The following is a 71,080-nucleotide window of genomic DNA, read 5'->3' as shown; positions in this document are numbered from 1 at the left end:
TGTGCCCAAAAGCATGTTTCCAGGACAGAGTACAAATGGGAAGGAATCAGTGATATTGTCCAGATGTAAACTCATGACCCCCAGCAGTCTTTCATCACATTCAGTGATGGAGCCAGACTGAGGGACTGGAAAGCCCAGAGTCTTCTCCCTAGGGAGTTCTGCTATGGACTCAGTGCTCTCTGGACTTGCCACGCTTTTTTTTTTTTGATGAGGAAAGACCTTTTCCCAATGACCAGGAAATGGTTGCTTATTTACACCTACCTGCCCATTATGTTCTCCATAGGTCTGTTCTATTTGAGCCATTTCTCCAGCTGTGCAAATCTTTCATTATTACTTTCCTATTCCTCCTCATACTTGATGGGTCAGCAGCACTTTAAAATGGTAATGCTGGCCTGTCCTTGAGTTTGCAAAGTGCTGCAGTCAGCGGGATGCTCCAGCAGAAACCTCTTCTGCTCCCCAACAAGCAGCAGTGCCCTACAGTTTGAACCAGCCTTTGGATATCAGAGATGTGAAAGTCCTAAGGCTGGATGCTAGCCCAAGTCTCTTCAATAGCAGCCCAGCATGAGCCCAGATGAGCTGTCAAGCTGGCTGATGATACTGTTTTAAATACATGATAATATATTTTTCTAATTTAATCTCTGAAATGGAAGTGCACATTTCAGCTCATGATTTCCAACTTATCTTCTATTTCCTTTCAGCTTTTCAATGTTTCTGAAATGCCTTATGCTACAGGCAAAACACACTGATTATGATGGGGCTTTTCTTTTAGCAGCTGCCACTGAGCAATGTCACACATGGAGAAAATGGGATGTCGACTCTGCCCAGTTGTGTCAAGCATTTAGAAAGAAGAGAGGAAAAAGACTGCATGGTACGAAACAGGTGGCAACTGTTGCTGTTGAATCCAGCTCTATGGAAGGGTATGGGAGGGATCCTTTTAAGAACTTAGACCTAGTGAAGCTCTACAAGGTAAACAATCCAATAAAAATCAGCCCATCAAAAAGGTATGATGAGTTAGGCACAATGATTAACTGAGCTTTGCCTTTATGTTATCCATGCAAATGTATCTCTGTATCTTCAAGAAAGAGGGGGAAGACTGGAAGAAATTAATTTCCATAACATGTCTGAAAGATGTACGTCCAAACCCTTGTTTGTGTGAATGTAGCCAATTCCACCCCCTCCTTAATAGAGAACATTTTTTCTGGTCCAAAGTACAAGTGAGGCACCAGAATTTACAGTAGAGACACTGAAATTGAAGTAAGTCCGTATACCTGCCCATTAGCACAATGTAGCCTTCCAAAACTACTGCTGATGTATACATTTGCTAGTCCCATTATAACACCCAGACAGATGATTGCTGTTGGTATGAGAGCTGGGGGGACTTAATAATGATGTAAATGTGTTGTGCGAGGGATAATAACGGACGCAAGGGATGCGAGGCTTTCTGTTCAAGTGTGTTCTCTGCCTAGAGATGTACAAGATATTGTATTTGTATCCGAACTGGGAAAAAACAGAGCAAGACATGTAGTTACTTGTTGCTTCCAAGTAACAGCTGTTCTGAGCAGTGCATCGCTGCCTTTTTGCTACAGAGGGACATTGCACTCTGTGAGGTCAACCCTGATTAGAAGGAGCTTGTTGTGACAGCCCAGGGAAAAGCCTCCATCAGACCAAAACCTCACTTTTTCAAGGTAACCCTCTCTTTACCATCACTCTGTGCTCTCGCCTCTGTTATGGAGAAAACCTTTCCCCTTAACGGGGGTCTGAGCCCAGCAGGTGAATGGCCAGGGAAGAGGGAGCCATCAAAGCCAGCAGCCGCAAGTGACTTTCTTCCTGCAACAACAATTTCACTGCTGATAGGGGGCATTGATTTTCAATAGATTCATTACCCTCAGCCTGTTCGGAGCGGGGAGCTGGAATTTCTCGGTCTAATCACGTGGCCAGAGGTTTGACATTTCTCAGCTGCAAAGATGGGGCTGGGAAAATCGTGAAAGACAGCACTGCTGGAGGAAGCAAAGCTAGGGAGAAACACTAACCAGAAGTTCTTGAGCCACCTGGTGGAGCTGGGCACCTCCGCCAGTGGCCTCAGGGACCCAGATGGCACCACGATGTGGGCTGGCACATCTGCAAATGCTGCCAGAGCCATGGCTTCCAGCTCGCTCCCGCCCTCCACAAGGGCACTGCCGCCTGGCAGAGCCAGGACGCAGCTGCTTTCCTGCAGCCATTGCTCTCTCTTGGCCACCACTCCGCCAGACCCTGCCTGTTCGGTCCTTTGAGCCGAAAAATGCCACTGGCTTACAGAGAAGAGCACTGAGAGGCAGTTTTTGAACCAGCACAGCTGCACTCTTTGCCCATGCAACACATTTTGGAGGAGTGAGAGGCAGTGCGTGCTCCCAAAATGTCATATTCCACAGTGTGTTTTTTTTTCCCCTGCAACCCTTTTTCACAGCAAATCAGACATTTCCAGTTGGGGGGCTGGAAAAACAATAGCTGGAGGATGGATCCTGCAGGACGGCCACCCACCAGCCTCTGCCCACCATGCAGTCCCATCCCCTCTGTCCTGCTTTAACCACGGCGTGAGCTTTCGTCCCCTGAAACATTGCTGCCTTCAAAACCACACAGTGGCTCTCATTTAGTGCTGGTGCTCTGTGCACAGGTTTTCATGTTTGCTGTGGGGAAGCAGGGATTATTTCTATTCCGAGCAAGAAAGGCAGGCGCAGCTGACGCAGAGCGGACAAAAGGCGCGATGAAAACGCGAGGTAGTGCTGGGGAGGGAGGGGGGCGAGGAAGCACTCGCTTTCAATTAGGTGCCCCATTTTGTTCACGGGGTGGGCAGACATTGTAATCTGAACTGTTTGGTGGGAAGACAGTGATTGTGCAGGACCAGAGCCCTCTGCGAGGATGATCATATCTCGGCACGAAAGCAGAAGAGAGGGGTACTTTCAAGCAGCTGTTGAACAATGAAATCCTATTAACGGCTGGCAGAGCACCACTGCATCCATGCTCTGACAGACAGACACACTTTCAAGTCAGCTTCATTGTCTGGGAGATGTTCGTCATGCATGTGGCTCAGACCTTCCCCCAGACTCCTCTTGCATTAGCGAGAGCAAGGGATGAGGCTTCCTCACTTGTTTTCAGCGATGTGGAGTGGGTTCGACCCATAGGGTAGGATTTAAGAGTCTGTTCTTGCAAATCTGGTTGAAATCCTAATAGCATGTTCATTAGCAGAGTTCATGTGTTCTCTGAGTTGTTGAAGACAGTTCTTGAGATGTGCAAATGTGTTTCTTATGCTTTTCTATTTGTAGTTCCTCCATTGTGGTATTTTTGGGGATTCAATTTCCACCGTAGGATGCCCATGGACACCACACCTGTACGGTTTGTTGGGCTATACTATGGGTCTTGTCACTCACATCACTTCAGTAGTGCATCTCCTATTGGCTGGGCTGCAACACTGCACTCTGAGGATGGAGCTTCCCTAACTTTAAATGTCTGCAGTGACTGTGCTCTTCCCAAAGTTGCTCAGATCAACTATATCTTAGAAGTAACCCCCACTCCCTATTTACTGTAGAGAGTTTCTGGCCAAGGGCTCTGTGGTGAAGCACTGGCAAACACACTCAGTTAGGCAGGATGAGTCCATGCTGCCCAGTTCAGCTTGGGAATGCTCTGCAAATACAATAATTTCCACTGACTAAGGTTAGGTTTTCATCAGACATACCCTTGTGGCAAAAGCATCTAACTGTAAGGATGCACAAATCAATTTGGAGCAGCATAACCCATAAAAACTACTTACCAGTGTCATGTCATCTTGAATTTGAGCCTTTTTGTGAATTTTCTGATGCCTTACAAGAGCTACGCTAACACTGCAATGGTTTTGCCTGTAAGTTTGTCCAAAAAATTTGTGGAAACTAAATACCTCCGAAACTGTACTCCCAGTCCAATTTGACTAATGTCAGCTACAAGGTCCAGAACGTGCATGAGCATGCAAAGTGGAGCAGCCTTGGTGTGATTTCTGGTGGAACCAAACTGAAATGAGATTCTGCCTCCACCAAAGTCAATAATGCCTCAGTGTCCAGGAGTTCCCTGAGATGATTTCTTTACACAGCGAGTGGACATTGCCAACTGAGCTCTTTGAAAATGTAAACTCTTCCCCATCATGCTTTATTTCATGATTATCTTGAGTGCCTGTAAACCTATTGCCTTAATTTTAATAAGATTTCACAGAGTTCAGTATAAATACCTTCTATCCATCACCATATTAGAAGAAACAGAAACAATAATAACTTAATTATCTCTTATGCAGAAACTAATTATAACTCTCTGGATTCATAATCAATACTTTAAAGCTGTTCTATCTCAGAGAACAGTTTGTCAATATTTTATATACTGTTAATAATTCATGGTTTTATTACATAAGCAAACAGGAATCTAACTCCAGAAGGGCTCAGCACAGGAGGAAATGGCACAAGAGAAAAATGAAGCACAAGAATGCAAAGCCTTGAGGAATTAAGAGAAGTGGAGATGGACAAACTCACTACCAGCCTGCTTCTCAAACTGACCTGCAAGGTTCACAGGACAGAGCTGGCTAGAAGAAAGGAAGAACATGCCAAAAAGCTACATCAAGAGGATCGGTTAGAAGGTAGATTGGCATTTTTCAAACAGCAAGATTAAATCAGTGTCATTTATTAATATCCCTCTTTTGTAAACATGAAACACTCATCCCTTGTTGCTACCATGCTGCTCCATTGCCCCTGTGCCTGGTCCCTAGTCACCCAGGATAACAACCAGGGATAAAATGCAGTTTACAACTAACCCCCTACAGTGATCAGCTCTGGAGATACAAAACCTGCCTAAAATCAATGAGACACAAGAAAGAACCACCTCCATGACATTTAAAAAAAAAAAAAAAAAAGTGGATGATTTATGATGACATAAATGGCATTTGAAAGAGCTCATCATCACCTTCCGAGAGGAGAGAACCCAAGGGAAACGTAGGGAAAGAGTGCTCTTTAGGTCAGCCTGACATTTATTGTCCCATGCATAGGAAAACATTTTTTCACTGAAAATAGGATGTTACAGTCATGAGGACTTGGAAGCAAAATGGGGAAACTGTTGGCTGTGATCCTGCGCAATTGGGGACAGCTGCCTCTACTAGTGAGCTACTGCACACGCCATAGGAGAACAGAGAGCCCACTGCAAAGACATATTCTTGTAAACCCTGTACAGAGACATGATAAAATATGGCTTTTGCCACCAAAAGAGCAAAGTCTAAGCAGGTGCAGCAGGAAATCAAGGCTTAGCATTACTTCTTTATTGAAGAGAAACCACAGCAGAGAAGCTGTACATGTTAATATTGGCACGGGAAGTGTGCAGCTCTCAGCTCATAAGTGCCACCGCAGCTTCTTGCACACAAAAGCATCCTTTCTGTCAGTTTGTTTTACTTTAATGAGTGCAGAATGGGAGTGCTCTCCACTTTTTCTTTCTCTTTGAATTTGTATTGCACTTCATTAGGAACAGGTTTTATACGTCTGTAGTGCATCCATGGACAAAGTGGTTCTTGTTGTACGCTTGTCATTTTTTGATTATGTTATTCTTTTTATATCATTATCAACTTTTATAAGTGTCTGTAAAAATAGTTGTAGGGAAGCGAAAGTCTTCAGAGTAAGTAAATGGACATTGTGCTAAATGAGTTATGCCTTTGATGCTATTATCTCTAAATCAGCATAGATTATTCAGGCTGGGGGCTTTTAGAATCATAAGTGGTTGAGATCATTTCTCAGTTCATCATCCTATTACACGTAATGAGAAAATACTTCTAAATATGAAGATTACTCTGCCAAAAGATCCCTTGTGAGTGATTCCCCAAGCACTAACAATATTTATTAACTCTTTTCTTTCTGCATGGGAAGGACTGAGAGAAACTTAAAGTCCTCAAGGATTACCCTGAAACATTCAGCAACTCTGAATTTGCTATCACTCTCCTGGGACTCTTTTGGCTCTGTGTTCCTGTCTCTAACAGCATTTTCTTGGTTTCCACCTCTGCAGTTGCTTTTCTGTAATATGTAAATTCAGCTGCTGGTGCTGAACCTGGAATGCGATAAAGCCTTTTAAACTCCATTTCATTATTTTTGAGTGGTTCTGTTTATGCCGGTTTTAAGTTTCCATTCCATCAAACACAAGTTTTACTGTTTCTCCACCCAATGATTTCTACATGCAACGTGACAAAATGACTGGCCCCCTTCTGCTCCCGGAGTGGGGAAGATCCTCAGCATACACATGATTAACTGCCCTCTCCTTCCTTTATTTTTCCACACTGCCACTGACTCGTTTCCTTATTGCATGGGTAGAGTTATTAGTTTTACTTATTGAGCTACGTGTATCTAAGAACCCATTTAATGCACAGTTTCATGAGGCAGTTTTCATGGAATATAAAATCCATATTCCAGCTCTCAAAGGTATTCCTTTTACCTTGCACCAAGTAATACACAGCTCTGTAAAATACACCTTCTTTTTCTGCAGGGCGAGGAGAGATTTCAGCATATCCCACCTGTCAGCTAATCCCACCTGAAGAATGCCATTGCCCTGGCTGAGTTTGGTCCCAATCACACATAAAACAGCTTTAACAACTAAAGATGAAGCAAACATAAATATATATCTTGCTCTACATTAACACATGTAAGGAGCAATTGCTAATTCCAACTTCTGCTCAGCTTTGCCCTTGTTTTCTTTCTCCTTCTGCCTGAACTTCCAGAATTGCCTGAGCTGGTCTAATCATTTAGTGCAATTCAGGGGGCTGTGGGGTCTTTTTCAGTCTCTACATCTGCTAACAGCACATGATGTTTGCAAATGCTTTATTTCAAAACTCTTTGGATTGCTTTATGGGCAGGTGTCAGTCTGACTGGTGACAAAGGGCTCTTTGGTGGCAGTTTATGACAAACTTTTTTTGTATCATCACAAGAGTTGGAAGAGCCTCTTGTTAACCCATGTCACACCATAAGCCAGAGGTTTACTGACTGTAATCATTTACTCACATAAAACTTGGGTAGCAAGAAGTTACAAAAAAGGAAGACCAAGACCTAGTGTGAAGGGTGAATTGTTTTACAATTGCCTCCTGCCTGATCTTTACACTTTCCTCTGCAGTATTTCATGTTGACTGCTGGCAGAGACGAGGTACTGGGTTAAAAGGCCCCCACGCCCAAGCCAGTAAGACCAAGAGGAATTTTTGGTGTCAGCATTACCTTCATAAAATATACATCCCAGCTATTTGTCCAGGCTTTCAGTATGGAATAGTTTTCCATTATTCTCTAACTGTAGATCCATTATTACAGCTAGAGTAAACCACAAAATGTCCAAAAACATCACTGGAACTGTCAGGGTATCCCAGAAGATCTTTTCCATCACAGTTTTGCACACACATGTATATGTGATTATGTGATAATGAGGCTTATACATTATGAAAGGCAGTTTTTAAATTATTTTTTAAATACATCTGTCTTACTTCATGCAGCCTTTTTGCTCTGTCTTTGAAATTCTGTTCAGTGATATCCCTCTTTTTTTTTCTTTGCTTTGGCAGGGATGGATAAAGTAACAGGGCTATACATCTAGGCTGCCTTCACACGTGGTCAGAGTTCAAGCCGTGCTCATGTTACCGTACGTGTCATTGCTTTTATTCATTACTGCGTGGGCAGAAGCCACCATGCTAACATCACATTAGTCAGAACAGCTAACGAAGTGACGCTGGGCTGGGATGTAATGTTCGTTTAGGCAACTAATGCTCAGGGCACATGCCTCCAGCCCCATGGCTGTAAGCAGGAGCTGAAAGCCCTTGGTGAGCTCCACAGCTGCTGTGCTTTTGGCCAAATCACGCTTCTTTTCATGGCCTTTAAAAGTGTGGTTTGGGGGGCATTTGAGCCTTGCTGTAGCAAGATGTGAGTGTGGAGCAGAGGCTAGTATGGGAGGTTTGGGGGTAAATGTGCTCCCAAGTGAGGTCCAAGACAAACCCTAGAGCTTCACCTACACCTTTGTAGGGACAAAGAAGATCAGACACCCTGCCTGCTGGAGGGACTCATTGAGAGACTTGTTGATCAGGCCTGCTGTGGATTGCTGTGTTGCATGGATGTTATCTTTGTGAGTACAGTGCGTTGTATAGGGTCCTGGAGCTTGGTGTTCTCTTCGTGTGTAGAAACCATCTGCCTAAACAGAAACTCTCCTTTTTGCTGAACTGCACAGATATGTTGATGGTGGTTGTAACAGAAGAGATTGCTGGGTGGGATGGAGCAGAGCATAGTCCTGTTACATCCCTTCAAAGGATCTTTTCAAGTACATTAACCTAGTCTTGAGATTTTTTTTTCATTTTTCAAACATTAGTGTTTGCTTCCAAATTTAAAATGTTAAATGAATTAGCCACTTTCAGCTGCATTTTAGAGCCAGCACTATTTTTCTTTTCCTGTATCTTGAAGTCCCCTCCCCATAAAGCACTTTTTTAAGTAAAGGTCTGGCTATCTCTCTTCCAGAAGAAATGAAATTTATAATTTCAGAATGTCTTGTCTAATGATCATTATCCAGCCACTTAAAATAAGGTCTTTTGGGACAGATGACTTCATCACTAAGAAGATTTTAATTTGATTTTTCTACTTCTATTCTTTAAAATTCTTTTAAAGAAAAGCAAAGGCTGCTTTTTAGTACAGATATGCTCCCAACATGTGCTGTCAAAGTCTGTACTTGCCATCCTTTCGGTGGGAATAGCAGCTTTAGAAATGTTTATATATTATCAAAATTAGGTTCCAAAATGAGCTACAGTATCTATATAAAAGGAAATAATATTATTTTAGAGAAACTAATTGGAAACTCGTTTTTAGCTAAAGTAGTTATTATTTCCATTATGGTGAGCTGGAAGGAGATGAAATTCACCTTTATCTTTCCTAGCCTGGTGTCTCAAATAATTTATTCAAACTGAAATTAAAACCTGACAAAGTCCCAGGGAGGCATTTCACACCAGTTAAAGATTATTCTTCTGTAAAAGAACTTTTGTTCCAAAATTTCATTATGTTGTTACAAATGTATTTATTATAAAAGGGTGATACATAAATCAAAAGCTATCTGTTCTTATGTATCCTCTCTTAACAAAAAAAAAAAAAAAAAAAAAGCCCTGAAGTTGTGTTGTTTTGTTGTGTTTTTTGTTTTCAGGAATGTTAAGTTTCAAGTTAACTATTGTTTCATACACTGGGGAGGGTGTGCTACAGCCCATGGAAAAATGCTGCAGGAAAGCAGACACCCTCTGCAAGTGTTCAGCACCAACTGGAGCATCACTAGCCCTAGTGCATGTAAGGCTGAGTCCAGCGAGGCACATACAAGAAAGGAAGAGCATAAAATTAGGCAGAAAACTCAAATTGCTTTATGCTGCTTTTATTCTACCATGTGAACCTTCATGTGTGTGCCCAACACTCAGGGAAAACATGCATGCCCTTCGTAGCTTTGCATGGGAGAAGGAAATGAGGGATTGCGAGCCTGCATGTTGCATGGTTAAAAAACAGCACAAAATAGCAGCTGATAGTGATATCTGCTAAGGGCTATGCACATAGGTGTTATTCTTGGGTGGGTTTAAAGCAGTGAGTCCTGACTCCTGTGAAAAGTGCCCTGTGTGGTCTGTGCAGCCCGAGGCCAATGCAAAGCAAATCAGCAAGGTGCGCAGCACCGCAACGGTGCTGGGCAAGCAGTAGGTGCTTGTGAAAGCAACGGGGTGAGAAATTGTTCCCTGCTCTAATAACTACGGGATATTAAGAGGAGTAGGTTCACAGGGGTGTGGGCTACTTTTCAGATTTAGGAGAAATTTTCCAGAAGTGTAAAATGATAATTCCATGAGGAAAAGGTGGTTAATAATTTTCCCTGCTAATTCAAATGCACAAAAGTTAATTGCAGCTTGGCAGCCTGAGATATACAAATTAGAGTTTAATTCTGCTAATCCTCACTTTAAGTTGCAGGGTATTGAATACAAATATGATCATTTCGTGAAGGGACAAATCCTGTCTCTGCTGAAGCCAGCGGGAGACTTGCCATGAACTTGAGAAGGGGCTGGATTCAGCCCCTGGGTGAGCTCTGTGTGTAGGAGTGAACTGGCCCAGATGAAGGGGAACCTGTGGGATTTTTCCCTCAGCATATGGGCCCAGAATTACTCAGACTCTCAAACCCTGCCAAACTTCCCCAGCCCTGCTGCGCTTCCCAATTTGTACAGCTGGTTTTGGCTACACAGGCACCCTGTGGGAGAAGCTGGGTTTTCTGCCCTTCTCCGTTCCCCTCTTCACTGTCTGACCAATTAAATAGATAATGCCATAAGTTCCTCAAATCATGGGCTGTAATGCAAACTAGGCTGTTTCCCAGAGGAATCTTTTCCCATTCAGCCCAGAGCAGTCTGCTTTCCCAAGCTCGCTGCATGCTGTTGCCTCCACATGTTGTCTCACATATCTGATTTTTAGCCCATACAAAGCCATTCAGTCCTTTCCTCTGCAGACTAAACTTGAAGGGATTCTATGAAAGTCACCAAATGTGCCACCAGAGGCAAGATGTTGGGCTTTGAGAGGGGTGAAAACCTGGCTGTAGTATAAGGCATGAGGCTGTGCCTTGCGGCGGAGGACAGCTTGGGTTTGGAGCCCTACATCTGGGTCATGATGTGCTCTGGGGCTCCCTGAGCACCTCAAATATGAGGATAAAGTTATTTGTCCATCTGTGTGATGTATCCTCCTGCCTGTGTAGTTGAGAATCATGGCTAAAGGTTGATAAGTGAACAGGACTTATTTTCTTATGGAGTGATACGTTTGGGCCAAGCACCTTTCCATGATTTAATTTGAATTCATGGCTACAAATGGCACTAGATGAATAGCAAGAAGATAGCCCAATCAGAAATGGGTATTGCTTGAAAATACCCGTTTGGCTTGAAGTATTGCATAAAAATCAATCCAGGATCTCTACGGAGTTGAATATCAGTCTCCAAATATCTGATGTGAGCCAAACCTCCTCATTTTGAGTTCAGTTATCACTGACACTTCAGCTATTATTCATCAATTTAGGAGGAAAAGCGGAACCCAGATCATTTGCAAAACCTGTATGGTATTTCCAAACACTTTTCCTGCCTTCCTGGTGATAATTATTATACACTGCTGTAATTAAGCAGATAAATTTACATCTCCCATCATCAGAGGATGGAATAGCAGCCCAGATTTATCTGCCTGGATTGCTTCCCTCAGTCACTGCTCATACTGCTGAAGCTGCAGCAGTATTTTCTCCTCAGACCTGCAAAAATGCAGCAGCAGAGATGCTCTGTGATTCCAACTGAAATAATTTTGATGTCACAAAAAATGTCATTAAAACTACTGCAGTCTTTTAATAAGCTTCTTCTTGGGAGGATGGATTTTCAGCCTCTTCATGTCAGCACACTACAGAGCAACTACAGCGGAGCTTGGTGCCAGTGTCCCCATTACAAATCTGTTTCTCAAGGGTTTATAATTACAACGTGCCCATAAAATTTTACTCTTGTCTGAAACCCAAGATATAGTTTCTCAGATGGGGACGAAATATTACTTGCTGAACTTGGTTTAAATCAATTTTGAGTTTCAAGAATCCAAAAATAATAAGGTCTGTGGGTTTTATATGCTTTTTCTGTGGTTCTATAACTCAGAAAGAAATCACTTTGTAGAATAAAGTGTCATGTTTGTTTATAAAGCAGAGCAGGGGAAAAATAGATAAAAGTTCAGACTTTTTATAGTAGCTACTGAAAATCTTAAGAAAATAATTTTCTCAGACAATTTCCCTATAGTGTCTCCCACCCAAGCCTTGTCCTGACCGAGTATGATAATACTCATTGTAGGAACTCAGCGGGGTTGTGGGTCCCATCCTTGTAGAACTGTACAGCTATTATAAGCAGCTGGAGAAATAAGGGATGCTATTGCCTACATCAACGCTTGTTCACTGAGGTTGCTGCAGTGAGGGTTAGCCGTCATAAGGATTGCTAATAAAAACACCGATAGGCAACTCCTGCACAACTGGGAGTTCCAGCTTATATCAGCATTGCCAAATGTCTTGCAATACTCAGCCTTTGACTTTTATCAATAAAGAAAATAATACCGCTGCTGAACTGAAATAGTAATGGCACAAGCAAGCACAGAAAAGACAGAAAACAAACCCTGTAAATCTTAGTGTAATATTTTTAATTTCATTTGGAATTCACAATCAAGTCAATTTTATCCACTTAAGTATCATTCCGTCTGTCTTTGTCAGCTCTCCCCTATTAGACAAAATGTTCCACTTTTTGATATTCTACCTCTCTATCAAATTGACAGGGTCATTTTTCACACGGCAAGCTGGGATTAGGGTGATATTAAACCATTTTGCATACAACAACTAAAATCGTGCTGCAACAACAAGAGAAAAACTGTTTTCTTGGTGTCGTTTATGATGCCCTTTCAAGGCTATTTTGGTGGGCTCCTGAATACCTGCAGATTTGCTAGCCACGTGGGACTCTGACATGATACTGCAGGTCTGGAAGTCATGTTCGGAGACTTAATGATAATATTCTATTTTTCCCATTAGCAGCTTTTGGCATAAAGGTGCAAGGCAGATAGTGTAGGGTAACCTGAGAGCCCACTAACAGGCAGTACAGGTGTAGCTCCAAAGTCTGGCAGAAGTCTTTGCCGCAGGTGAGATTTTTCATTCCATTTTTTGGGGAGGTGAGGGAAGTGTTTTTAATTACTTCAGTTAAATTATTATTTTTATGCCTAGTACTATGACTTCCTTCAAGTCTGTCCATACACACAATATTATCTGTTTTTGGGGGGTGTTATTTCCACCAAATATTCTTTCTTTTGGTAGCTACTTCCATCGTGAGATATATCATGCAATATTTCATTCTCACAAAATGACGGAACAAATGATTTAAAACAAAAAAAAAAAAAATCACCTTAGCAAGGAACATGTTTGTAAGTGCATTTTGTTCTTCCTTCAACTTCAGGCTTTTAGTATTACTGATTCAGATCCCATATGTAAAGCAATATATCGAGTACGTGCGTGGGTATAAGAGGAAGTATGCATATTTTCCACAACTGGCTGACATCCAAATGTATTCCTAAATCCTAAAGAAATTCTGCCCATGAGTCATCCTTGTAGTGCGGTGTAGGAGTGTGCAACTGAGTGGGAAGGGTGGGCTCTAATGAAGAGCATACAGCACTATGCAGAGAGACTTGATAATAAACATCATTATGAAGGTTTACACCAATTTAATGGTTGTCCAGGACTTTAAAAGCATTGTTTCTATGACAGTCCTGAAAATCCTAGAAGAGATCTTGAATGTAAGACAGATGTTTGGGTAACATATCCTAAGCTTTCCGTTTTCATATCATGCTTGGTTTCCTACCCAGCTCTGCAATTCATTTCAGCCATGGCTCTAGCAAGAGGTGATAGCTGGTTCTAAAACCCTTTACAGAGATTTCACTCTATTTTGGCTGAAACCAATGACTAGGACTTGGAGGATTTGCAGGGGAAAAAAAAAAAAAAAAAGGCAATGCCACAAAACTACTCACTTGGTATAGCCCCATGGCATAGTGCAATCAATATACCATGAAACTTCACTGTTTACTTATTGTCTCTTTTCTCTTCAACCTTTTCTTTTAAAATGTTATGGCAAGCTAAGTAGTTTCATTTTTCTGAGTGAGCTTTTAAAAATACATTTTTCTTCCATTATAGGAGATTCCTCATGACCTCTTCAGTGCCTTTTTTCTTCTGCAGTTCAGTTGGCAAGCAAAACAGATGGTCACCTATGCTAAAAGAGATTCTCACTGGCCTTTTTGCCAGTAGAGCCCTAAGCCAGTGGCTTTTCCCATTGTTTTACATTAGCACTCCATTGCTTTTATTTTCCTTAGAGGATCTGCAGTTTCCTAGCTGGTATTGCAAAAGGTCATGGCGGCGCATCCGTTTATCTCGTCTCTGTTCTACAAGACTTTTTAGACAGGGATTTTTTTGCCTCTCTCATCTATATGTAGCTTTACAATGAAAAGTTAACTTGGATCCCATAAATTGGGTTACTTTCAAATAAGTTTCAGATGGTTATCGGGACTGTAGGGGACATATTGAAAAAGAAAAGGCTTTTTTATGGGTTTGTCCAGGGGCATCCAGGACTCATAAAACTTTATGTTAAACATCAGGCTCAATCTTCCCAATATTACAGTGATGAAGAACTAGCTTGAAATCAATTTATTGATCCCTAAAAAGGCAGATATAGAAGGTTATTAAAGTTAACATTTCAGTACGTGCAAAATCTGTTATTGAGCTTGTTAACATTCACATGCTGCTTAACAGTAGCTACAAAAAGAAGGCAGCAGCCACCTCCCTTCTGAAAGAGCTGCTTATGGGCAAGAATTCAGCATTAGCCCTGTTTTGGTAGGTGTCACATCTAGACTGGAGCCATTGAGAGGTACCAGTGGATGTTTAGTTCCTTGAAGAACTAAGTCATGTGCTTAGCCCGTGTTTCAGAATTTGTACTCATTTTTTTTCAGCTTTGGCATCTACAGTTGAACCAGGGACCTACCTATGTTCTGAACTATTTGGTTACTTCCTTTTCCTATGCACTTGCAAGAGGAGATATGAAGGTTCACAGTGTTTGAAAATCAGCCATGAGCTGAAGCATGGGTTTAAGAACTGTTGAGTGTGCAGCTATGTATATTTACATGAATGCATTTTACTTTACAGATGTAAATGAAATCTTCTGCAGTCAAAGAAAGAAGTTTCCCGTGGTCCTTCATTTTGAATCCATTAGTTTTCAATAAATTATTCACTTGCAGAGTATATGTCACAGTGGGTTTGCGTTTGTCACATCACCTCAATATTTCTAATGAGTTGCTAATGAGAGGTCAATTACTTATGGAAATTAGGAAAACATTCATTGAGGAACTTTACGGAGGTAAAGTGTGCTACCTCATAATGTTATGATATAAATCATTATAGCTTTAATGAATATTTTACCCTTTTTCATGTTCCAGCTTATTCCCTACCTTGCAAAATGGCCTCAAGATGGTTTTGAAATGAACACAAGTGACTCTCCTGAAAATGTTATCATAGTGTGGTTACTAACAGCTGCAGAACACCTCACTTCTTCCTTTTTATTATTGAACATTTGTTCATGCATCGATATCTTGCTGTCAAACCTTCAGTTTGATACCATGGGGGAAAATGGCCATCCTGTAAAGCACCTGGCCAGCAGGATTGTACCTGGACGGGTATGTGCAAAGTGGCCTCCTGACCTCTCTTTTGGATGAGCAGCACTGCAGGAAAGCGTCCACATTCTGCAGCGCTTCATACCCCAGTGACACAGAGCTCTACCCATTCCTTTTTAGTGAAAAATCTTCAGGAATCAGTGGCAGGTAAGTTTAAATGCACAATTCAACCTCTTCTCGTGCAGCTATTTTGCACTTTTAAGGTTTTGAATGAACAGCAGAGAAACACAGGGACACGGGCAAAAAGGATTCAAGGGACCAAGACGAATTGTGGTTTCTTGCAGAATCATGCAATTAAATGTAGAGGCCAGGGGTATAATTCACTGATGAAATTCAGCTTTCTGCTGTCGTAAGTTATTATTTCAGAGCAGAAGCTGAAATGGCCAGAGAGGGGAAAGTGTACAAGCAGAAGTATAATTGGACTTCAGTATTTCATATTGACACCCTGAGATTTCCACAGCTAAGCACTGTTTCAGAGTCCAGCCAGGGTAACACTGCAGTGAACAAACGTAAGATCTCCCATATTCGGCCCATTAGATTATTCCATTTCCCCTGCAGGCACTGTAAATCAAAAGCCAAAGACACCCTGTTATATGCTACAAGACAGTTTTGTTGGCCTTTCTTTCCAAACACATTCTGAACACACATGTTTTTTTATGTGGGTCTCATTCATTTCAGCTTTACCATCTCAAATACTGACTTAAATTGGGGGAGAGAAGGAAAGAGAAATAAATAAATAAAACAGGCCTTGAAACCAAGCAGTTATCCACAGAGAAGGAAAGTGGCAGCTAGTTAAATCAAAAAATAATGTCCATGTGATGCATTCATTTTCACAGTATCTAAAGAATTACAAGGCCTATGTCCATTGAACCAGGCCCAGACTGTATGCAGGTGAAAATCTTGCATTTATTTGAATTAGGAATGCTCAAAGACCATCATTTTAGTGCAAAGAAATCCCATTTGATTATTAAAGAATAAATCAGCTGGTCCAAAGTACAGTTCTGCCATTTTAATACCAACTTGAGTAGCACTCACATTTACACCTTTAATCCCTTCCCTTCTTCTCGGAAGGATAAACATGTTAACAACAAGGAGGTGTCCAACTACTAATCAAAAGCAATAGAATACCACCAGATCTGATCTATGATGAAATAAGGAAGAAATGAGGGTGAATCTAGGTGAATCTAAGTACCTTCTCCTCGTATCAGAGCCTCTACATTGTTTTCAAGAGCTTTTTTTTTTTTTTTTTTTTTTTTTTTTTTGGTAGGCAGTGATGAAAGGCTGAGAACAAAGTGAGTAAAATTTCCTTTTACTGCTTAAAAATTCTCAGCTGGTTTGCTATATCAAAAAGCTGTCTCTTTAAACAAATCACACGGTTAAAAATGCCAAGTTATAATTCAGCAACTAACTCAGAAAATGACAATTTAATCAATCAGAACCAACCCTCCTGAAAAAGGAAGAAAAAAGAATCAAAAAAAATCTTCAGGCTTTCATGCGATGTGAGTGGTTGAAACTATAAAAAGGTTCAATCACTGTAGAACAAGCCTGCAGCATCAATGTTTATTAAAGTCAGGGGAGCCATTTATTGACCTGGGAAATAGCAAACCACCAGCAGCACTGCCAGATTGCATTTTTACAGTTAACAAACGGAAGGTTGATATTTTCCTTTTCTCTTTTAATTGTGATTCCATCAAATCCAAAGAGTTAAATGCATCTTGATTTTTAAAGGAAAGCAAAGAGGAGCATTCTCTGCACTGATCTCCAGTCAATCTCTCTGCTCTGAGTCCTAGCAATGGGAGATGTTAAATTATTTTAACACAAGATCAAATTTTTAGGTTTATCTGCATGCCAGAAGAATGACAGGCTGGTGTCTGCTCCCCCCTGCACTTTAGGTGATGGTAGAAGATGAGGAGCTACCATTATCAAGATGCTTCTTTCTGTAATCAAATGGAATTATTGTATTTATTCACATAAAGGTCACCCTGCCACTGAGACAGCCAAAAGCACTTAGAATTAATTGTCTTCTCCCAAACTGACAACAGGCACTTTTTTTTTTGGATAAAAACACAGCTTGGTTGTTCTGGGGATTTTGTAACTCTGTTTTGCTACAAGCATTTATTTTTTTTTTCAAGTCACACCTTTTTGTGCTGCATAAATTGTAAGCTATGTAAGGCTATTAAAAGGAAAGCATCAGCAATGTGAATCGTGCTTAAGCATCTGTGCTACCCAAATTACACGAGCTGAGCTTCTGCTTCATTCTTTGCCCAGCCATGAAAAACCCTGGGGTTAGCTGAGGAACATTCGGTGTGTGTCAGCTACCACCTAAACCAGTGCCAACCCCAGAAAAGGGGACTTCAAATGCTATGAGGATGAGTCAGGGCAGCTGGAGCTGCCACACCGCACACTGAGGCTGAGAGCTGTAACAAACCCGTGTGTCCTCTGTGGGTTAGGTACAAAGCGGATGGGCAGGCAGGTTATACATGCATGCATCAAAGGTAATAAATATTGGAACAAATCCCCGGCCACCCAGGACCTTTGGACTTGTCGATGTGCTGCATGCATTAGCAGCTCACGGCTTGGTGGGAGCGAGGGAGATAAAAACCAAATCCCCAAACCCTGTGTCTGCTGCTTGGGGAATTTCACACTGCTTCTGTGCAGAGCACAGGGCACGGAGCTGTGTGTCTGATTCCACCCCGTCACACACAGCATTTCACACTTCTCTTTCAGGTTTGCAAACACACCTGCGGCAGCTCTCCTTCTCATTTTCGTTTCCTCATTCATAGAGAAAAACACATAATATCCTCGCTTAAAACACAGTGGAGGAGTTTGACACAAATTAATGACTCACCTGTCATACTATAAGGATTTTGATATTTGCGGGGGGGGGGGGGGGAGTCTTTGAGTATTTTGAGACATGTGAAAAGGTGCTTCACGATTCAAAGGCAGCTCATAAAAAGTCAAGTCAACTGATGGGTTGGTGTAAGGTCTGAGATAGCAGTTTCGTGTTAAAATCACAATACTGCAAAAATATGAATAAATAAAAGGTTACAGAAAGTGTAACCCACAAGTTCCCTCAGATTAGACCCATTGGCATGAAATTAGTTCACAACTGTCACTTGTGTTGTTTCAAGGGAGATTACTTCTTAAATAACGTTAACGGCAACTTTGATTTGACTTCTGTAATTACTGGAGAGAGAAGGGACTGCGTTTCCTAGGAAGAAAGATCTTTTATCTGTCTGCTTAATGCATAATCTTTGATGAGATGGAGCTCCTTTCCCCTGAGTTATTTCCCTGAGCATTTTTTTTTTTTTCTAAAAGAAGAAGATTTTCAGGTTGAAAACAGAGCTGCCATGTCAGAGCTGGGGGAGAGCTGTCTAATTGTCATTTACAATGACCCTTGTATCTTTTCTAAAGAGAGCATCCCTTCTACCTTGTCTCCTCACCCTCGCTCTGTCTAACAAGCAGGCATCTTTACAGGGCTGGATTCTTCTCCAGCCTGCCTCCACCACCACCAGTAAATCATAAACATTTCTCCTATAATCAATGGAGTGTCTTCAGATTTACCAGACAGTATAATCTGGTCCATGAGACAGCTGATTGTTATCTATAACCTCCCCATCCAATTCTAGTGATGGCAGATGTAATCCAAAAATTTCCTTTAGGCTTTTTTACTGCCGAAATAGATCAAATTCTGTGGCAGCCTCTTTACAATCTCCACTTTTCTAAATAAACATCACACAGCCCGTACTGCGTTTACAGCAAAACACTTCTCCCTGTCTGCCTGAACGCATCGAGGCGGGATGTCAGCTGATATTCTGGCACACAAGACAACCAGCAGCAGCATCTTTGTGCAAGTCCATGGTGCAGCGCTTAGACTCCAACCATTCATGGGCTACCAGAGGGCTGAGACTGTAAATCCCAAGCTCTTGCTCACCAGGAAGAACACAGAATGATCCTTATGTTTAGGCGACTTCAAAACCGCCTTGCACTGTTTCTTCCCTACCCCCTGCTAGATACTACATTCCTGGAAGCCGTTTAAAATTATTCGATTACAAAGATTAAAGAGTTGGTAGTGTCACATGAAAGGCATTATACAACAGGTATATGCCATGGCTGCATCCACAAAATATTGTAAGCAGAGGCTGCAGGGACTGACAAAACCTTGTTATGCTGGCAGGACAGGGCGATGCACAAGGACTTAGAAATAGCTGTTGCAAAGGGCACCAAGCGAACCAGGCATAGCCACTGCTCAGTGGCTGGAGACGTACTGGTGGGTGCACAGTAATGTATTTAGGAGTCATCTGAAGTACGTTTCCAGACTATAAATTAATGGAAACTACTCAGAAAATAATAAATAAATAAATAAATATGGGTAACATTGAAAACTATGCGATTAAACACATGGTTCCAATGTACAATGATAAACAAAAAGCAAATACTTTATTAGAATGCATGGCAAAGAGAAAATAAGACCAAAAGTTGGGAGCTAATGGAGGTACTGTGCTGTTGTATTAACCAACAGGGTTCCCTTACTGTTTTTTTTAACTAAGATACAAGTATAGTCATTCTTTGACGCACATTTGTATTTGGAAAACTGCTAAATTCTTCCAGGTTTCTATTGATGAGAAGCACTGGTAATGTTAGTGATGGAGTGAATAGAAAAAGATCTAAATGTGGTGAGACTTAATGAAGCCGGAGAGTTCCCAAACTCAGAGAGACTTTCTCTTTGGGGCCTGAAGTTTCAGAGCACCTCCCAACTCATTTACAGAGCCTCAAAATGAAGGTGTTTTGCCAATATGAAAATTAAATCCAGTGTTATGGCTCACCCTTGAAGTGGTTGTGGCTCTGAATGTGCTTCATTCATGTTTGTGGGCATTTTAACCCATTGGGCTTAACTGTGTAATAAATATACCTGGATTTGTATAATTCCTCCTCCTCTCCCACTGTAATCAAGCTTTGCTCTTCATTTTATGCTTTTATGGGTGCTATTAGATCATAAATCTTTAAAAGTTCTTCAAGCTCGCTTTGACCTGCATCCTGCATGTATGGGAACATCTCTTCCTCGACTACATTTCTGAGCACACCAGTTCATTACAGTTTTGAACACTGAACTCTCACTCTTACTACTTTACTGCCTGCTTTATGTGCCAAATGTCAAAACAGGCATCAGAAATCTGATTTATGAGGATGTATACAAAAATTGTGGTTCCTGCTTGTGACTGGGAATCAACTGGCAATTTCCTACCAGGATTTCTGTTTAAGATACCAGGGCCCAGTCTGGCAGCCTAAAGATGGCACTGCCAAGCTTGAATTCAAAAATCATTATCCAGGACTCACAGAACCTTGAAACTTCTTGTACTATCTTTGAACTTACTTGCTTTCCAGTTTTAACCACATTTGACTAACCTGTGAGTTTTTTGCAAGTAAAAGTCAATGCTTATTTTCAAAAATTGAGAGCTGAACAAATCGAGCAGTCTCCAAATGCCAATATGTAAAAGATTTGATAATCTCTTTCCTTTTCTGTTATAAACATCAGAAAAGTATGAATCAACCCCTAAGCCTCCAGAGCGCACAAACGTTGATAAGAAACCTAAGCTTCCCCTACTAATTTGCCATTTTCCATCGATTTATACCCTGCTCACGGAGGCACTCCCCCTCACCCCATACACCCAGCTCTATACAGCGAAGCTGCTGCTTTTTAATCGCTGCTTTTACACCAGCCGTGCCCCCTGACGGCCCCCGCAGGCCCCGCCGCTCCTCGGGACTGGGCCGGGCCCCGATCGCGGAGGGTGGAGCCGAGCCGAGCCGCCGCCGCCTCCTCCACCGGCTCCCCCCCGGTCTGCGCGGCCGCGGCGCTACTCGAGCTCGGGGATCCAGCGCGGCCTAGTGCCAGCGCCGCGGCCGCCATGGCCGGGGAGGTGAAGACGAAGCTGTCCAAGAACCTGCTGCGCATGAAGGTGAGGCGGGGGGCGGCGGGCAGGGAGGGGAGGAGAAGGGGAGGCATGGGGCCCGAGCTGTGGGGGGGGGGGACGAGGAGATGGCGGCCGGGCCGGGCCTGAGCTGCGGGTCCGCCCTCCGGGCCGCCCGCCGCCGTGGCTGTCCCTGCGGGGTGTGTGGGGACCCGCAATTGGGTGCCCCATGCAGGCTCTGGGGATGTTTTCCCTTCCTGCATGTGGCCACGCGGCTTCTGCCCTGTTCTGACACAGGCACGAGTGTCTCTCCTGTGTCTTGTACTCTGCACGTGGCTTTGTTTGCTTTTCCTTTGCAGCTTTTTGCTCGAGCTTCACTAGCAAGAGGCTGCTTTAACGAGCTGCCCCAGACAGGGTTTCATTTTTTGTCTGTTTCCACTGATAACCAACAAAGTGCCCAAGCACAACGTCTGGCCCTTTACCACCTTCCTCCATCTTTTCCCAGTCACAAACACAAGGGCCATCTGCTTACTGGGTTCTGGTGCACGTTGCATAACACAACGCCTAATTCAATAAAGTACATTCTCCTGTGAGGGATGAGTCTTTAATGTTGGAAAACAGACACTAGAAAGTGTCTACACAAAAAGACAAAAAAAAAAAAAAAAGTTTTTTTTAATGTTAATACTCATTACTTTTTTATAAGTGATTAGCCTTTGTGGCTTCTTGTTTGTGGTGTTTTATTTAACATGCGGGTTTTTTTCACCTATTTATGTGGGACCATGTTTCAGAAACTGCCTGAAAGGTTTTAGCTCCATATAAAGTGGGCTCTGTTACAGTAAGATTGTGGAGTATTTACCACAATTAATAGGTACTGCTAATGAAAGGCTAACATTTGTACACAGGGGAAACAAAATGCATCCTGCCTTGCTCCCAAAGGTAAGTAAATGATGGGCTTAGTTAACCAGCAGCACAGGACAGAGCAAGACTCCCTTAACCTAGATTGCAGCATCATTGATTTTTGTTACTTTTTTGTAATACTCTCTTCTTAGGTGAAACTTATGCTGCTGGTTTTTGCCAGTTTATTAACCCTCCAGAGATTTCAAAGGCTAGTTTTTAGATTTCCTTCCTTGGAAGGCTGTGGGGAACCAGACTGTGAATGTGGTGCTGTGACATTTGCAGATTTAGAGTCCAGGCAGTAGTAACCAGCTTAGAAGAGATGAGTAGGTTTTGAAAAGGTCATACACAGATCATGTGCTTAGCACTTTCATACTGCAAAACCTGTTTACAAATGTTTTAATTAATCTTTTAGCAGCTGCCTCCACGAGTAGTGATAAGATTTATCATAACAATTTAGTAGGCAGGTGAAGGGGCACCCAGAGGTGGCATGTGGTCAGTGGTAGTGTTGTGAAAACCCTTTTCACCAAGATCCAGACTACACACACCTCTTGATGTCAAATGGTGGCTCATGCTTTTAGTTCCTATACCATTTGATCCAGGTCCCATTGCTTGGGGGAACTTACCTAAATAACCATGCAGTTACTGCCTTACATACTCTGCATCTACCATAGTTGGTATATTTTTAATTCATTCACGTGTGTTTACATTTCTGATAAATACAATCACATTTTTTTTTCATCCAGCTATTCCTGTAGTAATCGTGAGGAACATAATCTTTAAAATGTAATGTGAAATGATTATTTAATTGTGTGCTTGTAGCAAAATTTCTCCTGTTGAGTTTTCTGACTGGCTAACCAATTTCCTTGAGCAATATGGTTTTCCACATGATAGATTCCCTTATTTTCCTCAACTAGATACTGTAATTTTAATTGGAAAGCTTTGACATATTTTGGGTCGACTCAGAAAACAAAAGTCAAGTTTTCTTTCATTAAAGATCTTGTACAAATTGATACAAATAGAAATATAAAAGGAAAATGAGACACTATTGGCTTATATGTCAGGGTTTGGTTTGGTTTGCATGGACATTTTGTAAAGACTGAGAAAATGTGGGTGTGTACACATAATATATATTACATACATGTATTACCTCTGTACTTTAAATAATCTCAGTAATTTAGGATTTTTGTGGGAGGGAAGTGTGTAGTGATGTCTTCTTGGGCCTTATCCCCAAGTCAAGCCCACTGTAGCTGGGACCAAAGCTATGACCGAGTCTCTGCTAATGTTTGAAAGACAGAAGAGCCCCACTGGCATGTTATCTGTCAGCCTGCAGGCTTATCTAAATACAGAAATGATGCTGCTTTAAACGAAAGGAGTACGATTAGTTGATATAAAACTCCTCTGCAGTGTTGTGCCTACAGGTTTGCTTTGATTGCCACAAAGCAATTTTTGTACAGAAGTGTGTATAAACAGCACTGGTAGCCTTGTCTCTTGCTGTGAGTTATATCGGTATAAATGTGCACCTCTGTCAGAGGCAGTTACTGAAACACTTTCTGTAGGCCCAGAGGAGGGTCCCAGCTCCTAGGGATGTGAGAATGTAAGGATCACTCCTGTAAAGTCGTGAAGAGTTCTGTTTTCTCCCCTGTGCCTGGAGAAGTGAGTTAACCTTGTCAATACTTTTAAATTGTCAGTCAGTTCAGGCATCAGATGTGATACAAATGGAAGTATAAGGGATGTTGCACGTATCTCAGGTCTGTGGTTTTGCACTCTCAGCAATTTGTCATGGGCCATGACAAATGCCCTCTTCTATTCCCAGCTGCAAGAGAGGTTACAGCTCCTATCTGCCTGTTCCCATTCCCTGGCAAAGGCTATCACAGACACAGCAATTGGCAGGAACGTCCTTGTATTAGGCAGAATTAGCTGTCTTACCCTAAAGTAATTTATTGATCTCAGCTACCTTGGCAGGCTGTTCCTGAGTTAGCAGGTGTTTACCATACTGCTCGACTAGTAGTTTGGTGGGTCATCAATGAGAAGTTAAGAGTTGGTAACATCTTCCTTTAACACAGTTGGATGCAGAAGATGTCATAGCCTCACTTACTTATTTCAAAGGCAAGTTCTAGCCTGCTGGGTTACAAACACAAACTAGTTTGTAATACGAAATCTGAGAAAAGAAGATGGTTGAAAATACAGAAGTTTCAGAAAGTCACCAACTGGTATGACCAACATTTAGGTCACAGCTCCATTTAGGTCACAGTACTGTTTGTGTGTGTGTGTGGGGGGGGGGGGGTTCAGATATACTGCAAAATCTTTAATTAGCATTACATTCTCTCTGGCCTTTGCTGAAACAGTAGAAATATCTTGGCTAAATTGTGGATTTGTGACATCTCAGATCCATCAAAATTTTCTTTTTATCTAGGTGCACACGTGGCTGACTGTTGACTTCCAGTCAGTCCAGATTGTTGTGATGCACAGATGTTAACTTTTCCTTTGTCCGTTTGCCCAAACACAGATTAAGCCCAGAGAAGATCACAAAAAGCATTTAATTCTTATATCAACTGTTAAGTATGTAATGGATAATTATGATTATGTAATTATTGCCTGTACAGAACATACTCAAAAGAGACTGAAGTTGTGCGCTTTTGTCTTTATTTTCAGTTCATGCAAAGGGGTTTGGATTCACAAACTAAAAAACAACTAGAAGAGGAAGAAAAGAAGATAATTAGTGAAGAACACTGGTATCTTGATTTACCAGACCTAAAGGAGAAAGAGTAAGCTTGTACTCTTGTATCACCGTTGCATTGTTGTGGGGTGGGAACAGAATTTGTTTTTTTCCCTTTAGCAGAAATATTACTGATAATTATTAACAGAATAAAAAAGAAAAATAGTGACAGACTGGCATTACAGCTTGTTATATTTTCAGGGACATTCCTAAGATTGCCAAGTCCAGTTTGACCTACTTTCACTTCTTGCACGCTTTGTCTTCTTTCACTCGCATTTTCTTCTAGATGCATGTAATTAGTTTCTTTCAGGCAGGGACCAATCCATTCATTGCTGCTTTTGCCATTCATTTGAAAAAAGAAGTTTGAAACTTTGTGTTAGTAAATTGTGCTTCAGTCACATGTGTAGGTCCATTCAGGACCACGTCTTCTTGAGTCCAGCTCACTTCAAGTCCTGTTTTTGAAGTAGAAGAGATAATGGATGAAGCAAAAATAAAGGAAGGCTTAGCTAATAGGGAAGCAAATGTCCATTCCCACTATTTGGAAAGGCACTTTAAATAGCAAGGGAACTACTTTAAAAATAGTTTGACTTTTGTCCTTTAAAAAGAGAACAAAAATTCTATTGAGTAAGAATGTATATAATTTATAAAAGCTGGGATCCAGAGAATTAACTGTAGTTGAATAAGGTCATTCATAAACTATTTTCCATGACTGTTAGTAGATATGACAAAAAGGTATTTGAGCTTCAGTTGCAGCAAGGAAGGCTCAGGTTTGATATTGGAAGGTTTTTTAACAATGAGGCTATTGAAGCACGCGAATAGATGGCCTAAGAAGACTGTTTTCTTCGTCACTGGAAGTCTTTTGAGGACAGGCCAGTTAGACTTGTGCTGTTCATAGTTCATGTTTAGCTGATCCTACCTTGAGGTAGGAGAATGAGCTTGATTTCTTCAGCATGATTTCCTATGCCTGTAGGAGTTTGTTTTAAATGAGAGATGAAGAGGTAGAGAGAAGGGATGCATGTGTGTGAGAGGAAAAGAAGGATGGAACAGTTCAAGGAAGTACTTTTATCTAACATGAGTGTTATGGACGCCTCGGAGTCATGTTTCTTTTCTTTCCAGGCTCATTGAAGGGAGGAAGAAAGAGGAAATCTTTCTCTGCTGAACAAAGAATTACACAGTGGTTTATATCCTGACAGACTCGACTAATTCCAGGTCTAACATCACAATGAAAAATTAATTAGAAGCTTTTGCTGGTATAGTAATGCCACCTGGAGAGTGATATTTATGTGGTATTTTTATTCTGGCAAAAGCATTAATGTAGGTGGAATCTTACCAGCAAAGAGTGCTTTCTGTCAGGAGAGTTAATTTTGCTTGTGGAACTGGCACAGCTTTGCTGGCAAACAGTATTTCTTTGCACTCCAAGCTCCTTGCATTGAAAGATTTATCAGAGCAATTAAGCTTCAGAAAGTAGTTGATGGTATAAAATACACTGTGGTTTTGTTTATTTGTGTGGGGGAAGACAGCAAATGCTTTTTGCATTTGTTTAATTTGATTATATTAAAGTGCACTGTTTGACAAATGCTGGGTTTGGGTTTTCATGCAGGAGCTTTATAATAGAAGAGAGAAGCTTTATGCCATGTGAGGATCTACTTTATGGCAGAATGTCCTTCAAAGGATTCAATCCGGAAATTGAGGTACTATTTAAATGTTCTCTTTTGAGGTGGTCTCACATTAGGATTGAAACCCTTGGGAACAGGGATTTTAGTGTTCACCCTCCATGCTGCCTGGCCTTTGCAGCACCTTCAGTAAATTCTCTCATGTGCAAGAAAACTGCAATTCTAACCAAAATGTTGATCAATGTAGCATCTGGTAAGTAGAAACCTTTTATCTCTGTGGGTTGATGGTCAGTAATTACATAATTCCTGCAGACATTTCCTTCCTTGAGCTGAGAAGACTGTCCCACAGCTTACCAAAACAATAGCTCTCTGTTCCTCCTGCCATTTAATTCAGAGCCCAATATTACAAATATTCAACCCTGTTTATTCAGCACTTACTCATATAAGTAGGGTCTTGAAATTCCAAAGTAAAAATTCTGGGCAAGAGAGTCTTTCATTTCTTTCTGGCATGATTCATGCTGATAGAACTAGTAATTATTGAAATGGTAATAAAAATGTTACTGCTGAACTGAAACAAGAGGATGAAAGTACAAAGACAAAGAGATGTGAGGAAGGCTATGCAAGGTGATTTAATGGGGCATTCTTTTAGTTATTTTAAACTTGCTTTCACTGTGACTTGGCATATAATTGCTTCATGGTTTTTATTATCGTTTATTGTAAATTCTTGCAGATATTTTTCAACTGTAACAAAACCATTCCAAAGACTATGTGCTGACATCACAATGAAAAAATAATTAGGATCTAACTGTCTGGTCTCCTCAAGATGTCTGCCATGCATTTGAGGGTGCTTGGATAGAACAGTTCACTGAATACCCTGTTTATATCTTGTCTTTTTTTCTCAAAGGCAAACACTTAAGCTCATCTTAGCATTGAGGAGGCATGTTACCTTTTCTTACAGCCCTGTGCTTTAGCCTGAACAGAATACAGCAAATGAGGAAAATGGGGATTAAAACTGATCCTTAACTTTTATGTACTTTTCCTGCCAGTGAATTTCAGCATAGTTGACATTGTGTCAGGGTTATATGTTTAAGCTATTTCTTACTTCATTTTCAGAAGTTAATGGTCCAAATGAACTCTAAAAGCAAGAAAGAAGAAATTGAAGTGGATGATAAAATGGAGGCTGATGTGTCAGATGAAGAAATGGCCAGAAGGTACACTATCCCTAGCCAGTATTGATTATATCTTAAAGTATGTGATATATTAGGTATTATGTGCAGGAGAAGAAACAAAAAAACAACAACAAAAAGCATTTAATACTTCAGTGATTTCTCAGGAATTTTGGTGTTTGTTCAGTGAAATCTCTATCACTTTGGGGGTTAAAATCTCCTAGATGTTTTCTGCCTTTTGATATCCCTATATTCCATTCTAATACCTCCTAGCTCCAGATTACTAACAAACTTAAGCTGTCAAAATGAGCAGTAATTTAATCCGTGATCATGTAGTACTTGTGCTTCTTAAACGTCTAATGACAGGCTTTTTATACTAGTTGAATTGTTGATTAGATTTGTGATTTCCTGCATTGAACTTGCACTGATTTCAGTAAAAGCTGACAATTTTTAATTATCTTTACAGATATGAAACATTAGTGGGAACAATAGGGAAGAAATTCTTGAAAAAAAGAGACCAGCGTGTTCTTCGTGATGAAGATGAAGATGAGAATAGTAACTCAAGACCTAAGAAAGCCAAGAAAATGTTCTTAAAACCTCAGGATTAATGTCAGCTGCACAACTGGAGCTGATAGAAATGTTATCTACCAAATATAGTACCATGAACCGAAGATTGTTTTGAGTTTTTGCTATTTAATGTAAAGGATAGCATTGTAAATCTGAGTCTGTTCTCATTGAAATTTCTGCCATCCACATGACGAACATTTTTAAAAGTGGATGTGTATATAATGGATGTCATACATCCTTTCCTCTCTGAGCAGCTTTTAACGTGTGGGGCATTAAGCCCATCAGTCATTTTTAATGTTGTGTATAACGAGGATGAGTGTCAACGTGCAATCAAGAGCAACAGTATTTACATTTTATGATAACATCTAAAAGAAATATTTGCAGTGAAGAGTAGCTTTGTCCAATCCAGTAAGGCAGTTCAGCTTTCACTGCTATTTTTATTATGAAAATGAAAACCTTTGCTCTCCACAATTTGAAAAAAGTCAGCAGAAACATGCATCTCTTTTTTTTAACTGTTCTACAAATAAGCTGGGAAAAGAACAGATACAAAATCCATTTTGTTGAATTTTCTGTTTTCTATAAAGCTTATTTAAAAATAGAGGGGTTTGTAGCAAAAAAAATTTTTTTTCTAGAGCAAGCCAAATATTGGGCAACGTTTACAGTTTGACAGTTGAGCAGATTGTGAGTCTTAATTTCTATCTTCCAAAAGAAGTTTGCTAATCTTGTCTCTTTTTCAGCCAAAAAATTCCAATCTTATAATTATCTAGGTCTTGTCATAAAAGCATAATAACAGCTTGAAAAACATGTTTAAAAAGTGAATAAAAACTGATTTTTTGTGTGTTTAATGATTGTGGTTTAGCTAATTTAATGTAAAAAAAATGATACTTAATACAATCAGAAGAAATCCTGTTTTGTGCTGACCACAGATGTCCCCATGTATTAATTGACTGAGTTAACTTTTCCTGTTCAGCATGTAGTGAAGCCATCTGAAGTAGTGTTTGGACAGAAACACCATGGCCTTTAGTCACTTAGTGCCCTGAACTTACTGAAAAAGGTGACTGTGGTCTTGTCTAAATTCATAGCAGTTCTTTGTATTCTAGTTTTCAACGAGTTCTATTAATTTTCTCAGCTAGATATCTAAATTGCTCATCCTTAATGCTGGCTCTCTGAAGAAAGATTTTGTTAAATTGAAGCAAGACACGAAACTCAACATAAAGACAGAGGCTGTGTCTGCTGTAATGCATGTATGCTACATGAACTATAATTCATATACCAAGAACAGCTCATTAGATATTCAAGATGGATCACACATGGAAAGAAATACAGTTTTAACCTAGTAAGAGCCTTGTTCAGGTAGAAAGCCTGATTCATGATCTGAGATAGTTTTTCAGAGCTAATTAAATGCTACTGGTTCAATTACTTAAAATTTGATCATATATTATCACTAGTTGAAAAGAAGTTAATGATGATGAGACATTTCTTTTCCCATGGAAGATGTGACCTGAGTTAAGAAATGATTTATTATTGGTCATCACAAGAAAAACTCAGAATATATCCCATTATTCTTATTAGTAGGAAAATCATTTCCCTCTATGTGAATACATTTCTTCAATGGAGAAAGAATTTCTGCAAAGCTGCGTGGGATGGTTCAGGGAGAAAACCACCAGTAACCACGAGGTGTCACTACACTTGCACTTCCCTGAGAGAAAGTGGATTGGAGAATGTTTCGGTGACATCATGTACGGAGATTTTGGGTAATTTCAGTAACTACTAGCAGTTCAGATGAACTCTGTGAAGTCTTGCTTGGTCGAGGCTCTGTGCAGAGAGTTCTGTTGTATTGCAGAGTTTTGTTAAATCTGATGGGGTAATTTTGTACAGCTGAAGTGTGTTCTGCCATACGCTGGTCCTTATATTTTAAAGGTACCTAAGTGCCCAAAGTTACAAGGATTTAGAGTTGTGATGGGGTCTTCTGAAATGCCCATCTCTATTTTCAGCTTTGGCGTGTGTGTGTTTAAATTGGGCTCTAGCTTCCTAGCCAAGGTAGAAACATTCTGCTGTATAAAATTAGTGTTTAAACTACTCTTGACAGAGATACAAGTGTAGTGGTGAAATATTCATAATGCAAACCGACATTAATTCAAGCTTTCTTGGCTCTGATAAGTCTCAAATGCAGACCTGTTTTCATGGACAACTTCCTAAGCAGTTGAATTTTAAAAGCTACAGGTTTCTAAATGAAAAGTATTTTTTTTCTTAGAGCACAAAAGCAAGTTGGGATTTTTGTTCAAGCTTAAAAAATAAAACACCACCCGCAAAATTTAGTGGATAAAGAGTTGCCAGACACCAGAAGCGTTTGTGTCTGTTACACTAAGGTAGCTATCAGAGCGAACAAGCAGTGTGTTGTAGTTTGTGCTCGCTGACAGCTCAGCGTTAAGTCTAAGCATGCCTCCTGACAGGTGGAATCTTTGTCCCTCCCTTTGACAGGCTGACTGTGCTTGTTTCTGTAATGACTGCTGATGTTGGAAATGTGCGAACGGAACAGCATCTTTCTTGTTGATGCTTCTTCTTTTGTTACTTTTATTCTGCTTTGAATTGGATCTTGAAGACTACTGGACCAGAGTCCAACTGCAGTGAGACATGCTGTGTTTCCCCTTTAGTAATGCATGAGCTGCTTAAACTTTGATTCTTTGGGGAGGGGGAAGGCTGTGCAGTGGTGCCATGGAGTTTGAACTGCGTTTCTTCCGTTGTGTGTCGTGTTTTCTAATAAGACTCCATTATACAATTACACAATTGTGGATGGCTGTCGTTGCCATTGGGCATTGTGTGTCTGTAATGGGCAGCTGGGCTGGGATTCTGGGAGATGGTCCAGAATTGAGACTTAAAAAGAAATTTTCTGCTCTTTTTGTTAATTGGAATGCAATACTTGTAAATTTTATTTGGAATTATAAAGGTCCTGGGTGGGGGGTTCTATATGTGTGCTCTGCTTCATTCGAACAACAGTCTGCAACTAAATCTGCACGGTAGCTTGGGCTCTCATTAAACCTTTCTTAAAGAGAGAACATTAATAAATAAGGCGTAGTAGTGGTGAAGGATGTCAAACTGTCGTGCAGCTTTGAGATCAGTGTTTTACTTCTGCATGTGGATGCAAGTTTCTCTGAGAGCTGATGTTTTAAGGACTTCATTGTTGTTGTGTTTTTTTTATTATTATTTTTAGTCTAGGAGAGCATCTGTCTTCTCCAATAATGCCTTGCTAATGGAACCCCAATATGAGGCCTCTGGGTTTGATTTTGTTTGCTGTTTACACCATTCTCATCTCAAACCTTTGAGACATTTTGGGTCTAACATTCACACCTTAATATCTTCGGGCTTTCATCATCAGCTTTTGGGCAGCTTCAGTTAAACTGTGAAACTGTTCCTGTGCGTGTTAACACTTCTTTGTGTGATTTGATGCTGCACAATGAGGACCTGGTTATAACTGTTGCACAGAGAGGAAAAACCCATCTCAGGGAGTAATTACCAACAGACGGAGTCAGAGAGAAGGTTAAAGCTTCAGATGTTGGCAGCCCCATAGATCTTTGGTAAGAACAGAATACTAGAAAGGGGTACCTGGGTTGAGTCCCATCTTTCCAGGCACAGTTAAAAATGTCATTACGAATCCATAGGGCTCTGCTCCAGGAACCTTTGCACACCACAACCTGAGCAATTACCTGGGAGCAATAGTAGGACCATCTCTAGAGAAATACAGAGGCAGAATAACCTGTTCACGGCTGTCCTCAAGACAAGAGGCAGCAGTACCAGGAAACAGCTGTAGTTCATTGCATATGATTATGGTTTGGTGACCTGGGTTGAATGCAGATGGGAATTTCTGTCAGCTAAAATGGAGGTGGTAAGTGTCTCCAAGCTCAGAGTGTTCCATGGGGTCTTGAGGAACAGCTTGTTTTGATCAATCATTTAGAAAGGAATAAAAACCCTTAATGAGACCTTAATATGATACAGTAATAAGAACACATTATAGAACAACGTCCTTAGTTCCATTGCTTATAGAAAAAACTGTGTTCCCACCTCAGTAAGAACTTTCAGCATCCTCAATCACCTCCCACTTGGTCCTTGGTTCCTTGTCCCTGTGCAGGCACATATGCACCCAGGCCATCGGGTGTCACCACCACTGATGAGCAGGGAAGAGCCAGCACACCCCAGGGCCAGCCCGGAGCTGTTGGCTGCTCAGCCCAGCAGTGGTGGAGTTGGCTATGGGGACTCCTCTTCAATCTACAAGTTCTCTTTCCTGGAACTTGTAGGAATTTACCATCTTCAATTCCGCTGTAAAATTTGTTCAGTATCAGTGTGTTTGGCTCAAGAAGTTTGTGGTGGGGAGGGCTGACCAGCAGATGATAGCACGATTGCACAGACCTCATTTACTCAGCTAACGGTGCGTAAAAGAATCATGCAGTTTCTTGGGGGGGGGCTCAATTTACAGTGACTCTGTTTTTATTTTCCTTTATTTTCAAATACACACAGTATTTGTGAGATTTTTGATCAGATAATGTCTTTGAGCAAAAATATACACCATCAGTGAAAGGAATGAGCGTTTTACCGATACTATTATCATAGATGGGGGAGAAAAAGTAGAGAAAGGGTGTTTTTCAGTATTGCTGCTACTCTTTCATGCACTTGAGAGCATTTCCCCTTTCTTAGTGGTTTACTTGGTCAGGCTTTTTGCAGAAAAGCGTGGTGGGGAAAACAACTTTTTTTTTTATGTGGAAATGCAATTGTAAAATAACTTTTAAAGGAACGAGTTTGTTTAGATTTGGTTGGCACCTGGATATATATATTTTTCAATTCAATACAGATGAAGAAACTAACTTGTGACACTAAAAATCTTGCACTAAGTGTTAATCATTTAGGATAGTCATATGGACTCCCATATTTGCTACACAAAGAGGTAGCAGGGTAGAATTAAGGCTAAAGTGGGGTGGGCTTCCTTGTTCTTTCACCTTTGTTATACAAATACCTTGCAATACTAAAAATATTAAATTTCTACCCCATTTGGGATAGAACTAAATCTAAGGTAGTTGAGACATTTAAGCACCATTCACCCCTTTATAGGGTGCTTACTTATAAGAAGCAAAGAGTGTTGGGTACATCCTCAGAATCCATCAGCCACAATAATGCTGCAACACATACAGTTTGCATCAATTGAAAAACACCTACATACCAAAAATTACCTTGGGCAGTTTACTGCCGTAATGACAAAAGGGATGCACATGATGATAATTTTCATTTCGTACTATATTTTCACCTAAGGATGATGGTGGAAGAATTACACCTCCTAATGTTCCTTTCAAAGATGGCAATATTGTTCAACCTATATTAAAGGTAATGAGATGAGCAGTGAGTGGTTAGATCTTGTGAAAAATGAAGTTTTAAATGCATACTTCATTGTCTAAAAGCTCACAGATGACTTTTTTCCTGTAATGACCATAGAAAATGTGTTGGCAGCATATCACAATGAATAATCCTTACTCCTATTTATGTGCTATAGGCACTCCAAAATTACCCAGACATATTTCTTACCCAAGTTTATAACCAGATTCAAATCAGTCTCTACATTTGTGCCAAAAATTGAACTGCAGTCATCTCACAGAAAATAATTCTATCTACCTGACAGACGAGTCTTAAATCCCTGATTTTCTCCTTTCCCCAGAGTGAAATTCACTTTAATCTGGTATTAATGTATTTTTCCTTCAGTCGCCTGCAAGAGAATCCCATAATCTCGCCGTAGTGATTGCGCAGACCATGGAAGATACGGTACACATGTAGCATTCTCGTAGGTTTTTCCAGTCGTCTAGATTGTGTAAAATCCTTTGACATTAATTGGGATAAGTTTTCTCTCTAACGTGATGTTGAACTTCTCTTTCAGTGTCTTCTCCACCTCTTCATCTTTAAGGGTTATAAATTCCACCAGATCCATGTTTTCCTTGTAATTGTACGTGGTCTCTGTGAGCGTCCACCCGATGAGCGCTCGAAAGCCATCAGTGGTTTGGAGTGTGCAAATAGACTTCTTCGTAAAGAGGGAATCTGGAGATGTCTGAAGGTACGTACACTGGAAACGGAAATCTTCCACTGTCCGTGGTTCAAGACTGAACATATACACTTTCCGACACTCTTTTTTCTCTAGAAGATCAGAATTTGAGAAATTTTGATTGGGGATATATTGTTTCCGTCTCATTTTCTCAAGGTACCAGGTGGCATTTTTTTCTGTGAAACGAAAGACACCAGGTACCTGGGGCTGGTCTTTCCCTGACACAAGCTCCATCGGCTGCCACATTTGATAGGATACACCAAAGCCTCCATCAACAATGTAGGCTTTCCCATCAATAACTACCTTCACTAGGAGATGGGTCATGATGTTGGCATATGCATTTTCGTGTGGGTTGAACACGTACGCTCCCAGAAAGCTGGCGTCATACCCCAGGCATTTCAGGACCCAGCCTAGCAGCTGGTTGTTTTCCATGCACCAGCCACCACGCTTCCTCCGCACGATTTTGTTATAAACGTGCTCCAACTCCAAAGTAATTTTCTCCCCACAATGGATGCTGAGGTTTTCAAATGGAACAGCACGGATGTGGTGCTGGAATATATCTGTTAGGGTTTCCAGATCTTGATTTTCAAGGGAACCTTTATACCCGGTTCTTGCAAAATATTCTTCAAGGTTCATGTCTCCTGTAAAGGAAGGAAATGCATTTTGGTTTTGTTTCTTTACATCAATGATTTACAATGCTGTGAAGAACTGCCCAGGCTGCTGCCAGCAAAGATGCTTTAATCTACTGAACCTCATCAGAGAGGTTTTTAAAGGTAACAAGTATTCATATCAAACAGTTCCCAGTGCACAGAAGAGCAGTGCATGTCGGGGTTTGCTTTTTGTCTTAGTCATCCCTATGGCAAACAGCTGATGCAATTGCAGCTTATATATGCAATGGCTGCGAAACAGGGATTTGCTGTATTTGCTGGGTTAAGAAGCAAGGTAAGATCACACTAGGGAGTGTTCAGAACATTTCATGAAAAACAGTCTAAATCCACTGTTCAATGAAAGGAGTGCCAGTAGGGGAAGCAGTGTTGTCTGCCAGTTGGAGGCAGAATAATTTGAGCCAGGATTCACATGTTCTTTTCATGAGTGCGCCACTGGCCTGTGATCATAAATGAATGGCTTGTTCACCACATGTCTCTTCTGCCTCTGACAAAAAGTGAAAATGATACTCCCTGCACATTTTGTAAAGTGTCAAGTTTTATTCGGATAATTACAGCTGAAAAAAACCTCTGACCTATTCAAGAGTTGCGGACCACTGTGTCTCTTGTCTGCTCTGAGTGTTGCTAAAACTCATTTTGGTGTTGGAATAACAAAGGTGAGTGACCTAAAAGACAAAGAGCACATCTTCTATTCCCCACTGTGCCAGCGTCTCTTACGGTGTCATAAAAGTGGACGGTGGGTGCCTTACAGCTCTCTAGTCCTGGCCTTTTCCAAAACTCACTTTATTCCTGCAAAAGCAGACATAACCAAGCATTTACTGAAGCCTGATACATTGCATCCCTGGTCTGTCCTGCCTCTAGCAATGCCTGCCTCCTGGCCTGGCTTGGTGAGATTCCTCATGAGCAAAATTGCTGATGAGAAACTATTCAGCATGCTTTCTGCCTTCTGATACCATGGAAAGTCATGCTGGTGATCTGGTTTTCACGATGGCCCATCGCAGTCTGCCAGCCATCATTATGAGTCGGCCGCTCTGTAGGTATCTGATAAGATACTGTTCGTAAAATATGTTGTAGATTGCTTGGATATAGGGCTGGAGATAAAATGTTTTGAAGGCTTCAACCTTTACAAAGAAAGCACTAAGTATTTCAGCAATCCAGAGTTACTGCAAATATTTAGCTTCTTGACAGCCCACAAAGCTACTTGAAAATCTTTTGTGCATACAGTAAGCTGAGGTTTAGACACTTAATATTAGTGACTCAGGAAGTCTATTGTATTCAAATAAATTCAGCAGTGAACCACCAAACGTTTAGTGCAAGCTAGAATTTCTCAAGGTGATTTTCAGTGACAGATTTATGATGTGCATATGGATGTTATAGAAGCAGCTGTCCAAAGTGAATGGAGAGCCCCATCAAAAACTGCATGTTATCTTCTACAAAGGGAATTTAGCTTCCAGTGATATTTAAGTGCATTGTTGGAGGATATTCCAATGTAATCCTTGTTAAGTAGAACATAAACTTCTGGGACTTTCTCCTTTTGATTTGCAGAATCTAAGTCTATGTGATCCTACACAGTCAGATTGTGAACATGAAGTAGATCACACCAGCATAAAGTTGTATCTTGAGTTTATAATATTTGTAATTTCTCTCTGCAGTTCCATAATACGATTGATCTATGTTAGATCTTAAGTGTAAGAGATGAAAGTTACAGTTCTTTTGAATTGTGAACAGATCAGATGAAAAGCTAGCTTTTAAAAGGTAATCCTACAAATGTGGCTATGATTTATGCATTGAAAAGCGTCAGCGAAAGAACTTCCAAGGATTATTTCTAAATGTCCAAATAAAGGTGTTCATGCAAAAAATATTTCTTACTAGGACTACGCACATTATCAGCATTTCTGCTGTTAAAATACATGTCTGCCTACATCTATCTTAATGCATCAGCACATGGGCTTTCTGGGGTAGGCAAAACACAATCTGTAACTTCATTTTTTTCTTATTTGTTTTTTAAAGGCCTGTAATTTTATTTCCAAAAATCAGAATCTATTGATTATTAAATTGCTTTTTTCTTCCTTTGCATGTGCAATATTTTTAAATGAATTAAAAATCCAAAGAAAAGGCTATAGTTCTGAATTTGTATCTATTACTGCATCTAAACAAAAGTGAACCTCGTAGTCAAGTGAATATACACCTGAAGAGCAGTAAGACATAAGAATTGAAATTACATTGTTTTGTCCTCTTCAGGAGTCCATGTTTAGCAGGCAATATTTTAGCTCTGTATCTACATATTTTTAAAGATTTATCCTAAAGAGAATTTTGCTTGTTATTCCCAATGACCTTTACCATCATAGAGAAACCATTTTTTGTTTGTTTTAACAAAATAGACTTACCTCTTAAAATAACCTTATTTGTTTATGTTTGCAGCTTCTGGGTTGCTTATTACTGGAGCAGCAGTCGGTACAGCCAGAAGTGAATACAAATTTCGAGGGCCGTCTTCCTCTTTAAGCTCTGCTGTCCCTCACTCCTGAATCTTAAACGCCAAGAAAGGGCAGAGTCCACCCAAAGTGAATGCACATTTTTGGACTTCACTGATCCATGAGCAAATTAAACTTTGTTTCTTCTCTGTTAGTAGAAGTTTGTTTTCCGCTGGTTGAGACCAGACCGAACTTGTTTTCCATGCAACATAATTTCCGTAGATATTTACAATGGCTCTGATTTTTTTATAATTGCATTATTGTTAGTTGGCAAGTCAGCACTTTGTGGGGGAGTATAGTCTTCTGCTTCCTTCTGGGTACACTGCATTGCCAAAGAACTTCAGTCTCTGTTTTCCCAAACTCTGCAGATGTACAAAATGACCTGTCTTTGCTCACAAAGGAACTTTCTGATCTGTTCAAAGCCTCCACTGGAGCAGGTAGTTACTTTGGAGCTGCAATACCTAATGAACACCATGACAAATATTTATTTGCACAATGTTGTGTGAGAACAGAGTAATCCATTGCCTTTCCAAAACTTGGCCTTCTGCATCCTCACATTGTGTAGCTGTTTGATTCGCTCCTTGTCAAGCATGTCTCCTTCACTTGATAGAAGTGGAAAGCTGAGGGTCCCTTTGGGGAAGACAGAGAGTCTGTTGGGCTCTATCTGTGGAAGCAACTGATTTTTAGGCACACTGGCTGCCCCATCACTTGCTGTTGTTGACTGACATAAGTATCCGTCTTTTTCCTGGCTGAGGACCAATGTCGTTCTGTCACCCTCTCATTATGCATCCTGTGCAGTACCTGCCACAAGCCTCATATAGGTAAAAAGTCTGTCATGTTACACCCAACGTGCTGTGAAACCATGCAGCTGGCATGTCCTAACTTCCCAGTGCTCTCTTTTGCATCTCCAGGATTTCTTCTTCCATGTAGTTTTTGTGCAGAATACTACTTGCAATAAATATAAAGCAGTTTAGCTATAATACTGTCATGCCTGTTTGATGTCAAGTTGTCAAGGAGAGTTAGGACCCAAAAGTTTAGATTATGTTTTTCAAAGGTTGATCTAATTTTGATTGTTTCAAAAAGTCTAATTTTTAAGAACTGATGAAACATCTCAGCTCGTGTTGATTTTATTTCAGTTTCAGAGGCAAAGAAAAATCATGCTAAAAGGAGCTAAAATTGGGCACTCAGGACTGGAGAGTTTGGATTTGGTTTGTTTGTTTGTTTGTTTTTAAGTGCCTTTGCATAAATAGCTGACTTCAAGCCAATTTCTAGTAAGGGAACAGGACTCAAGTCTCTCAAGTTATTTCATCAGCAGTTAATCAGTACCTAATTGTGCCTTGTTTTGAGACAGTCTTAACTTTTTAGGAAGTCTTTGATGTCCAACTTCAGCTTGAGTCTCTATTTCAGACTGCTAAAGAAATTCAATAATTTGTAAAACTGTGTTGAGAAGATTGGAAATAATACCAAAAAATGTTACAAATCTCTTGTGTGAAATGATAATACAGACTTTTTTCTTTGTGGCACGTGAGATCCAAAGAGGTGGAACAAAATTTCAGGGAGACAAAATGCAATTTCCATATGAGAAGATTAAAGGTGTTGAGATGTTTCAGTTTCTAAAGGAGAAGTTTAAGAAAAAGTACAAAATCAGCATAGGCAGTTAATTAACAATATACTCAAATTTACCAAGCTTTGTGTTCATCTGATTAGCCCAACTTTAGAATCAGATTAACTCTATTAATGTGAATTTTAGAAGGTTTATATTGGAAATTTAAAGACCCATCTAGCACTATTTAGAATTAGATCATATCCACTATATTAGGTGGCAAGCCACGAACGTTTACGGGTACCAGTTTGTTTTCTAGCACTATATTGAATTTTTCTTTCAGTGTCTTCTCAACCTCTTCATCTGTAAGAGTTGTGATCTGCAGGAGGTCCGTGTCCTCCATGTAGTTGTACTTCATCTCCGTGAAGGTCCACCCAACTAAGGCATAAATCCCTTCAGTGGTCTGGAGGGTGCAGATTGACTTCTTCCGAAGTATGTTATCTGGAGACACTTGTAGGTATGTGTTTAGCTCCTGGAAGTCATCTATATGGCGTGGCTTAAGAGTGAATGAATATATTTTCCTGATATTGCCCATTTCTGTTGTATTAGCGGGAGGGACGCTTTGCTCAGAAATATAATGCTTCCTTTTGACTTTCTCAAAGTACCAGATGCCGTTGTCTTCCCTGAAGCGGAAGATGCCAGGGATCTGGGGTTGATCCTTCCCAGAAATCAGCATCACTGGCTGCCATGCCTGATAGGCACCGCCAAAGCCAGCATCTACGATGTAGGAGCTTCCCTTGATCTCCACCTTCAGCAGGATATGATTTATGCGAGCAGTGTATGCCTTCTCTGCTGGATCATAACTATTTCCTCCAAGAATACAAATGTCATATCCTATTCCTTGCAAGGCCCAAAATAAAAGGTAGTTGCTTTCCAGGCACCATCCACCACGTTTCTTTCTCACGATCTTATTGTAAATAGATTGTAAATCCAGCTCAATGGTCTCCCCACAATGCATGCTGAGGTTTTCAAAAGGAATCGCCTGGATGTGATGCTGGAAGATGGCTGTTAAGGTTTGCAAGTCTGCATCCTTGTGGGAGCCATCGTAAGAAATTCTTGCAAAATACTCTTGAATGTTCATTTTGCCTGTGTGAGCAGGAAAATAGCCAGTTACTGTTGTGCAGCTCTCAAGGGGTTCACTCCTATTTCTGCAGCACAGGTTAACCAGCCTGCAAATGTAGCTGAGGCCATTTCAGTGAAGATTTGAAAGAAAGCTGTGCCTTTGGTAGGAGATCACGCAGGTCTAACCTGCATTCTATCATCTCTATTTCTTAAGAAAGAGGTGAGGATAGGAGCAGGTAACAGTAAAGCTTTATATCTCAGATACTGTCTTCAACCCAGGTGGGTAACTTTGCTATAGGAAAACACAGACAGCACATAATAATCTCTGGCCCCAGATGAGGGTCTGCGTGGCAAAAATTTTATAAAACTAGCAAACAACAGGTTTGCAAACAGCTGTTAGCCCACATCAGCATAAAATTCACAGCTTTTTTTTTTTTTTTTCTTTTTTTCCTGTTTCTTTTATAGTAACAGGCAAGCAATTCTTTATCACACAGAAAATTCAACTGCAAATTTTTACATTCATGGTTTCAGCTAACTGGGATTAACTTCTCAGCATGTCAGCATTTCAGCCAAGCTTCTATGTGAACTAGATTGTTGTTTTCTTAATCTCTTTAGTTTCCCTGTGGAGTTCAGACAGTGCTTTGACCTGGGCTTTTGAAAGGAAGAGATTGTTAATTTTTTTAACCTACAGGTCAAGGGAATTGATAATTATTAAGAATGCCTTCAAGGCATATCCAGTGGCTTTTGGTTTCTTCTACTCTCTCTTACAAATCAAAGACCTTAGCCTCAGCTCAAATTATTGTATGTATTTTGTGTCTTCATGTCAGTGATCCCCTTTCTTTTCATTAGCATAAAGTGACTGTCATTGGTACTGGCTGCATGGCTGACATGCAAAAGAGTCCCTGTAACACTTCTAATCCACTGACTCATCTGGTATCTGCAAGGATTTGTTTTGCCTTTAATTTAGATTTAATTTGGCTCTTTTTTTCCATGCAAGGAGATATATATTTTTTATTATTATTGTTATTTTTTAACCAAAACAATTTACAATCTGCTAAGGACTGTATGAAGTTCCAAAAGGTCTGTGAATTTTTTTCTCCTTGAAATCAGTCACACATTCCCTGGGAGGATTTCCCAAAAATGTATTGATGTAGATGATGAAGGAGAGGTTACCCCGCCACAACTATTCTCAGCTTTGGTCCACCTGCCTCCCCAACCCCCCAGCAGTGACAGCAGCTCAATCCAGTGTCTGGGAGTGCAAGGAGCTTTTGAAAATCCCACCTCAGATATGTAAGTGGAAATACCCTTGTCCAGGAAGGTAAGCACATCAGAAGACCTAATCTCTAGACTTTAACCCCAACTGTGATGCCAGCAGCATAACTCACTTGATTTAGTTGTATTGCTGCTGATTTGTACTAGTACCAACAGTCTGACTGTGTGACAGGAAAATATGATAAAATCAAGTACTATCATAATAAGGGAGTAAGAAATAAACATTTTAATTTCAAACGGACCAGCAAAGCTACATGAAAAAGCAGTAATGCAATTTGATATTGTTGTTTTGGTTTTTTTTCTATCCCTTTATAAGGACAAGGGCACTCATCTCTGGCAGGATCTCCTTGGAAACACTATTTGTAGAAAGTCATGCCCCCTGATAGATGCAGACACACGTTCTTGTACACTGCCAAGGCCATCCTGTGGTGCTCTGCCCCGTTTTTCTCTCTATTCCCATTTTCAGCCATTCTGCACAGCCAGATAGAAACATCTCTTTCTCACAACGGTGCCAAGCTTCACGTCTTTGGCCAAAAGGGGCCCGAGCAAGTCCCTTAGCCTGGCAGGCCTCATAAGCTTGACATTTTCTTTTGGGCAAGTGCCCATCCATCCATGCTCCTGGCCAGTAGCCAAAGCCCTGGTGCGCTCCCTGTAGCTCATCTCCTGGGTCGGGCTCCCTGAGGGCCCTGGTGCAGGGACAGCACAGTGTATAAGCAGCCCTTCTGCCAGACGTGGGCACCTTCCCAGGGGGTGTACACAGCAAAGCTTTGCAAAAATGGGCTTGGGGAAATGCATAGCCCGTGCCTCAGTTTCCCCAGCTCATAACCTCATCGATTTAATAGAAGCTGTGTAATAGAGAGAAGCCTGTGGTTGCTGACAAAATAGGCTCTGATCTCTATTAATACTGAAATAGGTATAAGAAGGATAAGGCTGCAGTACAAAACCACGAGTGCTAGTGAATATAGGCAGGTAACAGCCACGTAAACTGCTGTTCCCTCTCTTGGCCTCCCGGAGGCAGCTTTTTCTTCCCAGCACAACTGTGACCACCCCAGCAGGATTGTAACAGAGCACAAGCCCTTGCCCAGGGGATGGTTTGCATCCCGAACTGGGCTGCCAAATAAATCTTTTCACCCCAGCTCAGACCTGGGTCTGGTTTGCTTTTGCTCACACAGCAGCCGAGTTCCATTTGTGTGTGTTCACAGGAGCAGCTCAGTGGGCAGCGGGATGCTGGCAGGAGTTGTGCCTATCTGCAAGCCTCCCTGGGGATCACTGAATCCTTTCATAATTCACCTCAGTGGTAGGAACAGTTCTTCACTGCTAGAATTCAAGAGAGACTTCCAAGGTAGGATCCTCTTGCACATGCCTCTACGATTTGTTTGATTTTAAGCTGCATTGCAAGACAGGAGCCGGCTTTTTCATATACTCTGGCTCAGCATAAAACAAAGTTAGTCTCAAGTGCTTGATCTTTGTACTTTGACAATGGCCTCACAATGCTACGCGTGGTGTCAACCCCGGGGTTGCTGTAATTTATACCTTGCTAACATTCCTATAGTGCCTAAGCTCACGGTATGCAGACACACAGGGGTGGGCTTTTCCAGCTGGTCTGACCTGCAACTATGCACTGGAGTTAGAGCTCAGACAGACGGGTTCTTACCTCTATGCCAGGAGCCGCAGGCTTTCTGGGCTGGCTTGCTCCAAAGTTCCCAGGAATGATTGCACCAGGCACTGCTGCCCTTAAAGAACCAGGCTGCCTTTTGCTGCCTGGCAGGGGCAGGATTTTCCTCCAGCAGAACTGGGACAGGATAGCAGATGGTTTTGTCTTTTGTCCTATTTTATGTTCTGGTGGCCTTATTGCTTTCGTTGTTTTGACATGTGCATAGAAAGTCCTGTCGTGCAATTAACTGCGGTAGGAGCTATACAAAAAGCCAGCACATGATGCATTCCCCAAATTGCTTACAATGTTGAGTAGGCTTAAACCACCCACGTTACTGATTGAGAGCTGAAGCTTTCCAGGAACACAAAGAGCAGTACAGCACAGGTAGCACCTTGTGCAAGTGGCTGTCACCCCTTAGATCAGCCTGATGCTTCAATCTCTGGGGCATCTTGCTGGTTGCACCCACGCTGAAGCTGCAAAGCAAGCATGCAAATTTTGGTACAGCTGTAACATCGGTGACACTGACATGGCCTGGTTCCCTGTAGGAAGCAATTTAGGACTATGAGCTACTAATCCAAGCCAAGCAAGTCACTGATAAATTGGCAGGGGGTGGCAACTATAGGATTAATCGCAGAGCACCGAGTCATTCTTGGCGGCTGGTGCCGGCCCCCCAAGCAGCAAGGCCCAGTTTACCAAGGCCTTCAGCTGTCCGAGCCCCTGCAAGCCCTGTCTTCAGTCAGTGAGGATGCTACTGCCCAAGCACAGCACTCCCGGAGCCCGCTATGCCTTTAAGGATTTGCCTCTGAAGTCTGTGATAAGGAAAAAAGCAAGCTAGTGAAATCTGAGCTGAAGAGCCTCTTTTTTTCCTCCTGGCAGAGCTGCATGTGATTTCTCAGGGCCGGAGGTGCTGAGCTGTGCCAATGGGCCGCAGCCAGGGCATGCACCCTGGGGGCTGAGTCAGCTGAAAGGACAGCGTTTTTTTTCCTATTACTGGTTGCCCTTTGCGTGCTGCATCTCTGCAGCGATGAGCTAAGCCCCCTACCCCTTCCCCTGAGACAACAAAACAGCCCAGAGCATGAGAAGAGGCCAGGCACGGGGTGCTTCCCAGGCCTGGGTTTCCACAGAGGCCTTGCAGCTGCTGCCCGCGCCTCCATGCAACCTGCCTGTGCTTTCAGGCTGCCTCCATCCCACAGCTCTGACCCAGCCACCAGGCACTGTGGGGGTAAATACATCGGCTTTGTGCAGCTTCCAGACCAGCAAGATCCTGGGACCAGCAAGATCCTGGGACCAGCAAGATCCTGGGCACAAACATTTAATTTCTCCATAGGCTGGGGGAGGCCCATGTGCTATAAGGGACCAACACATGGAACCAAGCACACACAGATGCGTTTTGGGAAGATGTAGACTTGGGGAACTAGCTGTGTTGCTAAGAAATGCATTTAGAAGGTGCAGAATAGCAGCTGCTTTTATTAACTGTAAATTTCTAGTTATAGGAAGCTGCACACGTTTCATAACAAACAAAAAAAAAAAAGGGACATTGAGTCCTTGTATTCTTAAAAGCCTTGGCTGCAAAACATCAGCATATGCAAATAATCAGGACAACTGCAGTGATTAATGATTTTTTTACTTTTTTTACTTAGAAAATAAAGGTTGCAGTATGGGTGGGAAAAAAAAAAAAAAAAAAAGAAAATTTCACAATTTTTTTTATATGTAATTCTAATTCACTTACATGATTTACTTAATTGTAAGTGCATAGTTGTAATGCTTCTGTGATTTGTACATAAAGGAACATCAAGCATCATCTCAAAGGGCAAAGTGATTACATTTGTGTAATTTCTCATACTAAAAATCTTAGCCTTTAGGTATCTGATTAAGATTCATCGTTTTTCCTTATATCAATATAATTAGTACCACTGCAAACACATTCTCAGTCAAGCAGATATGTTTTGGAAAAATAACTCTGAGCACTTGTTTAAATTCAGTCAAAATAACCGACGTGCAATAACATTTGGAGTAGGAGCAATGCTCTTGTGCAAGGAGAGTGCATTCCCAGCAGTCCTCTGCTGGGTGGTTACAAACAAAATCCATGGGCGATGCTTTCAGTTTGAAGAAATTCTGCTTTTTGGTTATGTCACTGGAAGAACAGGAGTCATGTAAAGTCTGAAACAAGGCAAAATTGTCTCCTAGCATTTCTCATCACTGGTTTTAGGCCATAAAAAGCCCCTTGGTACTGGAGGGACTGTCTGACTGCTATGTGAGAGGGTGCTAGGAGTGCAAAAGCACAATGGAGAGGCTTATGGCTTACTGTAGCAAATGGCACTGGATGCCTTTATTTTTCTGGCTATTACATTTCAAAAAATAGCATAGTATTCATTTAAGATGTGGGTATGATTTTCCCCAGGTGGCAGAGCAAAGTAATAAGGAAAGGGACATAGTGCTCCATCGCCCTGCCCTGCTGCTCTGGTATCATGGGAAAAGCTTTTAAGAGATGAAAGGAGCAGGGAATGGGCAGCGTCTGCTGCCAGCTAAGCACAAACAGAAGGGGAGCGATTTGATTGAGTGAGGAAGAAATTATTTGTACCCAAACCAAGGAGAGATGCAGGAACAGTTGTGAAAATCAATTTATTTTCCAGATTCATGCTAATCTGTTCTGCCTTACATTGGGGTAGTTGGAAAGAGAAAGCTTAACCTTTAGATGCTTGTCAGAAAAGAGGGGGGAGAATTGCATGTAATGCCACTAGATTGAATTATAATTCAGACAGTGACTTAAAACAGAGACAACCTGCTTGTATTGATGGGTACAAATTTCTTATCTAGTGTTATATTGAATTTCTCTTTCAGTGTTTTCTCCATTTCTTCGTCTGCAAGGATTCTGATTTCCACCAGATCCATGTTATCCTTATAATTGTACTTTATCTCAGTAAGTTTCCAGCCAACCAGTGCCCGGACCCCGTCGGCAGTCTGCAGGCTGCAGATGGACTTCGTAACAAAGAGCGAGTCTGGCGCAGTCTGCAGGTGCAGGTTGCGGGCTCTGAACTCTTCTATGTCTCGTGGCTGGAGGGTGAAGAGATAAACTCGCCGGCAGACTTCTTTGTCCACATTATGAGATGTGGAGACGCTTTGGTTGGGAACACACTGTTTCCTTTTCACCTTCTCAAGGTACCAGATCCCATTCTCTTCCAGAAAGCGGAAGATGCCAGGAGTCTGAGGCTGATCTTTCCCCGAAATCAGCTCCATTGGCTGCCACATCTGGTAGGCCATCCCAAAACCACCATCCACGATGTAGGATTTGTCAGAAAGCACAACTTTTAGCAGCAGATGGTCGATGTCATCAGCATACGCATCATACTCGGGGACATAAACCTTTGATCCCAGAAGGGTGACGTCATACCCTAGGGTTTTCAGGACCCAAGATAAGAGGTGGTTGTTCTCCATGCACCAGCCCCCGCGTTTCTTCTTCACTATCTTGTCGTAAGTGGCTGCCAGGTCCAGCTCGATGCTTTCCCCGCAGTGGATGCTGAGGTTCTCAAAAGGGACTGCTTGGATGTGGTGCTGGAATATTTCCGTCAAGGTCTCCAGGTCCGGTTTGTCGTAGGAGCCCCGGTAAGAAATTCTGGCAAAATACTCTTTGATGTCCATGCTGCCTCTGAGAGAATGGTGAAAAAAATACCACAGCTTGTGTCAGAAGTAATGCAAGGTTCTTCCCTGTCTGTTATAACAGGGCTGTCATCAGAATGAGCAACCTGCTCAGAAGAGGAGCAGGGTTTGACAAATGGTCCTATCAAAGGCAGCTGAGTGCAAGTATTAGCACTGAGGGAAGCCAATGGGACACTGCTGATGAGCACAAATGTTATTTTTAATTGTTTCTTTTACAGCTGTGACAAGAGGCTCCAGCTGTGCTAAGCACATTTCAGCAGAGAGTTCCTGCCCAGCAAAGCTACAAATCTCCGTAGGAAGGAACAAAAACAGTAACAGCTCTGTTTCCCCACTAGAAATTACGGGAACTGAGACTCTCCAGCTCTGAACTGCTTTACTTGTGGTTTGACTCAGCAAAGCAGAAGCAGAAACCCTCCCTCCCCTGCAGAGCAATCTAGAGCCTCCTCTGCAACTGCATCTGAAATAAACCCACCCATCCGTGGAGTTTCCTCCGTTATTTGGGCAGGCTGGCAGAGGCCGGTCACACCTGAGTCTGCTCAGTGCTGGCGGTAGCAGATGTGACCTGGAGCACAGAATTGTTTCTACAGTCACAGAGGCAGAAGAAGATGTAGGAGATTTTTAGTTTGTCTGCTGGGATCCGCTCCCTGAGCAGAGCTCAGCTCCCTGGCCCTGTTCCTCCACCCTGCGCCAGTAGTGGGAGGAAACCAAAGTTTGGGCCAAAAATACAAATTTCAGGGGCCCCATATTTTCTGACATCAGTCTCTTTGGGGATGTACTTGCACTCATAGTCATGTTTCAGGGAGGCAGAGGTCTCCTGGGCAGCAGGCGTTGCCCTCCCTGTCCCATCTGCAGCAGGTTTAGCAGGATGCTGTTTTTCATGAGCACAAGGGAAGAAACAGCCCAAGGATCTGAGCCCTTGGTGTAGGGTGGCAAGAAATGGGATTTTAAGGTGGCCAAATATCTTTCTTATTCCACCCTGGGCACCAGTGCATTTCAGATGGCTCTGAGCACAGAGCAGTGTTGTTCAGATCATTGGCCTGAAACGTCCCAAAATGTTCTCAAAGTAACTGTGTGTGGTTCTTAAGATAAAGCCATAAGAAAAAACTCTGACCATTCCAGCAGGATTCAGTTCTTCATATGATGAAGAAAGCGTGCACTGAATTGTATGGGAATTTTATATAGTTTCAGTATATAAAGAAAGCAATGAAAATACAAGTTCACCATTTCTCATAATGTTGTGGCAGGAACAGAGGGGGTTCCCAGAGTGGCTACCCACATTTAAGACACAAATGATCAGAAACCTGTAATTATTGTATCATGATCACCACCACATCTAAGAGATTTTAAGCACAGGCCTGAATTATCAAACACCAGGTAAAGAGTATCTGATCATTATTCTGTGCCTTCTCTTTCTTCCATTTCTGCCTTGTTCCCAAGCTTTTCCCCAAAGAATCACAACTGCAACTCTGTTAATTTTTGGAGATGGACTTTGCAGAAACTTAGTTCTTGCAGTGGGAACAGAAAGCTAGCTTCACTGGCAATGAGCATCCCTTCCCCCTCCTTTTTACTTCCTTTCCTTCACTTTGCCAAAGTAGGTGAAACCTCTGTATTGTATGAAACCTTTGTGGTTTTTTTTTGGCTTTCTGTGTTTCATGTAGTTGTTTATAAGGCCTTTTCAATAGCTGTAACTGAAATATGTCAGATGGCACCAATGCCCGAGCTGTTTGAGGCTGATAACCAAGTAAATAAAGCAGCATATCTAGTACACTGACGTAAAAAGAGGCATCTCTAGCTGAACGTTTCTCTCTCTGCTGTTACACAACCTAGACATTTTCTGCTGTGTTTTGTCTTCAGTCATATTTAACTTCCTGGTTATGAAGTACTCAGTTGCCAAAACTGAAGGTTGAAAAAAAGGTCTTACCTGGAAAATCAGTTCAACCACGAACGGATCTCCTGGGGGGGATTTGTTAAAGGTAAAGTAAGCAGCGTGGTCCTCTGTCCTTTACCTGGTGCAGGCAGGGGTCAAAGACTGTCCTCCAGCTGCTTTCCAGGGGAATGTCTTTTCTCTCAACTTGCTTCCACCCGCCTCTGTCAGATTGCAAAAGCTGAAAGAAAAAAAAAAAAAAAAAAAAAAAAAAAAGAAAAGGGTGGAGCACAAGAGCCTTAGTGAGCGAACAAAACCAACAGCACTGACTCAACCCGCATTCAAAACCTGGTTGTTATTAGAGTGTTTTCACTCGCTTCTTGCTGCCTGCAGTGGCCAGTTTGAGCTGTAACAGAAAATGACAAAAAGCTAGCCGGATGTACGTGGGTGATACAGAGCTTCGCCAGGTATTGGGTTACTGGTTGTTCAGGAACTTGGGGAATATTTCTTGTAGGCATTGAGCCTGAGAAGTTTTTTCCACTCTGAAAAGCAGCAAAATTTCTGCACAGCACCCCTCTCCTCTGTCAGCATGCACAAGAGCTTCAGCCTTTGCTTAATTCATGCTTTATAATTTATATGCTTGGTTTTTTGGTTGGTTTGTTTGTGGTTTTTTTTCAGTAAATTTCCTGGAGTGTAAGGAAAAGCTGGGCCAGTGGTGTGTCTGCCTTGATCCTGGCCCAGAAGTAGCACCTGAGGATGCCATCCATGGTGGTGAAGATGCCTCTGGCAAAGTGATGATATGAAGTGCCAGCCCACAGGTAGCTCTCTGTGTGAATCATACTACTTTTCTCTCTGCATGTTTTGCTTACCCTTTTCCGAGATAAATCTTATTAATTCTCTGATATAAACAGATTCTTCTGTGTTAATTCCCTAACAGTCCTTCACATTTAGTATCACCAGCGAGTTTCATTCAAACACAGATTTGTTGGGATAATTAGCAGAGATAATAAATCAGACCAAATAGAGAGGCCTGTGGTAACCCATGACACAGCTCCACTGCCATATCAAAATTTGGCTCTTTATCATACCATCGGCGTCCAGTGTTTGGCCCCACAAACAGAATTGATGCCCAAAGCGAGAGACACTCGAGGGAATGGATTACTTGCCTTTCTTGGGCTCCTCTGGGCAGGTCCAACTTGGTGAAAAGAGAAAGCCTATATTCCTAGCCAGATCTTGCTGTGCATGGAATAATCCATTCTCTTCTCACAGGCTTCATTTTGACAAAGAGGAGCCAAAAGCCAGGCGGGCAGACCCATGGCGCTTGTGGGAACCACACTGAGAAGAAGCCCACACTCCCCAGAGCCCCAGGGACTCCAGATGGTGACAAAAGCACCATGTTCCCTTGGGCAAACATGGGGGTATGGGATCTGTAGGAGATAACACTGGGTTCCTGAGAAGACACAAGTGTTTCCTACCCAAGCAGGTACAACCCATTTCTTCTCATACTTTGATACCCAGTTTTCCTCAGCATGTTTTCCCTACAACGTACCCCTGATGGAACAGTTTCTTCCCACGTCTTTCAAATTCTCAGCTCAGCTCACTATCCCATGCCTTTGTTCCTGCATCACTCCTTTTTGCTCCCCACTCTCCACCTTTTGCTCCTCAAGCCATTAAAGCCAAGAAGTCTCATCCTCCCCGGGTGCACCAAGGCTGTCAGAGGGCAAAGCTCACTCAGTGAGACCTGAAGGTAAGGGAAAGCTCATCGTGACCCAGAAGCTGTGCCAGAGTCTGTTTGCATTTCAGCTCTGTGCCAAATCATAGTGGTTCATTTCAGGCTTGGCAGGGCAATAAACTGCAATAACTGCTGATGGGCAAGGCGCCTGGACATGCCGCACATCTCCACCTGAGCCCATCCCGAAAAATGGCAAAGGGCAAAGCCCAGCCCGGGTCAGGGGGAGCGCGTGGCCAGCAGCGACCTGTAACACATTGTCCCGGAGCTGGCAGGAGGCAAAGCTCGCTGAGCTTCTTCCAGAAGAACATCAATGTAATTGCACTCGGCTTTTATTTATTTATTCATTTAAACAGCCGACAGCATTTAATTTATTACTGAAATCCTTCTCTCCTCCTGACTCTCCTTAGAGGCTGCAGCAAATAGTCCTCCCTCCCCCCTTTAACAGAGCATTATGTGCTGCAGTGTTTGCTTGGAGAAATAAAAGCATATGGTGCCCTGTTTGGGGGAACGGTGTGCAGTCGAGTGTCTGCTCAGTGTTAAACAGCTCCCACTACAGTGCCCTCTGTGATGAGCTGCATAACGAAACAGGGATTTTTATCACCTATTAGCTGGATGCTTAATATAGAAATTATGAGGTGTTCTGTTTAACTAGTTGCTTTTGGTGGGGAGAAGAGAAGAGATGTTTAAAAGATAATAGTTTTTAAACTAATAAAACATTTGACATGTTTTAAATGGAATAAAATCTTAAATTCTTACACAAGTTCTGATTCTTCCATCCTGCTGAACTCTGGGTGGCTGGAAAAGAAAATGCTGCACACCCTGAGCAGAGCAGCAGGCCCCATCCTACCATTTCCAAAGGGATTTTAATAGATGTAAGCTGCTCTAATACGCAAGTAGTAAATAATATTCATGGCCTATAAACATATTCATAATGGTAGGACTCTTGTGCTTTATATTCATTGCCTTCCTTATGTAATTATAGATATCAAGCAGCTGTGGCTACATATCTTTCCGATTTGCGTCCACAGCATCCATCACGTGCAGTTTGGGGGATGTAATAAGTCCTCCCCCAGCAAAAGGATGGGTCCGATGAGAGCGGTGCCTTCAGCCCATGGCATTAGGGAAGGGAGTAGCTCTGTGGACATTGCATGGCTTTTTCTCAGCAAGAAAAAGATGAGATCTCAGGTTTAGTGTTCCCACTATCCGAGGCATCTTTCTGAGGGCTGTTGAGAGTAAAAAATTATCTCTTCTCTTTATCTTTACCCTGCCAATATGAGGTTTTTCACACAAGCCAACACCAAGTATGCTAATGCAGACCAAGGAGACCGCTTTGGTCTGTGGGGCCTTTCAGTCCAGAGGGTTTCAGCATAAATCTCTTAAATGTAAGTGGTCGTAATTCAGTTAAATTCCATTAGAAGGGGAACAATCAGCTTTTCTACATGAATGGCTTTATCTCATGGAGGGTTTGAAGCAACAACACAAAAAAAAAGTGTATTTTAAGTAGCTGCTTTGATGAAAAATATGTCCATACATCTGGCTTTTATTTTTCCATGAGTTGTGACTGCTGTGGTGGACAGGTCAGAGTGGGTCCTTGTCCATGTCTGTTCCCAGCACCGCAGGGACACCATTCGGTTCCACATGCTTCTGCAACCCCAGTGCCAGGCTCCAGGGAGGATACTGGGAAGCACAAGTTTTCCTCCATTTCACAAGCAGTAATCACACCCTCAGTGCTCTGCTGTCTTCTCCATCTTGTATTCCACCTCCCTCAGAGTTGCCAGTGTCATCGTCAAACTGAAAATTCTGAGGAGAATCTGGAAATGAGGAGTAGTGGAGAGAGCTGAAGGGAGGATGAAGAAGACAAGGAGAGTGAGATGGTGTGAATGCACAAATGCTGCTTGTCCTGGAAGCTGGAGAAAGGGGCAGGAGGAGCAGCCAACGGCCAGGTTAGCCACCTGGGAGCTTTCTGTGTCTGATGCTTCAATGCCTGACTTACCCAGGGCTGCTGTGACAAGTGACCTCTTTACCAGATATTTGGGGCAACCTTTGCAGAACCTCTTTTGGCTCGGTGGCCTTGTCCCCACTACTTCCTCCATGAGATGCTGTCTTACCTGGGCTCACGTTCTGTTCTTTTTGTATACCTGGTACATCCACAATCCCCATGGCCACCAACCCCACTGGTTTTTCCTTCTGAATGGTCTGGTTGAAGAAGAGCTGATCAGCAGTTAGCATCGACCTTCTCAGGGGTCTGGGCTGTGCAGGTCCTCAACCTGTAACCAAAATAACCAAAACTCACTCTGCCACTCTCAGACACGTTGTTCTCATGCAGCACTCCTGCCAAAGCTGAGCAGAGGGACACTGAGTCTGATGGAGGACATTGTGCTGAAGGCTGTTGGCCATCCAGAGATGTTTGGTGGCCATGACATAGGACGGAGCAGCGAGCTTGTGTTTCCCTTGGGCAACACCAGGCTGTTTGTGCTCACCTTCCCACAGCAGTGAGACCCCTGGCTCTGGCCGGGAGCTGCTGAGCATCCTGAGCTGGTGCAGCGGCCACGCTGGTGGAAGTGCAGGTGGTAGCACCTCAGTGGGCTGCCACTTTAGTTCTGCAGTGCTGGGAAGGTGGGAAGGAGCTCGTGCAAGGCCAGGCAAACCCCAGCACTTTCCCCATTGCATTTTTGGAGCAATGCTGTTATCAAGCTTGCATCCCTCTCCTCCATGCCAGCTTTTCCCTCACCACAGTCCCCAGAAGCACTGCTGAAAATGTTCCTTACCGCTAGGGAGGCAAGTAAGCACCAGCAGGGTCACGTGTGAGCAGTTCCAGAGAAGAAACACATCTCAGCAGGATGTGAAACCAGTGCTGCTCCCAGCTGGGGCACAGCCAGCTGCAGCCACCCAAGACGGGCACCCTGCCGGCAGGTGGGAGGTGAGCCATCCCCACCGTCACTCTCAGCAAAATGGTGGGAGGCTTTTCCCCTCCCTTCCTTAATGCTCAAACCACGGTGTTATCACACAGCAGCACTGCTTCCGGCTCCGCTTAGCAGAGCTGAGCAGAAAGCAGCAGGACCTCCCCAAAACCATCAGGAGGTCAGGGCTGCCCCTGGGCTGCGGGTGCCGAGATGTTAGTTCTGCAACTTCAGCTTTGCAAGAAGTGCACGAGCTCCCTCTCTCCATCTCTCCACATCTGAACACTGCATCCGCTGCCTTGAAAATATTCCAAAATCAATATGCAATATGCACCCAGAGCACTTTTGGAGACCCAGGGTGTTAATCTTTCTCTCTTCATTTCAACTTCCCATCAAGAAACTGGATATATTCCATTTTCCTGGCTTTTTGTCCAGGCATATACTCCCAAGATTAACCAGATAATAATTGCCGTCACATTAAGCTGTGTCTGCCCAAGGGAAGTGTGACAGAGTAATGTGCAATGGGCCTCGGCATTGCAGGCTGGACCTCGAGACGGTTTCATTTCACATTTTCTAATGGGAGCCTCCGGTCACACTATCAAAGCCCATGTGGGATATTTCTTCATGCACCCCTCTGTTACAGACCAGGCAAAATGGGCATCACAGCAGAGCCCGCGAACAAAGGAGATGTTATATGGGGTGATACTCAGCCCCTAGGGACAGGCTTATAATTCTGTTTAATTTCACCCCGTTTGCACTGTTATAAATAGCTGCTAGGCAATAGCAAGGCAATGCATTTTCCTATGCAAGGTCAGAAAGGCCTTGTGAAAATAAACAAATTAAATTGGTCAATATAAAAACTAACATAAGACATCACTTTAAAATTAGTCAGCTGATCACCTGCAAAAATCCCATACTGTTGCTAAAAATATATATATAAATAGGCTGTGTGCAGGGCACGTGTTGTTCCATCTGCTTAGACATGGCCCACCTGCACAAAGAGGATCTGCAAGTCAACAGCCTTGATCATTATCAGGCACATGAATGACTGCCTTTTCAAACCTGTGTACCATAGGCAAAGAATATTTTTGCAAGGTATTTCAAGAGGAAAATATTGGCAGCTAATCCACAAGTACACTGAATAAAGAAGAGGCATTTACCTGAAGGAATACTGTGGGGAAAAACATTTCCGTGAGTGGGATAAAGCAATATGAAGAACATTTCAAAGGGAAATATTCCTTAATTTGCCTAAACAGAAAATATCTTGGCTCTATAATTTCTATGTTCTCCATATAATGATCTAATTTATATTACAGGAAAATTTATATATCTCTCTCTATATACACACATTCATACATATATTAAATCTGAAAAAGAAAATCTTTCTCCATGTGCCTAAATGCAGCAGCAGACACCATTTACAAGCAGTTATTTATCTTCTGGCAACAAAACTACCAAGCCCTGTCCTCAGCAGGGTAAAACTGGCGTTATTCCGCTGAAGCCCACATAGCAATTCTGCTTGCCTTCACCTGACTTCGAGCCTGCTCCTCACAAAGCTTCTCCAAAATAAAGCTGTTGTTTCAGTGAAAAAGCTCTCACTGACTTCAGTGGGATTTAGGATCAGCCCTATTTCAGGCAATCAGCCTGGAAACAAGCAATTTGAGGAACAATTACACGAGTTCTGTCATTCCTGCTACTCGGATATTTTATTTTTTGGAGAGGTAGGTGGGAGGGAAACCTTTTATCTCAGTGAAGAGTAGGAAACAGAAAGGTATAGTGACAGCAAAGAAAAAAAAAAAAACATCTGCACCTTCAGAAAACACATATTCATCACAATGCACTAATAGGAATCACAGAAATCACACACATTTGCAATGACAATGCCTTCCCTCCACCCCGCTGCTGAATCAGGAGCGCAAGCAGGGAAAAATCGGAGAGATGCTCGGGGTTGGCAGCACTCCCACACACTCACCCGTGCTGTTTTGGCTGTGGCAAGGAGAGTCTGGAAGTTGGGGGAAGATTCAGAAGCAAGGAGCTGGTCCTGCAGGGCCCCTCCACACCGATCCTTGGCATCCAGTAGTCCCACCATGAACACAATCAGTGGAAGTCATGTGCACGGCGCTGGGTGTTTGCAGAGAGACAGATCTTTCCTGGAGTAAAAGCACAAGGTGATGGAGTAGAGGTTACTGTGGCAACCTGCAGCTCCTGCCTTTTCTCCCTGCTACGCTCAGGAGCCATGCTGGGGGACACTGGTGTTACGGGCTCAGCCGCTTTGGATGGCACAGACACATCCCTGGCACCAGCTCTGGCTCTGCTCTGCTGCTCGAAGTCCCTTACCCACAACAGCATTATTTTTCCCAGCAAGGACCAGTTTGATCCTTGACCATCTGAACTGGTGAATGGCCTTTCCTGGGGGATGATGAACCTGCTTTAAGTGGCATCGATCCTGTATGTGCCAAAGCATCTGATGCACTTGAATTTGTCTCTCCCTTATGCATACACCTAAGGCATATTCTCCAGTGGCACCCGAGATGGGTGGGAATGTATATTAGGCTTTCAGCTAATAATTAAAAGCCTGAACCTGCCTGGCTGCTGGGGACTCATGGGAGGGCCTCTGAAATTGGCTGGGAGCTTCCTTCCCAACTTTTATTAAAAGCTCTCCTGAATGTTTCATCAGAAGAAATTTGACTGCATATTTACGTGGCCACAAATCTACCTGGTTTAAAGCCGCAAAATCAATGCTCTAAGTGCATTGCTTATCACTCTAGGTGGCTGTTCCGCTAACCTGACCATCGTGGTTTTCATCCCTTTGCACAGTGAAGGTACGGATGAGGAACAGCCCGAGGATTAACAGGAAGCCTTTGCTTTACTCCCTTTACTCCTTTTCTCGGTACCACATGGCATAGCTGAGGGAGGTCTGCAGAACTGGAGGACCATGCTCAGGCTGCTCATCAGGCAGCCAAAACCAGTAGAAAACAGCTTTATAAAATAATAAAATAAAATAAAATAAAATAAAATAAAATAAAATAAAATAAAATAAAATAAAATAAAATAAAATAAAATAAAATAAAATAAAATAAAATAAAATAAAATAAAATAAAATAAGAATCATGTCATTGCTCTCCCTCCGTTTGCTTTCCTCCAGCGCTGGGCCCTTGCTCGGGAGGAGCTGCGGATGCGCTGCGTGCTCCTGCCGTTGATGAGGTTTCATCGTGCTCTCCTCTCCCTGGGGAGCGGCATGTGCTTTTGGAAGCTACACACCATTTTATTAGTTCTATTCCCAGGCGCAAAAACGTCAAGCTGCTTTTATACGAACACGCTGCAATTTAGTACCAATGGCAAACTCTGCAGAAAGAGTGAGAAATGCAGACCTAGCCCGGATCCCTGTGGAAACCCACCCGCAACCGTTCCCAGCACTGGGAACTGGCTCTGCAGCATCCCTGCTACACTTTAATTCGCACCATCTCCCCCGTTTGTATCCCACCTCATTTCCTGCCCTTGGTTAATGATCTGATTTTGTGCGTTACGCGTTCAGAATGCTCCCTGGCAATAAATGTTTTATTTTTTCGCTCATAGCACCTTTGTGAAATATTTATGATCACTAGATGTCACTGTAATTTTACTCTGTCTCCAGCCCTACTGAACCAGTGTGATTCCCCATGCTCTCGCGTGCTTGCTTTAAAAACCTCTTGAAGAATATATTAGTGATGAGACAAACCCCCAGCTGCTTTCCCAGTTTGGGTTTTCCTGTGGTGGAAGGCAGAGTGTGCCTTGCTTCAGGCTTTGCCTGAGCTTCCCCTAGCACTGTAGTTAATCACACACGTGTTAGAAGCCCAGAAATGTCTATAAAAGCATTTTGCCTCTTTCATTTGCCTTTAAAGACTTTTACGGAATATGTTTCTTCAAGGTCAACAAAAGTCCACACTCCCTATTTCCCTAAACTGTTCCTTCTATGATTTCTCTGTTGTACAGTATATGGCAATGTAATTATTATAGGCATAGACATGCATGGGATTTTTATTTATTTTTAATTGGAAACCTCAATGCTGTGGAGTGGGAACACCTATGCATTAACCCTTTGTCTCCACCCGGTGAGGTTACCCAGCTCAGCAGGAGGACACATTCATTCCATATGCCAGGTCCCACTGGGGAACATGCCAAAAGCAGGACTTTCAAGAAAAATCTGTTATCCGGTGTACAGCACAAAGGCTCCTGATGCAGCGCTGGTTCCAAGGAACCAAAGCTCTTTGCTGGCATCTTTTGGTGAGCAAGGAGAAGGGACGCGAGGGTCAGGGTGTCCTAGCTGCAGCACGGGTCTCACCACCTCCAAGGCAGATAAATCTAGTTTTCTCTCTTTAGTTAACAAAGAAATGTGGGGAGGAGTGGGAGGAATTCAATTTTTGCTGGAGGAGGAATCTCTGTCACAGCTGTGAGGACTGGAGTGGATGAGCACCATGCAGGGCAGCACAGGGAAGACTCACAGCAAGCAAAATTCCTGCCCTTTTGCCCAAATTGTGCTGTCTGTCCAGCACCATTAATCCCAACATCTCAGACAGCCTAATACATTGTATTCTGCTACTGACTCTGTCTCGCTTTTGATGAGCTTTTCTATTCAGGATTCATTAAAAAGAGCTTAAATGAGTAACGAAGCTTCTGGACAAGGTGTGTGTGTGTGTGTCTGTGTGTGTCTGTGTGTGTCTGTGTGTGTCTGTGTGTGTCTGTGTCTGTCTGTCTGTGTGTGTGTGTGTGTGTGTGTGTGTGTGTAGCCATCAGAGAAGCTTGCTTTCTTGATTCCCCTGAGGTCAAGTTCCTTTCATCTTCTCTGCCAGCCACAGCATAAAACCCTAAATTTCCTTTGAATTCTGTTGATTAGTTGGAGCGATGGAGTGCTCTCTTTAGAAACTCTCCACTGCAAATCTAGCCCAACATGATGGACCACATTCTGCCTAATGAGTAACAGCAGCACACAAACCAGGGGCTAAAGGGAGTTTTGAAAATATTGCCACTGAATTAAGACAAATGTTAGGGCTACGGTACTAATCCTGAGAATGAGCTCATATCGACGTGTCTGTGTTAGGTGAGTGACAGGTAGACAGGAGTAGCTCTTTATTAATTGGAGACCCATTAGTCCTGGCTTAAAGCTGATGCAGAGCCAGCAGCACTGCATGGAGCAGGAGGAGTGTTTTTGGGTGTGTTGGGTGCAGCACCCCAGTCTTGCAGGATGCACTGGCAATGACACCAGCTCTCTCATGGGGTTCCTCTGCCAGGAACAATGCTGGAAGGGCTTTCATCAAGGTAACTGATAAAAAAAGGGTGAGGAAGAATAGAGAAATAAACCGACTAAAGCAGCTAACTAAAGTAAATGACATCCTGAATTATTTTTTTGTGTTTATAGCTGTCTCTTCCTAAGGAATTGCATGAATTTCCTTATTTGTTTTGAAAGGTTATAAATTATCTAGGAACCTGACTGTGTGTACATAAAAAGTGTTGAAACAGTTCAATTAAAGGTGTGACAGCTTTAAGCCCCATTAAACATGGGCAGCTCCCTACACATAAAATCACTTGCCAGGCCACTGGCTTACTTCTATGTAATTTGAGTCAATCAGGAGTTCTTTCAACATAACCCAACATAAATCATTATCAATACTAAATGAGGGATTGCATATTAAGAGCTTACACCCATTTCTTTTTATCAGTTTTAAAACAGGTTAACATTACATGGAACACAGTTCCAAAACAGACTGAAGTTATGTGAAACACCCTTATGAAAGCATTAGTGTAAATCATATTTTTTAAACAGATTTAATCATTGTTTACCCAGCAGTACCACAGAAGACTAACTCGAACAATACAGTGCTATGAATTCATAGCACAGATTAGTTAAAGCAGATGGTAAGCCCGTGTGGATGCACTCCGTCAGAGAAAATTCAGCCATAATTGGATTTATTTTAATTCACTTATACTTTGACAACAGGAGAAATGCTAGTAAAGTTCCTCATGCAGACAAGCCCTGAGGTTAGGGCTTTCAGGGAGCTGCTGCTTTCCTTGCTCATAACCCCTTTTTGAAAATTGGACTTTAATGCAAAAATAACATTTAGCCTATTTTAAATACTAGTCAATCCCAGTCCAAAGACCTTTATTGACGGTCGGATCTCGGTGCCTCCCTTCACTCCAAGCACTTTATGCAAGTGGCCCCAATGAGACGATGACACCCATGGGCAGCTCCTCACTTCTCCACGTGTTCTTGCATGGGCTGGTGTGGGAGGGCACACTGTGTACGTCCAAAAGCCTAGATGTTACCTGGAATGGCACCCGGTCTGTGCTTCTGATCTGGGTTCTTCTTGAAAAGGTCAAGAACTGCTTTTTCCTCTTAGAAAGGGGCTGGAGATCTGAGTCCTGACTTGCTTGCTTGTGTGCATCCTTCAATCTTGGAGGATGCACACAGCAGCAGGGAGACTTCTGCCCCAGCCAGAGATGGGGGAAGGAGCTCACTTCCCTCTGAGCTGAGCTGTTACGGGTGTAAATAGAGCTCCTAATTGTCAGCATATTTTCTGCAAACACATAATAAACACAACTCTCATCTCCTTCCAGATTATATGTACATGTAAGGGGCACCCACATTACTAGCTGGATGACATGCAGAAACCTGCCAACCACATCATCACAAACCTCAATTTCCCACATAATCTCCCCAAACTTCTTGTTTTCAAATTGTACCAGCAAACCACCAGCTGCTGGCCAGCTGGATGGCCATGGAGGCACTGCAGCAGCAGGAGGCATGTGGGGAGGAGTGACCCAGCTCTGGATACACCTCAAATATTTGTTTATTCCAACGCACTTAATTGACATTAGCTCTTGTTTGTTTTCTTTTGTTTGGATTTTTTCTTCTTGTGGTTATTCTATGTGTTAATGGCAAGGAAGAGACATAATGGTTGGGTGAGGCAGATTCATTTCTGAACTTGTTTTTTTTTTTCAAGCCTTTCCTCACCTATATTTAACCATGTGCCTCTGGTATATATTGGCAGTAGCTTGCTGTTCTTGCTGGCTGCACAACCATATATTTAAACTTAAATCAGATTAGCATTTCTTGTCTCAATACCAGATACACTTGGGGGAAAAAAAAAAATATATATATATATATATATATATATATATATATATATATATATATATGTATTTAGACATATATGTACAAAAATATATATACATATTTTGTAATACATATATATATGTGTATATATATATACATACACTCCAACACCCCACCTCCTATTATCCAGCTACACAAAATATTTATTTTTGTATTTCCTAATTAACACACTATAACATATTACTTTCTTTGCAATTAGCTTTTCAAAATATTCTGAACTGGCCTAAATTTCTGTCATGAGACATCTGCAAACTAGTCTTAAATTTCAGTAACAAATATGCTGGGCAGATCTTCCACTTATTGTCCCAAATGTCAAGACACAAAAGTTTGAGCAGTCCACAGCAGGCACATGGATTTGGGGCCTAAACAAGTCCTGGTGTCAAAGGGTCTAGGGTGTTTTTGTGTGGTGTTTTGTTTTGTTTTGTTTTTTAGAAATATATTTAAAATAGGCTTTATGATGAATAGCTCAGCTCTAAGCAGTTAACTGAATACTGAATAAAATGTCAGCCATGGAGAGTCTCTGTCTGAAACCCTCAGTTTCTCCCCCAGCCATAAAAGCTGTCAGGCAAATTCTCCTCTATTTCATCATAAACTAATGTGCCTTTTTGGAAATTAATTTGTTTTTGCTTGGTCTGATTGCAATCATTACTTGTGTTCTTGAGAGTTCGCAAACATGCTTGAATTAAATTATGGGACTGGTCACATAATTACATCCCGTACAGTTTTAATTCATTCGTTGTTCCATTTTAACATCCTAGTTTTGTGCACAGCATGCTTAAACGTCCAGAGCAACGCTATTCCCACCCCTTATGCCACTGTGAATTCCCAGCAGCCACTAGATGTCACCACGATTTTACTTGCTTTCTAGTCTTTACCCAGGTGGTAAGGTTAAGAACACGGGAAAACAATTACTCATTAATAACTACAACAACGTCAACAAAAAATAGTATGTTATAATGAACACAGAGGTTAGAAAGAGAGAAAAGTGACCCAGATTCCTGCTTTTGTGCATGCCCTCTGTGAGAGTACCCATCCTGTACACATGGATATGACTTTGTCTCTTGAAGGCAGAGTGGTAATTTGATATCTTGATGACTGAATTTCTCAGCTAGGCATCAAGGTAAAATTATTTTTGTTAATACCTCTTCCCCAGACCTATTTAAATTTCCAGCCTTGCTAGGTTTAAAATTATTGTCCCTGCTTGGTAATCCTGATGGAGAGAATCACAGAATCACAGAATCACAGAATCACAGAATTTCTAGGTTGGAAGAGACCTCAAGGTCATCGAGTCCAACCTCTGACCTAATGCTAACAGTCCCCACTAAACCATTTCCCTAAGCTCTACATCTAAACGTCTTTTGAAGACTTCCAGGGATGGTGACTCCACCACTTCCCTGGGCAGCCTGTTCCAGTGCCTCACAACCCTTTCAGTGAAGAAGTTCTAACAGACAGCTGCATCACCTGGGCAGTGAAGTGGACAAGGGAAGATGTGGTGACGAGATGAACCAAATGGCTCCACAAGCAAACAAAGAAGCAAAACCACTTCTGAGAATCCCTCTGTCTCCAAAACACATGAAGCTGTAGGAAAACAAAAGACTGCAGGGATTGGTGCAGCTGATACTCATTTTCATTAAACTTCACTGATTATTAACTTGCTATTCATAATCTGGAGGATTAGGATTAGAAATTGTGCACCTAGTCCCATGAAACTCTATCTCTCATCTCACGGGCACAAAGTCACAGAATCACAGTATCACAGAACTGTAGGGGTTAGAAGGGACCTCGAAAGATCATCACGTCCAACCCCCCTGCCAAAGCAGTTTCCTTAGAGCAGGCTGCCCAGGTTGGAGTCCAGACAGGCCTTGAATATCTCCAGAGAAGGAGAAGTCACATAAATGCAGTGCAGTGTGAGATTTTGGTGGCCTACCTCAGGCTCGGTGAGGGCTGGAGCCTGACTGTGATATACCAGCCTCACTGTGTGCCAGTGTAAAAATGCAGAAAACCTCCCCAGCTGTGTGTTCAGCCACACAATGTACAAAGCAAGCTGCCTGTGCAAATCCTGCCAGCTAAGGGGTGCAGCCTCCCATGGCGGCAAGCACAGCCCCTGACGGAGGACACCTAAAAATCCATATTTGCGTTTGGTGATACTCTCTTTCTCTGTAACATTAAGGAACTTGTGCTATTTATGTGTCAGTCCATTAGCAAGTGAACTTAAGGTCTGCTTTGTAATATATTCAGCTACTGAATTGAGCAGAATTCTTTGCATTTTCCAAAATGCTGACAGGCATTTTCTTGAACTCCATGGACTCCAACCGTTATTTTTGCAGACACAGTTATTTTATCAGTCCTACCTCTCTGGCTTCACATCAGCACAGCACCAGTGCCTCGTGCTTCTCTTTGGCTGTTAAACTCTCCTTTCAGCTCATGTCTTCAATCAAACCATCCTTGTGCTGTTCTACTTCTTTAGGCCCGAGAAGATATTGTGAAATCACGTCCCCCTCACTTGCCCAAAAGTCCAGCAACATAAAAGTCCTTCAGAAGGGCCTGAGGCTAACACCTCATCTCCTAAATCATGCAGTAATTTGGCAGACCCCCGTGAGACTGCTTGACTTTGGATATGCTCTGAAAGGCATAAATTACTGTAAATAATGGGTCCCTTTTTTAATACATTTCCTTCAGATTTTCTGAAGTCAGCCTTTAACAGGAATGACAGTGATCTTCCTCTGTCCACCCCAGTTACACCCTGTTTCTTCTCCTGGAGATAAAGGTATATCTCCCCATAGCAATAATGACCCGAGATGTCTATGTTTGCTTAAAGGATCATCCTGTGCCTCCTACAGCACATATTCTTTCAATCTAAAGTCTGCTGTCTTCCAAGAAAAGTCAAACAAAACAGACTTTACAGACCTCTCTGAAGCAAGCTTTTTAAGTCCAGGGTTATTTTCATTTTTGCTTCAGGACACATAATATATTTAATACAAAAGAAAATATGACTGGCTCAGAACTTCAGCCAAAGATGACAAGTCCAAAAATATCTCAGCTTGGAAATATTCCTACCCAGGTTGTTAGGTTTGGTTTATGATCACTTCTTTCAGCCGTGCTGCTATACTTGGAATTAATTGCAGCTCGTGTTCTTTCTATAGAGAAAAGGATGAAACAGATTATGCATTTTATCACTACTTCTTGCACAAATATAAAAAGAGCAAAGGTTGCTTATTTTAATTTCTTTCATGCAAGTATGTCTGTAACTGTCACTTTGTTACTTGCTACTGATTATGAAGTTGATGCAGGTTATCTTTAATTTTGCCATTCCCTTAGGAAGTTTCCTTTTTCTAGGATTAAGAAATTCATTTAAATTTCAAATTACCTTCTTTACAAAATATCTTCAGTTCACTCTGGTAGTAAAACACACATAATACCCAGAAGAACTGGCCAGATCTCACTTCCATGAGAAACACAAAAAGAAGTGCAGATCTATGTAGGTCAAAGTTTCTTATGCCTCATTTTCTGTAATTGTCTCTTCTCTTTTCTTTCTTCCCAACAGATAAAAAGATTTTCAACAGATAAAAGATCCTCCTGGCAGTCAGGGGAGGTGATCCTGCACCCTGTATACCCTGCCCCTGGCTGCAGCTGGGGTAACCTCTACCTCAGACCTCACTGGAAGCTCCAGCAGATGATCACTCCAGGAATCTGTTATGAAGTCTAATTCACAACCGACACTTCAAAAAACCACAATTGTAACGATCAAAAGCAGGCATTTCCTTCTCTACTAGATCACCTAGTCAAAAGCCCAGTGTCTCAATGCCAGGTACATAAAAGCATTTGGGGGTCCAAATATCCATGAGAGCTCCAATCCCTTTGACAATTTGGCAACCCTAAAGAAAGTGCCAATGTGACCAATGGATGTGGCGGGGGGAGCTGCTGCAGAGGAACTAATGCTGCCGTGAATAATGCTATGGAGCAATGGCATCTTGCTATTTCTCAGTCTTGTTAGCTTAATATCACTTATTTAACTTGCCTGTTTGCATTAAATCCAACACCTTGGATGCCTTGACGTATTTTATAATACTTTCTTGCTTTTGCATTTGATGGTCCTATTTGTGATTCAGCATATTGTACCTAAGTAATCAATATTCTGTCTGGATGGACATTTTATTTATCAACAGAGCCACCGCATGAATTCAGTTTGTTTCGTGGAGGTCAAACACTTTTCATTGTCTCCATGAGCCAAAGAAAATTGAAAGATTTAAACTCCCTTTGAATTCATTTGATTAACTCAGGGAAAATACCTCACGTTTTTTTCCAACTCAGAAGCAGAATTGTCTCCTTTAACAATCTACCTCATTTTGACACATTGATCTCAGCATAATGGCTAACACCAAGTGTTCAGGTATAAACTAGAAGATGAAGGAAGCTGTAAAAGAGTTATGAATGATGCTGCTATCAGTTCTTATCAGCACATTCTCACCTTCTCTGGGTAGGTTTAAAAACAAACAAGCAAACGCATAAAATCAGTAAAATCTGTATAATTAGCTATGGGACAACTTGGGAGTTGCACCTTTGTGGCAAGAAGCACCTATACTGTATCAGTAAATGTTAAATCAGTGTTGTGTACTTACAGCAGAATCACCCTCTCAGCTGGACAAAATTCAGCCTGCACAAGCGTGTGCAATGCCACCACTTCCATCATGCTGCTGCAAAAAGCAAGAGGAAGTCCATTACTCTTCAGACATGAGGAGGAAAAGAGAAGATGAAGGCCAGATTTCAGCTCCTTTGCACCTCCTATACACAACTCTGTGGTGCCCCAGCTTGCTGGGCTGACAGACACAGAGAAACCCAATGACTAAACCAACTATTAATGAAAATAATATCCCAGATCACTCTCATGTTATTTCTGTTGAGTCCTATGAGCTTTTTTAAATTTGTAAAGTTTTAGTCACATTTTTAAAATCATTAAAGTTATCCAAGCCTCTCCCACATAAAGTTGTACTGTTTAAAATAAAAGCATGGCTTAAAACCCATTTAGTTAAACAGGGATATCCCTATACAGACACACACATATTAGCTTTGGTGATTTGTTCCTAGTTATTAGATTTTATTCAAAGTTGGTTTAAAATTAATTAAACTAAGCCACTCCTTCAGGATGTTGCAACTTGCACTTTAACTAAACTAACTTAAAGTGGAAAATGGTGTGAGGTTATGAAAGTGCGGGGGTAAGAAAGATGTGAAGAGGCAGCAAGAGCTGCTGTACTCTCAGCACACAAGGGCAGATCCAAGCAGACCTCACCTGTGCAGGAGAGGAATTTAAGAAACCCATCGCACTGCAGCCCCTACAGCAGCCCCTGCAGCAGCCCTGATGCTCCCTGTGGCTCACCTCTTGCTCCAGTCGTCTTAGATGTTTCCTCCCTCTCCTCATCTGTCTCCCTCGTGGACTAAACAAACCCCATTCTAGCCACAGATTCTGATAAGGATTCTTTTGAAAACTTGACTTGTGTCTGTTGTGTTTTTTTTTTGTTGTTGTTGTTGTTGTTTTTTGTTTGTTTGTTTGTTTTTTTGTTTTTTGTTTTTTTTTTTTTCTCTTGGCTCTTTGTTCCCTCTCTCTTTCATGATGTGCAGCTGAGCTGGCCATGTCTTTGCCTCTAAATCACTGCCTTGCCTGAACCTTTACTTGCTGCTCATTGAGAACAGTGTTTCAACTTTTAATACGTTCACCTTACTGATTTTTTTTTACCCTGTATTTCCTCTACTGGTTTATATAGGAACATTATAGGCACAGCACTGAAAGTCCTGTGAAGATAAAGACAGATGAACACATTCTGCAACTCCATATAGGAAATAAATAAGATTGGCTTGAAATTACTTGTTCTCAGAATGCTGTTTAGCAATGCATGATCCTGTAGGCATTTATATATTGTTTAATAAGGCTTCTGATTTGTTCCAGGAGCATGGCTGGTAACAATGAGGAAGAAAAAAGGAATACAAGAGGAAAGCAATGAAGGTGAGCACTCCAGCAGAGTTGGGAGCTGTAGGGTGAGGAAATGCAGTGGATGACCCTCCATGGTCCCCTCATATTTGCAGTGTTATTCTTCAGGTCCCACTCCATTCAGACTCAAGCAGTGCTTTCATGTCCAGAGCACTGCTGTGTTTTGACCTTTGGACCCAGCAGGCATGTGAATCCCTGAAATGCTATTCCATATCACCCACCTCTGAGCTTCTTTCAGCTCTCTGCTTGCTCAAACCTTTGCATGCCTCATTGGCATCTCTAAATATTTACATGCGGCAGCAGTGATTTTGGCGATGGCTAACACGGCAACTCGCATTTGTAGCATCTGTTGGGGTGTTTGTTTTCGTTCCTGTGCTGCAGTGGTTGAGTGAGACAGGGCTGGCGAAAATCAAGCCACTTCCTTGTGGCCATCTCAAACAGCTTTCACAGTACCTCAGAAAATACGGGTGCTGGGTCTTTCCTCAATGGGGAAGCGAAACAAGCTGTCAGCTTTCATGCCTCCGTTGCAACAGTGCGTGACCCCACTGGCAAACGGTTCTGGTGGTCTTGCTGGAGGGTGGAAGCTGTAGCTATCAAATGCACTTGCCAGCACCGCAGCAGTAGCAGGAGGTTGCCGCAAGGTCAGGATGGAAGTGCCAAATGGGTGCAGCAGAGTGGCAGCCGGCAGCCAGAGATACTGCAGGAACAGCAACGGCTGCGCAGGAGCTGGCCCCAGGCTCTCTGCAAACAGCACCACTTTGCAGGGCTTTTTCTGTCCTTAGACAACTTGAGTGAATGGGTTCAATTCCTACACGACCGCCACGTAATAACAATGTGTTTACTACCAGCCGTCTGACCTAGAGGTGCTTGGCAGCGCAGTGCAGGAATAGCAGGGCTTTGCCTTCTGTCAGACCCCGAGCTAAAAGGAGACAATGTGCCCCGATCCAACTTGGCCAGGGAAAGGCTCGTGAGGCACTCACAGCAGCCCTGGCCGGTCAGCTACTTGGCTCTCGAGTCCTACAATAGCTGCCTGGGTTTCTGGCCACCTGGTTTTGTGCTGCTCAGATAAGAAGTCTGGCTTGTGATCAAGGAGGGGGGAAAACAAACTAGAGTGGGCCACAGCTACTTGTGGGTGCTGATGAGTTGCGTCCCAGCAAGCAGAGCAAGGTGACCTTCATCTTAGGCGCCTCAATGGTGCTCTGACAACATTTAGGAATGTTTTTTTTAAGGGAAGATCTTTTACTGTGTTGAAATAAAGCCTTTCACTGAACGCTTAAAAAACATCTCCTGGTGAGCTGACTCATGGCTCCATGAATCATCGTACATTCAATCAATCATTGACTTCTTTTTCTATTTTTTTTTTTTTTAAATAGCTATTGATGTTGTATGTTATTAGTTTCTTGGCACCTTTTTCTAGGCTTTCATCAAAGCAAAATGCTGATGCAATTAGCAAAGGATATCAATTTATGCAGCAATTCACATTATCCCTCAAAGCTTCATTAGCCTCAGAAGCTAAGGCACTGGAGAGAAAATTTGGGGAAGTGCTCTGCTACCTTCTGCAGCTCAGCCCATCTGCGCTGCCGCACAGCTCCCGTACTATGCTCCCCTCCATGGCTGGTGAAGGGAGACATGGCAGCACCCAGCCCCATGGCACAGGGCACTGAGGAGCACGACAGCGACCGGGTCCTGCCCCATCCACCCTAGCTCAACCTGAGGACCTACCCCTGTATTTTGCACAGGCCCAAGCTGTTCTGCAGGGCTGGATATACTTCTATACCCAGTCCCAGGGTCTCTGGGAGTTTTTTGTTTTGGTTTGGTTTGGTTTGGTTTTGTGTGTGTGTGTGAGGAAAACCAGAAAAAAGTATCAGATTTTCTGTCCTACAGACACCCTGTAGCCTCTGCCCATGGGTGATGCTCTGCTGCTATGCTAGTGTGCTCTGACCTCCCCATGCTTCTCCTCTTGTTCCCTACAAACACTCCTGAGGTCAACAAGGCATCGTAATTGCTCCATTATTTCAAAGAAAAGCCAACGACGTCAGCAGGAAGCGTCTGCTGGTCGGATGGAAAACTCACTTAGCCGCCCTTTTGCCAGGAAGGCAATTTGGTCTTTACGACTCTGAACACAGCCATCTCTTTATACCTGTTTCACTGCATTCGCCATCAAACATTTGATCTCCAGATTTCTTTTTTTCTTTATTTTAAATTTCAGCTGAATAATTTTTATTATGTTGAGCCACACAGTCATCTGCCTCTCCACAGCTCTGAATACAAGCCTTGCCCTTGACTGCACAGCACAATGAAAACCTTTAGGTCACAGCTTTTAGAACACTTGATACTCTTTCTTCTTTATGGAAAGAATAAATAATGTTGACCTCCCTGTTAGTGTACAGCGAAAACAGAATGGGAAAAAAAAAAAAAAAAAAAAAAGGCTATCAGCAGCTCCAGGTGCATGTCAAACCAACTGGTATTGGGTTTGGAGGATCCTAAATCCATTGACTACCTTGCATGGCTTGACAAAAAAAAATTAACTCATCTTCCAATTAGCTGAATAATTAAAGTGTTTCAGCAGATCTCCAGATACAGCCCATAGATAGACTTACTGGTAAAGTAAGGTGAAAAAAATATTTCCCTTTCCCTCTGCATCAGTGCTGGAGCTGGTCTTAACAAATCCCAGCAGCTACTGCCCTGGGAAGCTACTGCTTCCCCTGGGAAGCAAAATTTTGGGGGCAGAGGCTGGGGCACAGCTCAGGCTGTGGCTGGCAGTAGGGCATCCTTCCAGTCTTGGCATCTTCAGGAGCTGTAAACATGTTTTAGTCACACACAAGTAATTTGGCTCAACAAAAGGCAACTGCTGGATGCCTATGCCAGCAGGCCACATCACACTGTTTAGTGATCTGTAGTATGTGTAAGTATCTACGGATTTGTGGAAAATTACAAAAAGGGACAGCATTTAAGCCACTGACCCGCTCATGTTTGGTATAAATGCAGTACTGGAGTGTCCCAGAGAGAAACTTGGCTGAATGTGCTTTTGTACAGACCCAGTCCTGAGGATGGTCAGCAGCGCCTCACCTGCCTCAAGTAGCCTCACTATGGCATGGGAGCATGAACACGTCTGTGCTAGGTTGCCTCACTTTCTGAAAGCGCCCCATCCTTCTGAACTAGGGTCATTTGCATTTTACACAAACAGCTGTGCAGCTGGAGGTAAAAGAGAGTGCAGACACAGGATAAAGGTTAAGCAGCCTTGTTCTCCAGCTGCCTTCTGCTGGAGCTGCAGTCCATATGGCCAGAAGCTGGCAACAATATTCATTTGATGATGACCTTATTGAATGGATGGGGGTGGTAAATGCGTGCCTCTGAGAAGAGGCCATCTCATTTCTCGGAGCTCACATCATGGTCTGCAGGATCACAGTCAATTTCTTATGCCTTCCTGGGTTGGGAAGTCCCTGGTCAGAGAAAAATGAACTGAGAATAACTTTGTTTTCTTGCCCACTCTTTGACTAGTGGCCTCCCTTTCAAGAGATCCAATGAAAACAAAAAGAAAATGGTATATATGCGCTGACATGGAGATGTCTCATACGTCCCATTGAAACAGTAAATGTGTTCTGAGACAAAGCCTATATCTTATTTATTATTCACTTCCACATCTTTAAACATTCTAGTAATTTTCCAAGATGAAAGAGATTTAAAAAAAAATCAATTATTTGTGCTATTTTACATGTCTACAACAGCATGAATTACTGTCTTTTTAATTTTTTTTAGCAGCTTGGAAAACAGCAGGAATTAACAGAGGGTTTTTTGACTGAAGCAGTCCATGCAAATTGACTGCATTACCCAGTTTTCTTCTGGCTTCATGCTTGAAAGTGCAGGCAAGCCTAACCAATAAAATAAAAAAATATTAAAAAAAAAAAAAAAAAAAAAAAGTTATTGCTATGCTGGGGGTGAGAACAGTGTGGTGACAGAGGCATTAGCATGGGACTTTGGGGAAGCGCACGCAGTTCCAGCTCTCGCAACAGGCGTATTATGTGAGCTCAGGTACAGCTCATACAGCCAAACATTAGATGCAGCCAGACAGATGCAGATCAGCATCCCGTAGGGATCATGGGCAGGAACTGGGCATTCATAGCTCGGAGACTCCGAATTGTAGGCTCGCAAGTCACCTTAACATATTTCCTATTTTTAGCATGTACAAACCTTTAATTTATGTAGATCTTAAATTTAATTAGAAAACTACCTAGAGGAGCAGTCAGAAGGAACACAGTGTGCTCTGGTGGAAACAGTGGCCTCCACAACTATTTAATGTCTGTGGCATGGTCAGATCATCCCTTGATCTTCCTGGGGTTAGACCTATAGGACTGCCAAAGTCCCTACAAGAAAGTAAATCCCACTCCCAGCACCTTGCAGGGGAAACACTGGATCTGCTGTTCACTTTTCTGAATCTTAACAGCCAGGATAGATCTAAGGAGAGAAAAACTTCCCCATACCTTTCATTAGCAAACAGATGGCCAGCCATCCTTCGCTGACCACCACATGGCCATCTTCATAGACATCCCTCACTTCTGGCCAACCACACTTTTGCCTTGCTGAAGCCAAGTGGCATTTCTGCGGAAAGAAGAGGATGCCAGGCACTACAAGGATGTGATCATGCTGTAATTTCCACCCTATCTGCCTTTTCAGCTATTTTTCCATGACAGATGGCAGATTGCGACACAACTATAGCATCTCCTGCCTAACTGCAGAACAACTTGCCCTTCTGGCTGCATAAACTCTGTCATTGTGCAAGTCCTCTGTGGCAGCTGCTGTGAAGTCACGGGATATTAAGAGACTGTCATTCATATTTCTCCGAAACTCTGCAGAACTGATAAAAAATTATGTTTC

At 42.2% G+C, this 71,080-nt stretch overlaps 4 protein-coding genes across 4 annotated transcripts; 1 reads left to right on the top strand and 3 right to left on the bottom strand.

Annotated features, from left to right (window-relative positions):
* Positions 1-21,040: 21,040 nt before the first annotated feature.
* Positions 21,041-28,961, top strand: MPHOSPH6 (M-phase phosphoprotein 6). The gene is made up of 5 exons (XM_032195695.1): positions 21,041-21,205; positions 24,707-24,819; positions 26,371-26,461; positions 27,497-27,594; positions 28,016-28,961. Exons 1-5 carry the CDS (start codon positions 21,155-21,157, stop codon positions 28,155-28,157), a joined length of 495 nt encoding a protein of 164 aa, XP_032051586.1. The 5' UTR covers positions 21,041-21,154; the 3' UTR covers positions 28,158-28,961.
* A 3,408-nt stretch (positions 28,962-32,369) lies between these two features.
* LOC116494025 (arylamine N-acetyltransferase, pineal gland isozyme NAT-10) lies at positions 32,370-37,303 on the bottom strand. Its single transcript, XM_032195723.1, has 2 exons — positions 37,245-37,303; positions 32,370-34,833 (listed from the first exon to the last, which is right to left on the bottom strand). The coding sequence occupies exon 2, from the start codon at positions 34,826-34,828 to the stop codon at positions 33,956-33,958; it is 873 nt and encodes a 290-aa protein (XP_032051614.1). The 5' UTR covers positions 34,829-34,833; positions 37,245-37,303; the 3' UTR covers positions 32,370-33,955.
* A 1,810-nt stretch (positions 37,304-39,113) lies between these two features.
* LOC116494024 (arylamine N-acetyltransferase, liver isozyme-like) lies at positions 39,114-43,120 on the bottom strand. The gene is made up of 2 exons (XM_032195722.1): positions 42,920-43,120; positions 39,114-40,017 (listed from the first exon to the last, which is right to left on the bottom strand). Exon 2 carries the CDS (start codon positions 40,010-40,012, stop codon positions 39,125-39,127), a length of 888 nt encoding a protein of 295 aa, XP_032051613.1. The 5' UTR covers positions 40,013-40,017; positions 42,920-43,120; the 3' UTR covers positions 39,114-39,124.
* A 1,476-nt stretch (positions 43,121-44,596) lies between these two features.
* Positions 44,597-48,825, bottom strand: LOC116494216 (arylamine N-acetyltransferase, pineal gland isozyme NAT-3). The gene is made up of 3 exons (XM_032195978.1): positions 48,789-48,825; positions 48,498-48,681; positions 44,597-46,565 (listed from the first exon to the last, which is right to left on the bottom strand). Exon 3 carries the CDS (start codon positions 46,556-46,558, stop codon positions 45,686-45,688), a length of 873 nt encoding a protein of 290 aa, XP_032051869.1. The 5' UTR covers positions 46,559-46,565; positions 48,498-48,681; positions 48,789-48,825; the 3' UTR covers positions 44,597-45,685.
* Positions 48,826-71,080: the final 22,255 nt, after the last annotated feature.

The sequence above is a fragment of the Aythya fuligula genome, chromosome 12 (assembly GCF_009819795.1).
Source record: "Aythya fuligula isolate bAytFul2 chromosome 12, bAytFul2.pri, whole genome shotgun sequence".
In the NCBI taxonomy this organism is placed as follows: Eukaryota; Metazoa; Chordata; class Aves; order Anseriformes; family Anatidae; genus Aythya; species Aythya fuligula.
Note: the sequence above shows the minus strand (reverse complement) of the source record. Positions and strands in the feature narration are given on the sequence as shown.

Coding starts and splice junctions, on each gene's coding strand:
- MPHOSPH6 (XM_032195695.1), top strand. CDS start 21,155: ATGGCCGGGGAGGTGAAGACGAAGCTGTCCAAGAACCTGCTGCGCATG. Junction 21,206..24,706: donor AGAACCTGCTGCGCATGAAG/GTGAGGCGGGGG, acceptor CTTTATTTTCAG/TTCATGCAAAGGGGTTTGGA. Junction 27,595..28,015: donor GATGAAGAAATGGCCAGAAG/GTACACTATCCC, acceptor TTATCTTTACAG/ATATGAAACATTAGTGGGAA.
- LOC116494025 (XM_032195723.1), bottom strand. CDS start 34,828: ATGAACCTTGAAGAATATTTTGCAAGAACCGGGTATAAAGGTTCCCTT.
- LOC116494024 (XM_032195722.1), bottom strand. CDS start 40,012: ATGAACATTCAAGAGTATTTTGCAAGAATTTCTTACGATGGCTCCCAC.
- LOC116494216 (XM_032195978.1), bottom strand. CDS start 46,558: ATGGACATCAAAGAGTATTTTGCCAGAATTTCTTACCGGGGCTCCTAC.